At 43.4% G+C, this 72,089-nt stretch overlaps 2 protein-coding genes across 2 annotated transcripts; both read right to left on the reverse strand.

Moving 5' to 3' along the window:
* Positions 1-11,446: 11,446 nt before the first annotated feature.
* On the reverse strand, positions 11,447-13,862 carry LOC119942181 (olfactory receptor 4P4-like). The gene is made up of 3 exons (XM_038762825.1): positions 13,828-13,862; positions 13,093-13,169; positions 11,447-12,420 (listed from the first exon to the last, which is right to left on the reverse strand). The coding sequence occupies exons 1-3, from the start codon at positions 13,860-13,862 to the stop codon at positions 11,447-11,449; spliced, it is 1,086 nt and encodes a 361-aa protein (XP_038618753.1).
* Positions 13,863-18,163: 4,301 nt separating this feature from the next.
* On the reverse strand, positions 18,164-30,862 carry LOC119942182 (olfactory receptor 4P4-like). Its single transcript, XM_038762827.1, has 8 exons — positions 29,958-30,862; positions 29,649-29,670; positions 28,798-28,881; positions 27,541-27,683; positions 26,096-26,337; positions 25,438-25,577; positions 23,897-24,051; positions 18,164-18,227 (listed from the first exon to the last, which is right to left on the reverse strand). The coding sequence occupies exons 1-8, from the start codon at positions 30,860-30,862 to the stop codon at positions 18,164-18,166; spliced, it is 1,755 nt and encodes a 584-aa protein (XP_038618755.1).
* Positions 30,863-72,089: the final 41,227 nt, after the last annotated feature.

Raw genomic sequence — 72,089 nt, forward strand, 5'->3', positions numbered from 1 at the left:
ACTTGAAATCTAGGCCAAATTCCAACCAGAACCCTGGTCTGAGTCATAGTTCTAACTCTTGTGGCCTGGCCTAGAGGATATAACAGGGGCCTGGGAATCAGAAGGGACTGATTTCCTATCCTGGGTAGGGACCGTCTCTATCTTTTGACAAATTGTATGTTCCAAATGCTTGGTACAGTGCTCTATACACAGTAAGTGCTCAACAAATACCATTGAATGAATGAATGTGTTTGACCTTGAGCAAGTCACTCAACTTCTCTATGACAGTTATATTACCTGTAAAATGGGACACGGACTCTGTCCAACTTGATTAGCTTGTATCTACTGCAGTGCTTAAGTACAGTGCCTGACAGACAGTAAGCACTTAACAAACATCATTCGAAAAAAGAAAAAAAGAAGAAAAATTCTGACCCTACTACCATGGATCTTGCTTGCAAAAATCATTTTTTTAGACAGTACACTACTGATTGTCTACCTTCCAAGTGAGGGTCAAACATCATAACATAAAGCTGCAACAAAGTTATCTGAACATTCTCATGGGGATAGCTCCTTATTGCTCCTCTTACTTCTACATCATGTTTTTTAAACTCCATGGATACGCACATTATTGTTTCAATCATTCTGAAAGCTACTTCTCCCAGTATTTATCGTCCATTCTAGTAGGTTTTTCATTTTATTTTATTTAACGACTGCCACCTCCCTATTCTGAGTTTCTTTTTATTTCGAGTCCTAAATCCTCCCATCACAGTTTCAACTGTAGAAGAACGTACCACAAAGAACACTAACCCCTTTCCTTCAAAGAAAAATATGATTTCAAATAAATCCCTTCCATTGAGCAATTCCAGGACTACACAGCTTGTTTAAAAGACCTCAGCCTAATGAATTAGTTCCTTAACAAAGCTATGGACTAATAACATGCATTAAGTGACATAAAGATGATTTTTAATGACTTTTTAAAGTGCTTACTGTGTGCCAGACACTGAACTAAGCGCTAGGATAAAAGTAAGATAATCATTTTGGACACAGTCTAGATTCCACATAGGGCTCAGAGTCTCAATTCCATTTTACAGAGGATGCAACTGAGGCACAGAAAAAAACGTTAATTAACTGGTGCAAGGTCACACAGGACACAAGTGGAAGAAATGGGATTAGAACCCAAATCCTCTGACTACTGGACTTGTGTTCCTACCACTAAGCGCACTACTTCCCACTAAAAATAATAAGTGCTGCCCCCCCTGGCTCCGCACGTCTGGAAAGAATTTTCAACCCCTGTTCTGTGCCTCATCTACTAGCAAGGAGGGACTGAGGCAACTGTATGAGTAAAACCCACTGTGAAACTTGCTTTACACAGAAACATTTACTAGAAACTATATCTACTAAAACCTACATCTGCCATTGCTGCACAGCACACATCAAAGATGTAACTCCCTCTCCCTAGATGCTTACAATTTCAACATCAACTGAAGACAGTAATAAACTCTCCATTCCATTAAGCAAGGAGATATTCCTTTTCTTGAAAATATTTTATTTGAAATGCAAAGGATAATGGATGGCTGTATTAAATATAGGCATTGAGGTGGAGGAAGGGATGTTTACAGTTTGATAAGCAGTAAGAATTTTCCTTTCTCCTGAGCCTAGGAGAAAACCTGGGTTGATTGTACAGAGAAGGGTTAGTTGGATAAAATAAACAAAATGCATGAGGGGAAGACAGGCGATGTGGACATCTATTTCACCTGCCTGATTTTCCCTTCAACGTGGCTTCCAACACCACACCTTTCTCATGGCCATTTTCATCTCTGTTCCTCAGAGTGTAGATGAGGTGGTTGAAAATGGGGGCGATGATGGTGTAAAACAGAGCAAACACCTTATCCTAGGGGAAGGTCTGGGCTGGGAGGAGGTAAATGAAGGTGGAGGACAGGAAAAACAATGCCACCACCGTGATGTGGAAAGCAGAGATGGAGAGGGCTTTGCGACATCCTTCTGAAGAGCAGGTCCTCATAATGGTTCAAATGGTGATGTAAGAGAAGACCAAGACTGCAAAAGTAACCAACGCAATTGTTCTTGAACTGGCGAGGACTAAAAATCCAGTCACATAAGTGTCTGAGCAAGCCAGTTCCCAGAGAGGGTGAACATCGCAGAAATAGTGATCATTCATTCATTCATTCAGCTGTATTTATTGAGCACTTACTGTGTGCAGAACACTGTACTAAGCGCTTGGGAAGTACAAGTCAGCAACAGGAGACACTGGGCCCTACCCAACAACGGGCTCACAGTCTAGAAGAGGGAGACAGACAACAAAACAAAATATGTGGAGAGGTTTCAAGTCATCAGAATAAATAGAAAAAAAGCTAGATGCACATCATTAACAAAGCAAATAGAATATTAAATATATACAAGTAAAATAAATAGAGTAATAAATCTGTACAAACATGTATACAGGTGCTGTGAGGAGGGGAAGGAGGTAGGGCGGGGGGATGGGGAGGAGGAGAGGAAAAAGGGGGCTCGGTCTGGGAAGACCTCCTGGAGGAGGTGAGCTCTCAGTAGGGCATTGAAGGGAGGAAGAGAGCTAGCTTGGCAGATGTGGGGGGGGCAGGGGGAGGATGTGAGCTGGGGGTCGACAGTGGGACAGGTGAGAACGAGGTACAGTGAGGAGGTTAACGGCAGAGGAGTATAGGGTGTCAGCTGGGCTGTAGAATGAGAGAAGGGATGTGAGGTAGGAGGGGGCGAAGTGATGGAGTGCCTTGAAGCAGAGAGTGAGGAGTTTTTGCTTGATGCATAGGTTGACTGGCAGCCATTGGAGATTTTTGAGGATGGGAGTAACATGCCCAGAGCGTTCCTGCACAAAGATGATCCGGGCAGCAGAGTGGGGAGAGACAGGAGGATGGGAGATCAGAGAGGAGGCTGATGCAGTAACCCAGTCGGGATAGGATGAGAGATTGAACCAGCAAGGTAGAAGTTTGGATGGAGAGGAAAAGGCGGAACTTCATGATATTGTGGAGGTGAGACCGGCAGGTTTTGGTGAGGGATTGGATGTGAGGGGTGAACGAGAGAGAGGAGTCGAGGATGACATCAAGATTCCGGGCTTGTGAGACGGGAAGGATGGTAATGCCATCTACAGTGACGAGAGAGTCAGGGAGATGGCAGGGTTTGGGAGGGAAGATAAGGGGTTCAGTCCTGGATATGTTGATCAATCTTGTTAGGGTCACAGAAGGGCAAAAAAGCGACAAGGAGCCACTGGAAAATGGAATGGAGAAATGCTCCTCCCCAGCACACTGCAACCACTGTGGCGCCCCGCTGCTTTTTCATGATGACCATATAGTGTAAAGGTTTGCAGATGGCAACATAGTGATCATAGCCATCCTCACAATAATGAAGATCTCAACTTCTCCAAATAAGTGCATGGTGAAGAGTTTCATCATGCAGTAGTCGACAGAGATGGTTTTCTTCTTAGACAGCATATCTCTGACCAGTTGGGGAGTTACCGTGGAAGTACAGCAGACGTCCATAAGGGACAAGTGGAAGAGGAAGAAGTACATGGGTTGCTTGAAGTGGGGGCTCCATTTGATGGTGATAAGGATGAGGAAATTTCCTAAGAGAATGGCAGTGTAAAAAGAGAGGAAAAGGGCAGAATATCTGCAAATTTATATCACTGGACAGACCTAAGAGAACACATTCTGTGACATTGTTCCTGTTATTTTCCATTTGTGATAGTTTTTATTAAACGTGATTTATCACCTAAACCTTATAACCAAACTGCAAAAGGTGACATATTGGCGAAACTGGGAGCTTTCAAATCCAAATTTTCATATTCTCTTTATTGAACACATCTGTCCTTTGAGTGATAACATTCTGCAAATTGAGCCCCATTCAAATCCTGTCCACAGGAAAAAAAATACCAAGGAAATTAATGACCAATGCCTTTCAAATGAATTTTAAAGTCTCGGTTGCCATACCTCATTCTATTAGAAATAACCAGCAGAAATAAAACGTTTTTGGCTCATTTGAAGCTAATTCACATTTGAATTGGGAAAAAAATTACATATTGATATACAAATAATCATGTTCTGTCACTCAGACTTCAGAGGAGTTGATGTGTTTGGGATTCCTTAAAAACCTGCCTAATGGAACCAAAATGTCTTCAGAGAATGATCTGAGGGGAGAAACTAAGCAATTCTAGAAGCATCATTTTTCATTTTACATTTCTCTCTTCGTATGTCACTGACTGACTTTGGATATGAGAAAAAAAAGAAGTGATTGATATTTTGTCAAATATTTAGGATTTTTTCTGACAAAGTCTCAGGATGGTGAACACAAGACACCATACTAACATAGAAAGGGGGTAATTCAAATCCCAAATTGTGAATTTTGTCTAGATGAGTTCCTCCAGAAAAAGATACAGTTTACAAAGCTTCATCTAATGTGCTAAAATCAGAACATGCATGTGAGTTTCAAGGACCTTCTGACAATTTCCCAGAAGATAAATGCTAGAATGAACAGAATTTTATCCCAATAATTATTGTTATATTTGTTAAGTACTTACTTTATGCCGGTTATTTTTGTCAATCTAGAAACTTTTTCTCATGCACTTAATTTGCATTTTAGTTAACTGTTTGACCTTTGCCACCATTCTTTCTCAGTCTTCTGGCCTTTGAGTGAGGCCAACATATTATAAGGAGGGATTTTCTCCCTTACCCATCGGTCTTACTGGAAACAGTCACTGGGGGCCACACAGCTGAAATCAGGCAAGTTCTGGGTAGGAGGCATTTATGGAGTTGAGGAGGTAATTTCTTCAAAGGTATCAAAGATAATCTTGGATTCTTTTCTCTCCCAGTTTCTTGAATTACTATATTTTCTTTTGATAAACCCATCTAGAAGAAGCAGAGTACGAAGGGCAATATATATCTTCATCCTTCCCAAAACTTCTCCTCCACCTAACTTACCATCACAACTGATGGCACAGATACTCTTCCCGTTTCTAACGCCCACAATTGTGGGTTTATCCTTGATTCTTCTCTCATTCCCCATAGTCAATGTATAGCCAAATCCTCAAGATAAGCCTTCCCCCCATATGCCCAGGTTCCTGGAGGAAGGCAGGAGGAAAGTAGTGAGTAATGGAGTGAATGCAGGAGAGGTGAGAGAAAGGCACAGTGAGAATCAAACAATCATATTTATTGGGTGCTTATCTTGTGAAGAGCACTTCACTAAGCAAAGAGTAAAATATAAGAGAGTTGGTGGTTACATTCCCTGCCCACAAGGAGCTTACAGTCTAGGGGGAAAGACAGGCATTAGTATATATAAAAAATATGGATATGTACACAAGTGGTGGAAGGCTGAGGGTGGGGTAAGTAAAGGTTCTGAATCCAAGTGCAAGGGCGATGCAGAAAATGAGAGGGAGTCAGGAAAATGAGGGTTTTGTCAAGGAAGTCCTCTTGCAAGAGATGTGAGTTTAAGAAGACTTGATAAGAGTTGACAAGAGTTTAAGAAGAAGTTTAAGAGTGACAGAACATGATTATTTGTATATCAATATGTGGTGGGAAAAGTGGTGGTCTGTAATGTATAAAGGAGGAGGAAGTTCCAGGCCAGAGGCAGGATGTGGGCGAGGGGTCAGTGGTGAGATGGATGAGATCTAAGTACAGTAAATAGGTTAGTGTGAGAGGATTGAAGTGTGTGTGCTGGGCTCGAGTAGGAAATCAGGGAGGTAAGATAGGAGGGGACAAGGTGGCTAAGTGTTCAAAATCCATTGGTAAGGAAGTTCTGTTTGATGCAGAGGTTAATGGGCAACCACTAGAGGTTCTTGAGGCGTGGTGAAAGATGGATAGAATGGTTTTGTAGAAAGAATGATCCTCTCTAGAGTGGAGAGAAGCTGGAGGAAGGGAGGTCAGCATGGAGGCTGATTCAGTAATCAAGGAGAGACAAGATAAGAGCTAGGATCAAGATTTTAGCAGTTTGGATGGAGAGGAAAGGGCCGAATTTAACGATTTGAGAAGGTAGAACCTACAGGATTTGGTGACAGATTTAATATGTGGGTTGAATAAGAGAAATGAGTTGAGGAGAAGGCCAAAGTTACGTCCCTGTGAGACAGAGAAGCAACATGGCCTAGTGAATAAAGCACAGGCCTGGGAATCAGAAAGATCTGGGTTCCATTTCTGGATCTGCCACCTGGCTGCTGTTTGACCTTAGGCAAGTCTCTTAACTTCTCTGGGCCTCAGCCTCTTCAACTGTCAAATGGGGATGAAATGCCTGTTTCCCCTCCTATCGAGACTGTATGTATGTGTCAGGGAATGTGTCTACCAACTCTGCTACACTGTACTCTCCCCAGTCCTTAGAATAGTGCTTGACTCATAGTAAGCCCTTAACAAACACCCCCCAAAAATAAAATGGAGGTTTGGCTTATAGCACCTAACACCTGAGCATCATATGAAGATGGCCAACTAGAAAATTCACGGTGCCATGTACCATAGGGGTTTGCAGATCTCAATGTAATGCTCATAAGCCATTCCAACTAGAATGAAGATCTCAACCCCGCCAAAGAAATGTACAACAAAGAGTTGAGCCATAGAGTTGGAAAAAGAGATTGTTTTGCTCCCAACAAGCAGGTTTCAGATCATCAGGGGAACAATGGTGGAGATATAGTAGAGATCCATGGCAGAGAAACGACTGAGAAAGAAATACATAGGCTGCTCGGTCAGGTGGCTACGTCTGATGGTGTGAAAATGAGAAGATTTCCCAAGAAGACTATAAACTAACATGTTAAGAACAGGACAGAGCAGTGTTTGCACCTCCAGGTTTGGGGAAATTCCCATGAGAACAAATTTAGTTACTTTGCTGTCCTTGTGTTCAGTGAAATCAGTGAGGGGGCAGGAAAGGTTTACATAATCTGAAATAATACCAAATATACAAAATTAATCAATTATTTTCAATGTCTGGTTCATGTAAGTGATTCTTTACCTTAGAGGACTGTTGTTCTAATCCCAGCTCCATCATGTACTTGCTGTGTGACCTTGGGCAAGTCACCTCACTGCTCTGGGCCTTAGGTTCCTCATATAAAAAACGGGGATTCAATACCTGTTCTCCCTTGTACTTGGTCTATGAAGCCTATGTTGGATCTGATTACCTAGCACTTAACACAGTGCTTAGCAAATAGAGGAGCAATTATCATCATCAATTATTATTAATAGACTATGTTAGAATATTTTCATTCCAATTTAGAACTTCAATGCAACCTGACTGCTGCACCACTAAGCAAATTATAATTATATCTACAAATAGTAAAATCTAGAATGAAACAAAAATATTCCAATTGCTAAATGCTGCAGGAGGAATCCCTCCAGAAACAGAAGAGGATCATCGTACCGATCCCTTTCAGAAATGTTCACTTGATGAGTGGGCCTGCAGAGTGAGGGAGTAAGATGACCCACAAGATCTGCAATCCACAGAAGGTTTGCTAGTTCATCTGTAGAACTCAAGGTGGGAGGACCTGACTTCCTGCCGACTGCCATCTTGGCTGCCTCCTCCCAGTCTTCTCCCCAACACGTTCAACCCCTGGCAGCTGAGCTCCTCATCTTCACTTTGGTCTCTGCCCAGTGATGCTGTAACATAGATAGTTGATTCCAAGTAACGTATCTCACCCAATGGCCTAGGTCAGGCGCTGTGGCCAGGAGTATCCCAGTGGAATCTGCAGCCTTGAGTGGTTTTCCACTGGCCAAGGACTTTGGCAACGAGAATCAGTGTGGCCTAGTGGATCGAGCACGGGCCTGGGAGTCAGAAGAACCTGGGTAATAAACCCGGTTCTGACACTTGTCTGTTGTGTTACCTCGGGCAAGTCATGTCACTTCTCTGTACCTCGGTGGTGTCATCTGTAAAATGGGAATTGAGACGTGTGAGCCCCATGTGGAATGGGGACTATGTTCACCCTGATTGCCTCGTATCTACCCCGGTGTTTAGCACAGTGACTGGCACATTGTAAACGCTTAAAAATACCAAAGAAAAAAAGAATGAAGCAGAGAAAAGATTTGGAAGAGGAGGAAGAGGAAGAGGAATAGGTCTCCATAAGTATTTCCAAGGCTAGAAAAGACAGTAAACTGAAAATTCCTTTTGAACTAAACAAGAATGACATCGAAAAAGAGAGAGATAAGCATATTTCCAAAATTCACTTTACTTTTAGATGAAAAGATTCCAGTGATGTAGAGTACACATACGTTTTTTATTTTTCTCCTAGGGAAAAAATTCTCTAGAAAGTTTGATTTCCATGACCCAGGCAGGGCAGTAAGGCTGGTGTGGGAAAGAGGATAAGATTCTCCTACAGTGAGGTTTCTAAACACTGCACCTGTCAACTCTGAACAGGTACTTAGGGATGGCTGTGATAGGGCAATTCTTTAAGTATCCTCTTCCTCCTTCGTTGTCATCAACCACATAAACACCAATACCTGAACATTGGGTCTGAGCAGCTGTGCTGGAAAGTTCTCCCCAGGACCCTGTCAGCTGCTCATAAATAGTCCATGCAGAACATAAAAATATTGCAACATCTGAACACACCCTGGTGTGTTTGGGGGGTGAATGAATATAATAAATTTGTCCCATGGGCCAAAGTCTTGAAAGTCCTGTTCTGTGCATGTGCTGCACACAGTAGACAAGTGGAGGAGTCAGGATAAGAACTCAGGCCTGTGCTCTTTCGACTAGGCAACACTGCTTCTCTTCTTTCTTCTCCCTTCTAGCTCCCTTCAATTTTACACAACCTATATAGTTGCTGCTTTCTACTAATCAATTCTTTCCTTCTTGCCTCATTTCAGCCTCCCCTCAAGTCCTCTTGATCTAGTGCTCCCCTAAACACTTTGTAGAGGTGTGGGTTTGTCCTGAGAGAGCCAAACATCACATTCACTGAACTAAAATCAGGTGCTCGGTGGCCAGGTTAACTTGAGAGATCCGATGCATTTGGATTATGAAACCCCTGAAGGACCGGGTCAGGGTCCAATTCCTATCTGTGGATTTTCCCCCAGACCTTAATACAGTGGACCACACAGTGAGTGCTTAACAAATACTGTTACTGCCACTGTAAACCACTCCTTTGATTTCAAATGTTAGGGAAAGTCAGTATCTTCTTGCAAATGTACCTGTTCAGGGTCTTAGTTCCTTGATAATGTTGTGTTGTTGATGACCTTGGCATGATTCCATCATAGAACACCCCATAAAGGCAGAAAATGTGCTTTCTCATTGATTAATCTCTATATACAAGTCCCCATTATTGCATAATACCGTACACATGTGGCTGGTTAATTAGTGATGCTTAAATCTTTTCTGGCTGTTTGTGGACTGCCATGGGCTGAGATTATAATGGCTTTGGAATATAAAGCTAAAAAGAACAATCATTTTGGCCTTAACCTAAACATTAGTTACAATCTAAACCTGGGACTAGTCACACAATGTATAGAGATAGAGAGAAAGAAAGAGGGAGTAAAAGGGGAAGGGAGAGAGAGAGAGAGAGAGAGAGAGAGAGAGAGAGAGAGAGAGAGAGAGAGAGAGAGAGAGAGAGAGAGAGAGAGAGAGAGAGAGAGAGAGAGAGAGAGAGAGAAAGAAAGACAGAGAGAGAGAGAGAAGAAGGGAGAGAGGGAGAAAGAGAGAATGTATTGGTTCAAAGGCAGCACTCTCACCTATTATATTGCTATACTGTACTTTTCCAAGCTCGTAGAACAGTGCTCTGCACATAATAAAGGGATTAATAAGTAAAATTAAATTGATTTCTGGGGTCAGAAAATATATAAATACATATATTTATGGTAGGGAAATAGTAAAGAATAAATTATCTGCTTCCAGTTCTGTTATACCAGCCTGAGAGATTCATACAGTCCCCTTTTCTTAGTAATGAGAAATTGGATAATAACAAAAATATTAATGATAATAATATTCATTCAGTGCTTAGTCGGTGTCCAATACTTTGCTAATTGTTGGGGTAAAGACAAAATAATCAGATGGACATAGTCCCTGTTCTAGGCAGGGATCACAATCTAAAGGATTGGGAAATAGGTTACTGATTCAGTTTTTCAGATGAGGAAACTGAGTCAAAGAACAGTTAAGCAACTTGTGGACAGTCACACTTGGGCCTCCTCACTTTGAATCCTGTGCTTCTTTCATTTGGCTACAAATTAGATTAACGGGTTCCAGTTATGATACCTTCAATGTAATGCCTACTTCCTTTTATCCAGTGAGGGGGAAAAAATCATCCAGTCTTATGAATATTAAAGGCAAAACGGTCACAGAAAGCAAGCAATGGTCCTCTAACAATTTCCTTCAAGATTAGTTTTCATATGAATTCATGCTGGGATTTGCATGCTTTAGCATATTAACAATAATAATTAATTATAGTATTTGTTAAGCACTTACTCTGTGCAAGGTACTGTACTAAGCTCTGGATACTAGTTTCTTAACTTTATGGATACAGTTTCAGAGGTGTGAGGGTGGAATTATGGTAAAAGCAGGCAGAGCTGATGCAACATATGCACAGCAAATGAATTTTTCAGGTCTGAATATTTTTGAAAGTTATTTGTAGAGGTAATTTACTGTCTCACCGAGAGTAACAATTGTGCCAGAAGCATGTTGAAATGAATCACACAAAACACCTGGTTTTATATTTTAATTACTAAATGATGACTATTCTAGGAGCCATTACACATGCAAATGACTATCATGGAAAATTGTTCTCAAGAAAGACATGAAGAATTCCATGACCTTGAAGATTTTGGAAGAGGGGAAGCCTTGGCAGAAGCCCACTATAGAATGGTTGATAGCCGTTTGATGTTAACCCTGCCACAAAGAGAGCAGACATGCTGATGATCATTTGATCTACACAATATCAAGGATCATGTCTACCAACCCTGTGATTTTTTACTATCCCAGGCACTTAGTACAGTGCTCTGCACACTAAAGGCACTAAATAAATACCACTGATTGATTGGTACAAGAAGAGGGCCTGGAAATACAACCTGTGGGTATGCTAATGTGGAATAGTGTGTGCAGAAAACACATGCTGATGCTAATTCATTCATTCAACCGTATTTATTGAGCACTTACTGTATGCAGATCACTGTACTAAGTGCTTGGGAAGTACAAATGGCAACATATAAAGATGGCCCCTACCCAACAGTGGGCTCACAATCTAGAAGGGGGAGACAGACAACGAAACAAAACAAGTAGATAGGTGTCAATACCATCAGAATAAATGGAATCATAGCTATATACACATCATTAATAAAATAAATATGGTTAATATGTACAAATGAAAGAAACAGAATAATAAATGTGTACAAATATACCCAAGTGCTGTGGGGAGAGGAAGGGAGTAGGGCAAAGGGGGATGGCGACAGGGAGGGGAGGAGGAGGAGAGGAGAGCTAATGCACAATGCTATTCTGCAGTGTACAGAAAACATAAGAAATAGAAGTAAATTTTATGCATTTATTTTCTTTCTGATAACATTTTTCTACACCATACCTTTCTCATGGCATTTTTCATGGCAGTGTATCTCATCGTGTAAATGAAGGGGTTGAACATGGGGGCGATGATAGTGTAAAAGAGGGCAAACACTTTATCCTCGCTGACGGAATCGGCCACGGGAATATAAGTCAAGATGAGGGGCAAGAAAAACATGAGTACCACGGTGATGTGCGAACCACAGGTAGAGGAAGCTTTGTGCCGACCCCCTGTGGAGTGTTTTCTCAGGACGGATAAAATGATGAGATAGGAAACGATCAATGCAAAAAAAGTTAGTAAGGACAGAACACCACTGCTGGCAATGATGGAGACATTGACAAAATAGGTCTCGGTACAGACAAGCTTCAGCAGAGGAAGCACGTCACAGAAATAGTGGTCAATCTGATTGGGGCCACAGAAAGGTAGCTGTACCATGATGAAAATCTGCACGATTGAATGCAAAAAAGCCCCTACAAAAGAGGCCAAAACCAACGTGTGGCAAGCCTGCCGGCTCATAATCATCAGGTAGTGGAGAGGCTTGCAGATGGCTATGTAGCGATCGTAAGCCATGGCCACTAGAATGAATATCTTGGCATCGCTGAAGAAGTGAGCGCCAAAGAGTTGGACCATGCAGGAGTTGTAGGAGATGGTTGTTCTTTCCACTAATAGACCCGTGATCATCTTAGGAGCAACTATGGAGGTTAGGCAGAGGTCCATGGTGGACAAGGAACTGAGGAAAATGTACATAGGCTGCTGACTAAGATGGCTGTTTCTGATGGTGATGAGGATAATAAGGTTGCCCAACAGGATGGCTAAATAACAGAGTAAGAACAACACGAAACAAGTTACCTTCCCCTCTTGGTTTGGGAGCAGACCCCGGAAGACAAACTCTGTGATGTTGTTTGAATTCTCCATCAGGTCGGCCAACGTGATGAGTGTACTAGCAGATGGATATTTACCTGAATCAGCCAAATTGAGAAATATCAAGCTTAACTAATTTTGAAGCACTAGCTCAGAACACAGGCCCTCATTCTAAATAGAAATGGAGGGACTGCTGTACTATTAAGAATGCATTAAAATATAATAATAATGATGATTATCATGATGATTATGAAAGGAGTGAGAAAGGCACTAGAAAGTTTCCAGTGCTATACTAAGCATTAGGTAGACACAAAGTAATCAAATCAGACACAGCCTAGATTTGGGCAAGTCCCTTAGCTTCTCGGTGCCTCAATTTCTTCATCTGCACAATGGGGATAAAATACCTGTACCCCTTCCTCTTGGACTGAAAGCCTCCAGGGAATATTTTATCCCCATTCTGCAGATGAAGGAATTGAGACACTGAGACGTTAAGGAACTTGCCCAAGGTCCCATAGCAGGCAAATAACACAACTAGGACTGAAAGCCAGAGTCCTGGGCTCTAACTAATACGTCATCCCTTAATATTTGCTGAGATCATTTGTCTAAGTGAAAACATACTGGAAAAGTCATTTGATTCCCGATTTGATTCATTGTTTAGAAATTTACTGTAAGCAGTTCAAGATATAAATGGAGTCTATAACGTTTCTCAACCCCACTATCAGTAAGAATTTTCAGGATGCAATTTTTTCACCAGCTTTTACAAGTTCAACACGACTGGTAGTTATACAGAGTTTCTCCTAGTACTTTCACATATGCGGAGATCTGAGGTACAGGTTGGATGCCAGGGCTGAAAAGAAAGAAAGGTAAAGAGAGATGCATAAGCAGTCATAAAGATAAAAAAAATAGAGACAGAGATAAAAGTGGCAGGGCAGAAGAGAGCTGTCTGATAAACTTCGGTTCATCTTCAGAAAAATCCTATTAGCAAGACTCTTAAGGTAGATACATATATATATATAATTGTTTATATATATATACAATTATATATATAAATTATATATATATAAACAATTATATATATATATATATATATATATATATATACATATATATATATAAACAATTTCTTTGACAAGTGAAGAACTGTGGGTAGAAATTCCAGAGAAGTGATCCGGGAAACAGAGTGAAGTATGAACCGGAGGAAAGAGAGAAAAGAGACTGGGAGATCAGTGAGGAGGGCTGGTAGAGTAGTTATGTCAGGATAAGACAAGTGCCTAGACCAGTGTGGTGGCCACTGGGGTGAAGAGGAAGAGGCCGGTTATGGGCATGTTGTAATAGTAAAACCAAAAGCATTTGACGACAGCCTGAATATTGGGGTTGAAGGAGAGGGAGGAGTTGAAGATATTGCTTATATGGCATTATTCTCACATAGAGAACCCATCCAAAAACATGATTTCAGCTACTCCCTGATAGCCCCAAACTATCGCTGCAGCCCTGACCTCCCACACCTTAGCCAATTCCCCATCTCCTCCTGCCTCCACATCATGTCCATTTGTCCAAGTCTAAAATTGAATTTCTCAGCTTCCCTTCTAATCTTCTTCTATTCCATTCTGTCCATCTACAATCAATCAATCAATCAGAGGTATTTACTGAACACTTACTATGGGTGAAAAAACTGTACTAAACGTTTAGGAGAATACAATAAATTTGGTGAACAGGGAAACAGTTAGGGAAACACATTAAAATAAAGTACAGATAGGGGATGCAATGGTATATGTGTCAGCGCATCACACCCCACCCCGGCTCCTTATCCTCTCTACCCAATCTTGATGACCAGATTACTGCTCTCAACTCCACCCTCTCCACTCAACTCAACTCGCTCACTCTCCTTTTCCTTTGCCACTCTCGTACCACTAACCCACAACCTTGGATCACTCCCACTGTCTGCCTTCTTTGCTCTTATGCTTGAGCTGCTGAACGCTGCTGGGGAAAATCTAAATACTAAGCCAACCTCGTTCACTTCAGATTTATCCTTTCCTGCCTTAACTCTGCCCTCTCCTCTGCCAGGCAAAACTATTTCTCCTCCCTTATTGACACCCAGGCCCATCACCCCTTTCAGCTCTTCCGTACATTTAACTTCCTTCTCAGGCCCTCTGTTCCTCACCCTCCTCCATCGCTCACCCCCAACGATCTGGCCTCCTACTTCATTAGCAAAATTAACTCCATCAGGTCTGAGCTCCCCAAAGTCACCCCTCCCCCTCTCCATCGCCCCAGCTCTCAACCCTCTCTGCTACTCTCTCATCCTTCCCAGCAGTATCTTCAGATGAGATCTCCTCCCTCCTCTGAAGTGCTACTCCATCCACCTGTGCTTCAGAACCCATTCCCTCTCATCTAATGAAATCTTTCACCCCTTCCTACCACCCCTCCTTAACTTCCATCTTCAAACTGCACACTCTCCACTGGTCTGTCCCCTCTGCCTTCAAACATGCCCACGTCTCCCCCATCCTAAAAAACCCTCTCTTGACCCCACCTCCCTTCTAGTTAATGCCGTATCTCCCTCCTACACTTCCTTTCAAAAATCCTGGAACGAGTCATCTACACATGCTGCCTTGAATTCCTCAATGCCAACTCTCTTCTTGACCCCCTCCAATCTGGCCTCCGTCCCCTACACTCCACCGAAACTGCACTCAAAGGTCACTGATGACCTCCTTCTTGCCAAATCCAACGTGAGAATCCTCCTCGACCTCTCAGCTGCCTTCGACACTGTGGATCACCCCCTTCTCCTCAACATGCTATCCAACCTTGTCTTCACACACTCCGTCTCCTCCTGGTTCACCTCTTATCCCTTTGGCCGTTCATTCTCAGTCTCCTTTGCGGGCTCCTCCTCCCCCTCCCATCCCCTTTCTGTAGGGATTCCTCAAAGGTCAGTTCTTGGTCCCCTTCTCTTCTCTATCTACACTCACTCCTTTGGTGAACTCATTTGCTCCCATGGCTTCAACTATCATCTACGCTGATGACACCCAAATCTACATCTCTGCCCCTGCTCTCTCTCCCTCCCTCCAGGCTCCTATCTCCTCCTATCTTCAGGACATCTCCATCTGGATGTCTGCCCACCACCTAAAGCTGAATATGTCTAAGACTGAACTCCTTATCTTCCCTCCCAAACCCTGCCCTCTCCCTAATTTTCCCGTCACTGTAGAAGGCACTACCATCCTTCCCGTCTCACAAGCCTGCAACCTTGGTGTCATCCTCGACTCCGCGCTCTCGTCCACCCCACACATCCAATCTGCCACCAATACCTGCCGGTCTCACCTCCACAACATTTCCAAGATCCACCTTTTCCTCTCCATCCAAGCCGCTACCTTGCTGGTTCAATCTCTCATCCTATCCCGACTGGATTACTGCATCAGCCTCCTCTCTGATCTCCCATCCTCCTGTCTCTCCCCACTTCAGTCTATACTTCACGCTACTGCCCAGATCATCTCTGTGCAGAAACGCTCTGGGCATGCTCCTCCCCTCCTCAAAAATCTCCAGTGGCTACCAGTCAACCTACGCATCAAGCAAAAACTCCTCACTCTTGGCTTCAAGGTTCTCCATCACCTCGCCCCTTCCCTCCTCACCTCCCTTCTCTCCTTCTACAGCCCAGCCCACACCCTCCGCTCCTCTGCCACTAACCTCCTCACTGTACCTCGTTCTCGCCTGTCTCACCGTCAAACCCCGGCCCACGTCCTCCCCCTGGCCTGAAGTGCCCTCCCTCCGCACATCCGCCAAAGCTAGCTCTCTTCCTCCCTTCAAAGCTCTACTGAGAGCTCACCTCCTCCAGGAGGCCTTCCCAGACTGAGCCCCCTTTTTCCTCTCCTCCTCCCCATCCCCTCCACCCTACCTCCTTCCCCTCACGACAGCACCTGTATATATATTTGTACAGATTTATCACTCTATTTATTTTACTTGTACATATTTAGTATTCTATTTATTTTGTTAATGATATGCATATAACTTTAATTCTATTTGATCTGACTGTTTTGACATCTGTCTAAGTGTTTGGTTTTGTTGTCTGTCTCCCCCTTCTAGACTGTGAGCCCGTTGTGGGGTAGGGACCGTCTCTATATGTTGACGACTTGTACTTCCCAAGCGCTTAGTACAGTGCTCTACACATAGTAAGCGCTCAATAAGTACGACTAAATCAATGAATGAATATGAGGATATGTGCGATAAGTGTGGGGGTGAGGGTTGGATGAGGATCAAAGTGCTTAAATCTCCATTGACAATGTTACCCTCCTCCCAGTATCTGAAAGTAACATCCTTGGTGCCTTCTTTAGTTTCAGCCCATATGCTATGTTGTTTCCTAGATTGTCTTCCTGTTTACTGTAAGCTCAATGAGGACAGGGAACATGTCTACGAACTCTCTTACATTGAGTACTCCCAAACACCTAATACAGTGCTCTGCACACAATAAGTGCTCAATAAATACCATGGATTGAGTGATTGATCTTCGTGAAGCCACGTACTTTTCCCCTCTCCTCAAAACCCTCCAATGTTTCCCCACTTCTCCCTGCATCAGACAATACACTCCTACCTTTGGTGTTCCCCATTTTACATATTAGCCCTTCTAACTTGCTACACTCCAGGTTTTTTTATTCGACTAGTTTTTTATGGTATTTGTTAAGTACTTATTATATGCCATGCACTGTACTAAGCATGGGGGAGATACAAGCTAATCGAGTTGGACACAATCCATGTCCCACATGGGGCTCACAGTCTTAATCCCCATTTTACAGAAGAGGTTACTGAAATACAGGGAAGTGAAATGACTTGCCCAAAGTCACAAAGCAGGCAGGTGGTGGAGCTACGATTTGAAGCCAGGTTCTATCACTCCCAGTTCCACAGTCTATCCACACAGCTATGTTGCTTATCAATTCAAACTCTTCCTCATCTAGAATCCTCGCCCTTTTCCAGTCTATCAATCAATCACCGTTATTGAAAACACCTATATCTCGCTTTCCCTGTCCCCACAACTTGAAACTTCTTTCCTCCACAAATCCTTCAGAACTCAACAATCTGCATGTTAATAGCCTGCCTAAAATCCTGCCTTCTCCAAAAAGCCTTTCCCCAATTTTTTTTACCAACACCCCGAGTGGCATAAACCTCACAGCCAACTCTAACACTAGTGTATTAATTTCTAAACCAACCTCAGCATGATATAAATCTTCTAACCCATCTTTAGCATTTCAATGCGATATTCAAATATTTTGTTTTGATTCCCCACTTTGTAAGTATTATTATACCTGCTTCCCTTATAGAAGTGGCAGTTCCTGTAGACAAGGGATGTGTCTTCCGCTCCTGTCATACTAAAGTGCTGTACATTGTACAGCAATGAACACTGTACATTGTTCTCAGCAGGATCTCAATAAAAAGCATTACTACTACGAGTACTACTGCTTTTACTGTCTCTAGACAGGAGAGCAGGTGACCTAAGAGGCCCATTGTTTATTTGAGTGACTACAAGCTGAAACACAGATATTTCAGAAAACTTACAGTTTTTGAATCTGCCAACTCCAAGACGTTTAATTGGCTTCTCCAATTCTTTCCTGAAAGCAGGTTAAATCTTCTATTTCAGCATGAAAAACAACATCAGAAAAAACGTCTGGACTTGACAGCCATATTCACCACAGATAAACATTTATGTCATTTGATCTCAACAACTGTCCTTATAATTCAGTCAGTCAATCAATAAGTATTTATTGGGCACTTACTGTGTGCAGAGGACTGTACTAATCTCTTCGTATAGTACAACAGTTGGCTCTCAGATTTGACTTCCAGAAATTCCTGGTTGAGAGGCAGATTTTAGAGGGGAGCAAAGGTTTGAACCTTCTGAGCTGATGTTTGTCGTTCACTTATCTCTTCACTCCTGAAACAGCAATGGCTGTTCGTAACAGCAGTCAGTACACCTCAGAACCCACAGTCTTTGGAGTTTCTGTGAAAGCCTGTGCCAAATGGACAGAGAGGGATATTTAGAGAGAAATATTTCAATTCCCTTAAGGGATCTTGAGAGTTATGCCTGAGGGTATTTCACACCTGTTTCTTCAGAAAAGTTGGATAAAGCATTGTACCATGAATCCCCCCACTCACCAAGTGCCCTACCTCCTTTCCTTCCCCACAGCACTTGTTTATATTTGTACAGATTTATTACTCTATTTATTTTACTTGTACATATTTATTACTCTATTTAATTCTGTTAATGATGGACATATAGCTATAATTCTATTTCTTCTGGCGGTTTTGAAACCTGTCTGTATGTTTTGTTTTGTTGTCTGTCTCCCCCTTCTAGACTGTCAGCCCATTGTTGCGTAGGGACCATCTCTGTACGTTGCCCCCTTGTACTTCCCAAGCGCTTAGTACAGTGCTGTGCATGCAGAAAGTGCTCAATAAATATGATTGAATGAATGAATGAATCATTTAGATGCTGTATAGAACTAATGTTTGATTCTCTGGGGATATTAACACAGCTCCTTACTTAACACAGTAAGGAGTCAGACTTCCTTTTGCTTACAGTCCACTTCCACATGCACAGTAGTGGTAATAGTATTGAAGTTCTTACCATGTACTCTACTACTGTACAGTACTGCACTAGGCCCTGGGAGAGGTAGGAATTAGACAAGGGTTCTGTCACTTTCGGGGCTCATAAAGCACCAATTGTATACATCATGCTGTTTCATTAAACTTTCAAAGACATTCCTTGATTAAAATGATTATATAACAATAATAATAATAACTGTGAGATTTGTTTAAACACTTATTATGTGCCAAACACTGTGGTAAGCACTTGGGTAGATTCAAGGTAATTATTCTCCTGAGGTGTTTTCAACTTTAATACTAATCTCGGTAAGGATAGTTTGGAATGCAATGAGTTATATTGGTGATTATTAATTTTAAAATTACAAGTAATTTTTTAAGGGAAAACTCTCTTAGAAACAGTATTTCTAGGCAATAATCCCTTTTCAAGGATGGGAAAATGGAATTACAGAAAAGTTGAATGTTCAACTCAAGGTGAAACAACAGATGTCTGTTCAATTTGGAATTAGTATGCAGGTTTATGGCCCCAAAGACCTTGTCACTCTGCTCAGTACCTATTCTATAAAAAGATGGCTTGTTGATCTTGAACCTCACTTCAGTGGGTGCCCCCTCGTTCTAGTATTTAATCACTGGTTTTTTGTGAGTGCCCCCTCTGTGAAGAATACTGTCCTAAATGTTTGGAAGAATACAATAAGGAAGCAGTGTGTCTTAGTGGAAAGAGCACAGGCTTGGGAGTCAGAGGTCGTCGGTTCTAATAATGCCTCCCCCAGTTGTCAGCTATGTGACTCTGGGAAAGTCACTTGACTTCTTTGTGCCTCAGTTATCTCATTTGTAAAATAGGGTTTAAGATTGTGAGCCCCACGTGGGACAACCTGATTGCCTTATATCTACTCTAGTGCTTAGAACAGAGCTTGGCACATAGTAAGGGCTTAACAAATGCCATCATTATCATCATCATCATTATTATTACTGCTCGTTCAACTCTCATCCTACCCCGTCTGGACTACTGTATCAGCCTTCTCTCTGATCTCCCATCCTCATGTCTCTCCCCACTTCAATCCATACTTCATGCTGCTGCCCGGATTGTCTTTGTCCAGAAATGCTCTGAGCATGTTACTCCCCTCCTCAAAAATCTCCAGTGGCTACCAATCAATCCGCGCATCAGGCAGAAACTCCTCACCCTCGGCTTCAAGGCTGTCCATCACCTCGCCCCCTGCTACCTCACCTTCCTTCTCTCCTTCTACAGCCCACCCTGCACCCTCTGCTCTTCTGCCACTAATCTTCACAACGTGCCTCGTTCTCGCCTGTCCCGCCATCGACCCTCGGCCCACGTCATCCCCCAGGCCTGGAATGCCCTCCCTCTGCCCATCCGCCAAGCTAGCTCTCTTCCTCCCTTCAAGGCCCTACTGAGAGCTCACCTCCTCCAGGAGGCCTTCCCAGACTGAGCCCCTTCCTTCCTCTCCCCATCCCCCTCTCCATCCCCCCATCTTACCTCCTTCCCTTCCCCACACCACCTGTATATATGTATATATGTCTGTACATATTTATTACTCTATTTATTTATTTATTTATTTTACTTGTACATATCTATTCTATTTATTTTATTTTGTTAGTATGTTTGGTTTTGTTCTCTGTCTCCCCCTTTTAGACTGTGAGTCCACTGTTGGGTAGGGACTGTCTTTATATGTTGCCAACTTGTAGTTCCCAAGCGCTTAGTACAGTGTTCTGCACACAGTAAGTGCTCAATAAATATGATTGATTTATTGATTATTATTATCACTGGGCATGATCCCTGCCCTTACGTTGATGACAATTTAGTGGAAGAGACTAAAATAAATCATGGTAGGGGGGAGCAACGTAATGTGTTGGTATTTTTTACTGTTCTAACTTGTCATGATTTGGGTGGATCACAGAGTGAGTTTTAATAACCTGCTGAGTGCCCCACACAGGGAATTAAATGCAATAGGAAAGGTACCATGTCAATTCAATTCAACCTCTCCTTCCATTGGAAGTCAGACTTCTCTGACTTTCCAGCTCAGATAAGAAGGAGTCAGGGTTTGAGTGGTAGCAGCAGCTGCACTCTCACCTACCTTGCATCATCATCGATATACATAGATAAATAATGTCATATTTATTGAGCATTTACTGGGTGCAGGACATGGTACTAAGCGCCAGGGAAGAGAAAATATAACAGAGTTGTAAACATGTTCCCAGCCCACAGTGAGGTTACAATCTAGAGGGTACAATCTCGGTCAGCAATGAATCCTTCTTCCTTCCTCCACCCTCTGCCATGCTACAGCCCTCAGCTCTATGCTCAAAGTACCAGCCTGACCCCTCTCATCACCATTATCATCATGATTACCACTGAGCCTCTTCTGTACCAGTTGTTTTATAGCATACGATAAAAGTAAGAGGCAAGGCCCCTGCCCTCAAGAAAATTGCACGCTATAGAGGTAGAGGAGAAAACACAAAATAATCAGTTAATCAGTCAACCAATAAGCAGAACAATGCAGAGCACTACTTTAGGGACCTGGGAGAGTACAGTGAAGTTTTTGTTTTGTTTTATTTAGTTTTAATAATATTTGTTATGCACTTGCTATGTGTCATGCACCATTCTAAGCTCTGGGGTTGATACAAGTGAATCAAGTGAGGTACAGTCCCTTCTAGACCATAAGCCCAATGTTGGGTAGGAACCATCTATATGTTGCCAACTTGTACTTCCCAAGCGCTTAGTGCAGTGCTCTTCACACAGTAAGTGCTCAATAAATACGATTGATTGATTGATTGATTGACCACATGAGATTCACAGTCTAGTAAGGGTGAGAACAGGTACTGAATCCCTATTTTGTAGTTGATGATACTGAGGCACAGAGAAGTTAAGTAACAAAGCCAAGGACACACAGCAAGCAAGCAGTGGAGCCAGGATTAGAATTTGGTCCCTCTGGCTCCCAGACCTGTGACGTTGCCATGCTGTGTCCTACCATGAGAGGCAGGATCCCTGTTCTCAGTGATCTTTCAAACTAAAAGGGAAGAATGATATGAAGTCATTTACAGATAGGAGGAATACAAAAATGGATAGACGGATATGAAGATGAGTAACTGCTTCAAAGGTAAAGGACGTAATTCAGTATTTATAGAGGCAGTTACTGCTTGTTCATGCAAGTATGCGGATGCAAATGTTGGAAGTATATGACTTAAGGAGAGGAAAATTAACTGGGGAAATTGCCCAGCATAATAAAGCTAGAAGAGAGCATAACTTCAGAAGGACATAAATATCTTACTTTGTTTAAGGGTCAAACTCTGGCCTGGAGAAGAAGACCATATATCTGAGGAGGAAGAACATGGAAGGGAAGTATAGAGCAATGAACTGCAGAGCTAAGCCTATGCTCTGCCTTTATTAGGCCGCTCCAGTGACGATTCAATGACTACATTTCATGCTAACATTCACTGCGTTGGGCATGATTTAAAAACAACAATCTAAAACATCAGCCCTTGACTGTTGTTGCTGCTTGCTTTGTCTATAATTACTTTAAATTGATCCGGACCTCTCTGACTGCTATATATCAAAATAATTGACTGATAGTTTCTCAGCTATGCCCCACTGTACCACACTGATCAATCAATAAAATGTACAGAGCACCTGTATGCAGAGCACTGCACCAAGTGCCTGGGAGAATACAACAGAACTAGAATACATGCTGCATTATGGGTAGGACAAATTTCCTACATTCCTACCACAGGAATGCTGTCAGAAGCCTGGGAACCCAGGAATTTTCGAAACCTGCTCAGGGACAAAGTTTCTCTGCTCCACTTTGCTTCAAAAATAGACACACGAAGTCTGGACATTTTTTAATTCGTATTCTGAGACAGTAAGGAATAATATCAAATATTGTCAGCAGTGAGAATCAGAAGGAGCAAGTGAGAAGAAGGGTATGCAAACAAATGAAGGCTGCTGGTGAGGGAGAGGAAAAATAAGGTGACCTGTGCTTCCTGCTTCTTCTTTCTCTCAACCTTCCATTCTAATGAACTGGAAACCTTAGAAAGTTTATAGGACTAAGCTAGCCACCAGAGAGTCCACCGGACCACTGGGCCAACTGAGGACAAGTTCTCTTGGCATGACCCTGGGTTACCGTTCTGGCAACTCCAAAAATGATTCAGTCTCTAGACGGGAGAGCAGGTGCCTCAGTGGCCCATTGCTTATTTTAGTGGCTACAAACTGCGATGGGAAGATCTCCTTTTGGTACGGTGCCATATCAGCTTGGGAACCCAGCAATAGCCCTCGTCAGGACAATAGAGCAATTAAAATAGAGCAATAGAGCATTAAAATTCCTTCGGAAACATAAAACATGTGACCTGCAGATTGTAGGGCATGGACAGGATTTTTTTATTAGTGCTTACTCTGTGTCAGGGACTGTATAAAGTGCTGAGGTAGATACAAGCTAATCTGGTTGGATACAGTCCATGTCCTTCATGGGGCTCACAATCTTAATCCCCATTTTACAGAAGAGGTAACTGAGGCTCAGAGAATAATAATAATAATGATAATAATAATAAAGGCATTTGTTCAGCATTTACTATGTTTGAAGCACTGTTTTAAGTGTTGGGGGGAATACAAAGTGATCAGGTTGCCCCCTGTGGGGTCACAGTCTTAATCCCCATTTTACAGATGAGGTAATTGAGGGCGCAGAGAAGTTAAGTAACTTGTCCAAAGTCACACAGCTGACAAGTGGCAGAGCCGAAATTAGAACTCATGACCTCTGACTCCCAAACCTGGGCTCTTTCCACTGAGCCATTCTGCTTCTCCAGGAAGCGAAGAAGTTATGTGATTTGCCCAAGGTCCCACAGCAGACAAGTGGTGGATTCAGAATTGGATCCCAGGTCCTCTTAATTTACGGCCTGGTGCTCTAGCCATTAGACCATCCGGGGACACGGGGACAAGGAGAAGTGAAGTTACTAGGCCAAGCAGCAGGGGCGGGATTAGAACCCTGGTCCCCTGACCGTTACCAGGCCCAAGCTCTCTTCACGAGTCTCCTCTTCTTCACCTCGATGTTCTGGACGCCCCTGATTCCGGTTTTTGTCATGCCGGGCCGAGCAGCCCACTCCACGTGAACGCAGCAGATTGGGTGCCTACCCAGTAGCCTTTCCTCCTCCTGCCCTCCCTGGCACGATGGTCGGCCCCGACGGCAGCCCCAGGGTCTCGGTCCGTTGGATGGGAAGCTCGTACTTAGTACAGTGCTCTGCACACAGTAGGCGCTTAATAAATACAATTGAATGAATGAATGAATGGATGCTCGAGAGGCCTAGAGGGAAAAAAACCCGGGCCTGGGAATCAGAGGGTCCGGGTTCTAATCCCGGTTCCACCCCCTGCCCGCCGAATGACCTTGGACCAGTCACTTTTTCCATCTGAAAAACGAGGAATAAATAAATACCCGTTCTCCCAAACCTTTAAACTGGGAACTCATGTGGGACAAGTGGCTGCCTTTAGACTGTAAACTCACAGTGGGCAGGGAACTTGTCTACCAACTCTGTTGGGTTTTACTCTTCCGAGAGCTTAGTACAGTGCACATAGTAAGCGCTCAGTATATACCGTTGATGAGAAGCAGCGTGGCTCAGTGGAAAGAGCCCAGGCTTTGGAGTCAGAGGTCATGGGTTCAAATCCCGGCTCTTCCACTTGTCAGCTGTGTGACTTTGGGCAATTCACTTCACTTCTCTGGGCCTCAGTGACCTCAGCTGTAAAATGGGGATGAAGACCGTGAGCCCCACGTGGGACAACCTGATCACCTTGTAACGTCCCCAGAGCTCAGAACAGTGTTTTGCACATAGTAAACACTTAATAAATGCCGTTATTATTATTATTATTATTTGGTGTGACCAAAGAGATTAGGGGATGCTGAAGGACATTCTTGACTGTGAGCCCGTTGTGGGCAGAGATTGTCTTTCTTTGATGCCAAATTGTATTCATTCATTCATTCATTCATTCAATCGTATTTATTGAGCGCTTACTGTGTGCAGAGCACTGTACTAAGCGCTTGGGAAGTACAGGTTGGTAACATATAGAGACGTATAGGTCCCTACCCAACAGCGGGCTCACTGTCTAGAAAGGTAGACAAACAACAAAACGTATCAACAAAATAAAATAAATAGAATAAATATGTACAAGTAAAATAAATAAATAAATAGAGTAATAAATATGTACAAACATATATACAAATATACAGGTGTTGTGGGGAGGAGAAGGAGGTAAGGCAAGGGGATGGGGAGGAGAAGGAGGGGAGAGTTTCTTGGCCGTGCTCCCGGCTCCACCCCTCCCCGCGTGCGTGGCTCACTTCCCAGTGCTCTGCACACAGTAAGTGCTCAGTAAATATGATTAAATGAATTAATGGGAACGAGCGATGGGAGTCACAAGCAAGAAAACCTTTATTTTTCCCAAGAATACACCCTCTTGCACCACATCTTTCGATGGCATTTTTCATCTCTGTATTTCTCAGCATATAAATGAGAAGGTTGAACATGGGAACAATTATAGTGTAAAACACAGCTAGTACTTTGTCCGCCACGAAAGTGGTGGCTGGACATACATAGATGAAGATGCAGGGCCCAAGAAATAAGACCACCACAGTGATATATGAACCGCTGGTGGACAGGGCTTTGAGCTGACTGTGAGGGGAGCATGTTCTTAGGGAAACTAATATGAATTTGTAAGAAATAGGCAGCACCACAAAGATGAATATGGTGATCATTCCTGTGTTCATCATCATCATCATCATCAATCGTATTTATTGAGTGCTTACTGTGTGCAGAGCACTGTACTAAGCGCTTGGGAAGTACAGGTTGGTAACATATAGAGACGTATAGGTCCCTACCCAACAGCAGGCTCACTGTCTAGAAAGGTAGACAAACAACAAAACGTATCAACAAAATAAAATAAATAGAATAAATATGTACAAGTAAAATAAATAAATAAATAGAGTAATAAATATGTACAAACATATATACAAATATACAGGTGTTGTGGGGAGGAGAAGGAGGTAAGGCGGGGGGATGGGGAGGGGAAGGAGGGGAGAGTTTCTTGGCCGTGCTCCCGGCTCCACCCCTCCCCGCGTGCGTGGCTCACTTCCCAGTGCTCTGCACACAGTAAGTGCTCAGTAAATATGATTAAATGAATTAATGGGAACGAGCGATGGGAGTCACAAGCAAGAAAACCTTTATTTTTCCCCAGAATACACCCTCTTGCACCACATCTTTCGATGGCACTTTTCATCTCTGTATTTCTCAGCATATAAATGAGAAGGTTGAACATGGGAACAATTATAGTGTAAAACACAGCTAGTACTTTGTCCGCCACGAAAGTGGTGGCTGGACGTACATAGATGAAGATGCAGGGCCCAAGAAATAAGACCACCACAGTGATATATGAACTGCTGGTGGACAGGGCTTTGAGCTGACTGTGAGGGGAGCATGTTCTTAGGGAAACTAATATGAATTTGTAAGAAATAGGCAGCACCACAAAGATGAATATGGTGATCATTCCTGTGTTCATCATCATCATCATCATCAATCGTATTTATTGAGTGCTTACTATGTGCAGAGCACTGTACTAAGCGCTTGGGAAGTAAAAATTGGCAACATATAGAGACAGTCCCTACCCAACAGTGGGCTCACAGTCTAAAAGGGGGAGACAGAGAACAAAACCAAACATACTAACAAAATAAAATAAATAGAATAGATATGTACAAATAAAATAAATAAATAAATAGAGTAAAAAATATGTACAAACATATATACATATATACAGGTGCTGTGGGGAAGGGAAGGAGGTAAGATGGGGGGGATGGAGAGGGGGACGAGGGGGAGAGGAAGGAAGGGGCTCAGTCTGGGAAGGCCTCCTGGAGGAGGTGAGCTCTCAGCAGGGCCTTGAAAGGAGGAAGAGAGCAAGCTTGGCGGATGGGCAGAGGGAGGGCATTCCAGGCCCGGGGGATGATGTGGGCCGGGGGTCGATGGCGGGACAGGCGAGAGCGAGGTACGGTGAGGAGATCAGCGGTGGAGGAGTGGAGGGTGCGGACTGGGCTGTAGAAGGAGAGAAGGGAGGTGAGGTAGGAGGGGGCGAGGTGATGAACAGCCTTGAAGCCAAGCGTGAGGCGTTTCTGCCTGATGCGCAGATTGATTGGTAGCCACTGGAGATTTTTGAGGAGGGGAGTGATATGCCCAGAGCGTTTCTGGACAAAGATAATCCGGGCAGCAGCATGATGTATGGATTGAAGTGGAGAGAGACACGAGGATGGGAGATCAGAGAGAAGGCTGATGCAGTAGTCCAGACGGGATAGGATGAGAGCTTGAATGAGCAGGGTAGCGGTTGGGATGGAGAGGAAAGGGCGGATCTTGGCAATGATGTGGAGCTGAGACCGGCAGGTTTTGGTGACGGCTTGGATGTGAGGGGTGAATGAGAGAGCGGAGTCGAGGATGACACCAAGGTTGCGGGCTAGTGAGACGGGAAGGATGGTAGTGCCATCAACAGAGACTGTGTTGGCCAACACCAACAGGCCTACAACAGAAGTGTCGGCGCAGGCGAGTTTCAGCAGGGGATTCACATAAAAATGTGATTGATCTGATTAGGCCCACAGAAGGACAACTGGAGGGTGAGGATTTACTGAGCCATCGAATGCACAAATGTCACGACAAAGGCGAGAAGGAGAATGCCGTTACACGCCCTCTGGTTCATGATGACCATACATTGCAGTGGCTTGCAGATGGCCATGAAACGATCATAAGCCATCCACACCAGGATGAAGATCTCAGCACCGCCAAAGAAGTGAGAAGCAAAATAGCTGGGTCATACAGCAGGGGAAGGAAATGGTCCTCCTCTCCACCACCAAGTCAGCGATGAGTTTAGGGGAGATGGTGGAGGTGTAGCAGAGATGTGTAGCAGGAAAAGTAGCAGTTGTAGCAGGACAAGTAACTGAGGAAGAAATACATCAGCTGATTGATTAGGTGGCTGAACCGGCTGGTGAGGAGAATGAGCAGATTTCCCATCACAGTGCGAATGAAAAGGAACAGAAACAGCCCAAAACAGATAACCGGCACTATAGGATTGAGGGAAAGTCCCAAGAGAATAAATTCTGAACTGTTGTTCTAGTTTACCACCAAAGTCAGCAAAGGCTCCTCCTGGAAGTTGTGACTTTGTCTGAAATGATAAATTATTGAAACACAGTCAATAAGACAAAACATCCATATCTTCACTATAGCTCTCAAGGGTTCTCTCACATGAACCAAGCCTGGTCATACATCTTTACTCTTGAAGTCTTCCCTTTTATTTGTGATTTTTATTCATATCAAAGACATTGATAGGCATTGTTTTCTTCAGTCAGGTAAGCATCTGATGGAAGGAGTTCGATGTAGAAATAAAGGAGAGAATTTTCAAGTTAAGCAGGATTGCTTCAACTGTTCACTGAAGACACTTATAAGAAGAAAGAACTGATGTCTCTAGGCTCAGAAAGGAACAGGATTCTTATCCTGGCTCTTCCACTGGATCTGCGGTGACCTTGAGCAAGTCACTTAACTTCTCTGTGCCTCAGTTACATCACCGGTGAAATGGGGATTAAGTTTGTTAGTCCCATGTGGGACACAGACTCTGTTCAACTCGATTAGCTTGTATCTACCCCAATGTCCAAATTCAGTGACTGAAACATAGTAAGCGCTTAACAAATACCATTAGAAAAAAGAAAAAAAGGAGATAAACTCTGACCCCACTACCAGGCATCAAACTTGCAAAAATCATCTTGAAGATAGTATACTACTGATTGTCTACCAGCCAAGTGAGGGGCAAATTACCTTCACATTATAACATAAAACGACAAGGGAGATAACTGAACATTCTCATGGGGATAGCTCCTTACTGCTCCTCTTACATCTACATCATAGTTTTCAAACTCCATGATTATGCAGACTATTGGCTCCATCATTCTGAAAGCTACTTTCCCAGTTTTTGTCTCCTGTTATAGTGTGTTTTCCATTTTATCTTAATGGCAGCCATCTCCCTCATCTGAGTTTCTTTTTCTTCTGAGTCTTAAATCCTCACATCATGATTTCAATTGCAGAACAAGGTACCACTGAGAACATTGCCCCCTTTCCTTCCGTGAAAAATATGATCTCAAATAATCCCCTGCCATTGAGCAATTCCAGGACCCCCCAATTTGTTTCAAAGACCTCAGCCTGATGAGGTAGTACGTTAGAAGTATTTTGCACCAGTATTAATGCACAAAGCAATGTAAAGATGACTTTCTAGTCATCTTTTTTAAGTGCTTACTGTGAGCCAAGCACTGTACCAAGTGCTAGTGTAGATATAAAATAATCATTTTAGACATAGTCTATATTCCACATGTGGCTCAGAGTCTCAATTTCCATTTTACAGATTATGTAACTGAGGCACAAAGAAAAAAGTTAACTGACTAGCCCAGGGTCACACAGTGGGAAGGTGGCAGAAACAGGATTAGAATCCAAATCCTCTAACTACTAGTCTTGTGGTCTTTCCACTTCCTCCCATTTGAAATTATTTATGCTGCCCTCCTATGTCTGAAAATAGTTTTCAAATCCCCTTCTGTGCCTCATCTACCAGCAAGGAGAGACTGAAGCAATTGTATGAGTAGAACCCCTGCTTTGCACAGAAGCATTCAGTAGAAAGTATTTCTGCTAAAACCCACATCTGCCATCGCTGCACAGCATACGTCAAGGATGTAAACCCCTCTCCCTAGAAGCTTACAATTAATTTTAACATCAACTGAAGGCCATAATTAGCTTTCCATCCCGTTCTTCCATTTCTTGAAAATATTTTATTTGAAATGGCATAGGATAGTGGATGGATGTATTAAATAAAGGTTTTGAGGTGGAGAAAAGGATGTTTACTATCTGATAAACAGTAAGAATTCTCCTTTCCCCTGAGCCTAGGAGAAATCCTGGGTTGATTGTACAGAGAAGAGTTGGTGGATAGAATAAGCGAAATGCAGAAGGGGAAGACAGGACATGTGGACATCCATTTCACCTGCCTGATTTTCCCTCCAAATGTGGCTTCCAACACCACACCTTTTTCATGGCCGTTTTCATGTCTCTGTTCCTCAACGTGTAGATGAGGGGGTTGAACATGGGGGCGATGATGGTGTAAAACAGAGTAAACACCTTATCTTCTGGGAAGGTCTGGGATGGCCGAAGGTAAATGAAGATGCAGGGCAAGAAAAACAATGTCACCACGGTGATGTGGGAAGCGCAGGTGGAGAGGGCTTTGCGACGTCCTTCCAAAGAGTGGTTCCTCAGATGGGCTAAAATGGTGATGTAAGAGATGACCAAGACAGCAAAAGTAACTAACACAATAGTTCCTGAACTGGTGAGTACTAAAAATCCAGTCATGTAAGTGTCTGAGCAAGCCAGTTTCAGGAGAGGGTAAATATCGCACAAGTAGTGATCAATCTTATTAGGGCCACAGAAGGGCAAAAAAATGACAAGGAGCCACTCGTTCATGGCATGGAGAAATGCTACTCCCCAGCACACTGCAACCACTGTGACACATCGCTGCTTGTTCATGACGACCATATAGTGTAAGGGTTTGCAGATGGCAACATAGCGATCATAGGCCATCCCCACGAGAATGGAGATCTCAACCACACCAAATAAGTGCACTGCGAAGAGCTGTATCATGCAGTGGCTGAAAGAGATGGTTTTCTTCTCTGACAGCAAATCTCTGACCAGTTTGGGAGTCACTGTAGAAGTGAAGCAGACATCCATGAGGGACAAGTGGCAGAGGAAGAAATACATGGGCTGATTGATGAGGGAACTGCCTCTGACAGTGATGAGGATGATGAGATTCCCTACGAGGATTGCAATGTAACAAGAGAGGAACAGCCCAACGAAGAATATCTGCAAATTTCTATCACTGGATAGACCTAAAAGAACAAATTCTGTGACGTTGTTCCTATTTTCCATCCTGGGAATGACGAATATTTACCTGAAATGATTACAAAATGAAACATCCATAAATAACATTTAGAAAATTTCAGTGACCAGATCATTGGACTTATAATTGAATATCACTTACAATACTTTGTCAATGTACATGAAAACACTGTAAGAGAAACTTGATATCTTTTCTGGATATACATCCCTTTGATTTCTAGTGAGATGATAAAAATATATTTTTATTCATTAAAAGCTCACCAGGAGCCAGGCATTGCGTTAAGTACCAGAATGTAGGCTAATTGGATGGGAAACAGTCCTTCTTCCATGTAGGGCTCACCATCTAAGAAGAAGGGAGAGGGAAAATGTTATCCCCATTTGGCAATGGAGAAAACAGGTGCAAGAGAAGCAGCCTGGCCTAATGGAAATAACACAGGCCTGGGAGTCACAAGATTTGGGTTCTAATTCCAGCTCTCCCACCTGCCTGCTGTGTGACTTTGACCAACTCACTTAATGACTCTGTGCTGCAGTTTCCACATCTGTATAATAGGGATTAAATTCTTCCTCCCTCCTACTTAGATTCAGTGCCCCCATTCTATTATGTTATTTACTAAGTGCTTACTATGTGCCAGGCACTGGTCAAAGTACTGGGAACAGTGCTAATCATGTTGGACAGTATCTGTGTCCCATATGTTGACCTGTTGAAGCAGCCTGGCTTTGTGGAGAAAGGCTGGGGTTAGAAGTCAGAGGTAGTGGGTTCTCATCCCAGCTCTGCCACTTGTCAGGTTCGCGACTTTGGACAAGTCACTTAAATTCTCTGTGCCTCAGTTACCTCATCTGTAAAATGGGGCTTAGGACTGTGAGCCACACTGTCCTAAGTCCTAAGATGTGTGGTACAACTTGATTAGTTTGTATCTACTCCAGGGTTAAGAAGACCAGTGCTTGGCACATAATAAGCACTTAAAAAGCCATTGTTATTATTATTATGTTAAGTGATTTGCCCAAGGTCAAGCAGCAGACAAGGGGTGGAGCCAGGATTAGAACCCTGATCTTTCTGACTCTCAGGCCCATGCTTTATCCACTAGGTCATACTGCTTGTCTGTACTGATTACCTTTTATCTATCCTAATACTTTGTAGAGTGCTTAACACATGTGACTTAACAAATAGAATAATAAAAATAATAACAAGAATAATTATCCTGAATTTATTCCTGTGTATGACACAGAGCAAATGCTTAACAAATACCATAACTATTATAAAACAAGCAATCAATACTATTTATTGCACACACTGTGTGCAGAGCTTTGGAGAGTACAATATAACAGAGGTGACAGACACATTCATTCATTCATTCAGTCATACTTATTGAATGCTTACTGTGTGCAGAGCACTCAATTAAGCACTTGGGAAGTACATGAAGGCAACCTATAGAGATGGTCCCTACCCAGCAACGGGCTCACAGTCTAGAAGGGGGAGACAAACAACAAAACAAAACATGTAGACAGGTGTCAAAACCACCAGAATAAATAGAATTGTAGCCCTATGTACATCATTAGTATGATACATAGTGTAGTAAATATGTACAAGGAAAATAATGGAGTAATAAATATGTACAAATATATACAAGTGCTATAGGGCAGAGTGGAGGGTGAAGGAAAGGGGAAGAGGAGAGGAAAAAGGGGGCTTAGTCTGGGAAGGCCTTCTGGAGGAGGTGAGTTCTCAGTAGGGCTTTGAAGGGAGGAACAGAGCTAGTTTGGTGGATGTGTAGAGGATGGGCATTCCACGCCAGGGGAAGGACGAGGGCCAGGGGTATAAGACGGGACGGGCAAGTACGAGGCACAGTGAGGAGGTTAGCAGCAGAGGAGAACAGGAGAACCTGTGAAGCCAAGGTTGGATAGCATGTTGAGAAGAAGGGGGTGGTCCATTGTGTCAAACACAGCTGTGAAGTCGAGGAGGATTAGGATAGAGTTGGAGCCATTGGATCTGGCAAGAAGGAGGTCTTTGGTGACCCTTGAGAGGACAGTTTCAATGGATTGTAGGGGACAGAAGCCAGATTGGAGGGGGACCAGGAAAGAGTTGGAATTGAGGAATTCGAGGCAGTGACTGTAGACGATTCATTCTAGGAGTTTGGAAAAGAAGGGTAGGAGGGAAATAGGGCGATCACTAGAAGGGGCAATAGGGTCAAGAAAGGGTTTTTTTTAGAATGGGGGTGGCTTGGGCATGTTTGAAGGAAGAGGAGAAGGAACCAGTGGAAAGTGAGAAGCTGAAGATGGAAGTTAAGGAGTGGAGGAGGGAAGGGGCGAGACCTTTCATAGGATGAGAGGGAATGGTGTCTTAAGCACAGGTGGATGGAGTGGCACCTGAGAGGAGGGTGGAGATTATTACTAAAATCACAATTAAGAGATCGAGTGGCTTGTCCAAGATCACCCAGCAGTCCAGGAGCAGAAACTAATAATAATAATAATAATAATAATTATGGTACTTGTTAGGCACTTACTATGTGCCAGGCACTGTCGTAAGCTCTGGGGCAAATACAATTTAATGAAGTTGGACATAGTTACTGTCCCACATGAGGTTCTCACTCTTAATTCCAATTTTATAGATGAGGTATCTGAGGTACAGAGAAGTGAAGTGACTTGTCAAAGGTCACACAGCAGCTATGTGGTAGAGCTGCTCCCAGGCTTATGCTCAGTCCACTAGTCCATGCTGATTCCCACATGCAGGTCTGTCACTCCCAGTCCTATCATCTTTCCACTGGGCTATAGTGCCCAGCAATAGATTTATTCCTCTAGAGATCATATCTGTTGCATAAGGATGTTTCAGAATTCAAACAATCTAATTTCCTTTTCTGATAAAACCCACTCTCCTTTGAATGCACACCATATCGTGGTAGTAGGGTTTGTGTAAAATGATGAAGCTTAGAGTAAGAGAGCTATTATCTCGTTGGGCATACCCATAATGGAAAGGTCTAAGCCAAAGCATCAGACAAAGTTGTTTCACCTGCGCTGGGCAGCAGCAGCACGGGAAAGAAGGCAATAAAAAGGAGGTCTATATTTTTGACCAAGAAAAAGCTGTGGACTACAAACCAGAACAAGTACAGATGAAAATGCGATGTTCTGGGGAAGGAGTGTCTAAGGAGTCACCATGGGTCAGAAATAACTGAAAGGCATTAGACAACAACAATTCACGGGATTCCTTTAAGGACCACCTGATTAGAACCAAGAAATCACATAAGGGTATCTAGTCAGATTTTTTTTAAAACAGTCCTGGAGATTTGCCAAAAGGGAAATGGTGGGCTAAAAAAATGAATTTTATGTCTCACAATATTTCAGAATTAAGACTGTGACTTTGGTGAAAACCAAAATTCACAATCCATGCTCAATTTTCCAAGGAGAGTCAGCCAATTCGAATAGGGCCTTGCAATCTGGCTTCCTTTTTATATTAAAACGACAAGGGATCTGCATAGGAAAAGTCCATGAATCAAAGAATGAGAACTGAGAAATTAAGAGAAAACTCTGTTGTTATAAAAAAAAAAACCCTTACCCCTTTGTTAGTCTTCCCACAGTGATGCATTTGTGTATGCTTGGATCTTTATGTCCAGTCACGGGAAACAAAAGTCTTTTCAGAGCTGCATCCGGGCAGACCTCAAGTCTCAGTGGAAATCCAACCTTCACATTGGATGGAGGCAGTTTCCAAAACAGTGGAGTTTCTGAATCTCGAGTTATCTCTGGTTTCCCAAGAGTCAAATTTATATCCTTGGGGCTCTTTGAGATGTGCAACCTCACCCACCTATATTTGAGTTCAGAGGGGAAAAAAAAAGAATGACAACTACAATATTTTCCCCCTGGACCCAGAAAATGCTTGGTGGAGAACTAACTGAGGAAAACATCTTTGCTTAGAAAACCCAGCTGTTAAAGCCAAACATTTTAAAGGTCCAGGGACTCTGCCAGCTCCAAGAGTCCCTGAAGATCTTCCTTATCAGAGGTGGGGTGGAAGAAACCCAGGAACTATTCTTCATAATGTTGAAAACAAGTATGAGTTCAGCTTTCTAGGCACTGCTATTAATTCTGTAACTTTGCCCATATTTTCGATTTAACCATTTGTCAATTATTTTCTTTTCTTCAGATTATTACCTCTCAACTACACAGTCATTTCATTTGCACTCACAGCTAGCCATAAACCTTAGAATCTATTAAATAACTTAAAGACTCATTTAACCATTTTTCTATTTTCTTTTTCATCCAATTGAAAAATATTCTGTACCTTTCACTGGCAATAGATTGTACGTTCCTTGATCCCAGGGATCATGTCTTTTATCTTTATTATACTCCTTTACTCCTTCAAGGCCTTAGATTTGTGCTCTACATGCAGGCAATACTCAGGAAATACTATAGATTGATTGTTTACAGAAATCATACAATAACCCTAATGGTCAACAGAAAGGATAAAAGTTCATTCACCTTTAAATCTCAAACTATTTAATTCTACTAGTCTACAGAATTATACAGTTCTGAAAACATTGAAGAAACTCACAAATTATATAGCTAAGTTGTCTTGTTTAAAGAGAAGCTGGTAAAAATGCCCTTTGGAAATAATGAATTATACATCATTCACATGTATTGAAACTCAGGTTTACCTAGTTCTAAATCATGGAATAAGTCTTTGCAGGTGGTCTTTAATTTTTTTCAGAATCAAAGAATCAACTGGAAATTTACTCATGGAGTTCGTGTCTCCCACCTTAGCACAGCCCACCTCAGCTTGTGGAGTGAAGAGCAGGTCATAAACATACAGACCAGCCATGGGTGGAGAAGGTCTCCTCCAAGAGGCCCTCCCCTGAATAAGCTCTCTCTTCATTTACTTTCCCCACCCTTCGCTCTGCAATGACTCTGCAGTTGGCTGTGTACCTCTTAAAAACTTTGGTTTTCACCCCAGCCCCCATCATTTAAAGTACACCTCCTTATGCTCTAATGTTTCCCCAGCTGTAATTGATTTTAATGTCTATCTTGCCCTTTAAATTGTCAGCTCACTGAGGGTAGGGGTAATGTCTACTAATTCTGTTGTATTGCACTTTCCCAAGCACTTTGTAAACTACTCCAATCGCTTAGTGCAGTGGTTTGCACACAGTAAATGTTCAATAAATGCTATTCAATGAAGCCCCCTGTGGGCAGAGATTGACTCTATTGCTGTAGTGTACTTTCCAAGTGCTTAGTACAGTGCTCTGTAGACAGTAAGCTTTCAATAAATACAGTTGAATGAAGTGAATTTATGCTCTACACATGGTAATTGCTCAATAAACACAATTGAGAGACTGATTGATTGATTAAAATCCTCCCTTCCCGAGCTCAAGTATTGTGGTACTATCACCTACCACTGTTTTTCCAAGGTAATAATGATAATCATTATGGTACTTGTTAAACGCTATGTGCCGAACCCTGTTCTAAGAGCTGGGATAGATACAATTTAATCTGTTTGGACACAGTCCCTGTCCAGCATAGGACTCACGCTCACACTCACCATTTGACACAGGTCACAGAGGCACAGAGATGTTAAGTGACTTGCCAAGGGTCACACTGCAGATAGGTACGGTGCTGGGACTAGAACCCGATCCTTCTGTCTCCCAGGCCCATGTTCTAACCACTAAGCCACGCTCCAGTACTCCGGATCTCAGAGGGAAACAAAGACTTCTCTCATACCCTCCTATATTCCTGTCCCTTTTGTGAAGGTTCTCTACAGTTAATGGAGGTCTGGGAGAAGTAATAGTTGGAAATGTGACATTTGTTAAGTGCTCACTATAGGCCAAACATTGTATTGAACACCGGGGTAGACAGAGAATAATCAGCTCAGACACAGTCCCTGTCCCTTATAGGACTCACATTCAAATTAGGAAGGAGAACAGGTATTGAATTCCCATTTTACAGATGAGGAAATAGAAGCACAGAGATGTGCCAAAGGTCACATGGCAAGCAAGTAATCTTTCTTTTTATTATTATTATCTTAGGGGTTATTCATTCATTCATTCATTCAATTATATTTATTGAGGGCTTACTGTGTGCAGAGCACTGTACTAAGCGCTTGGGAAGTACAAGTTGGCAACATATAGAAACGGTCCCTACCCAACAGTGGGCTCACAGTCTGGAAGGGGGAGAAGGGGTTATGTGTTTACTCTATGGATACAAGCTAATGCGTGCTATTTAAGGAAAGCTTGGGTTAATATTCTATTCCAAGTCTCTCTTAGGATCTAAATCCAACTTGAAATCTAGGCCAAATTCAAACCTGAGTCCTAGTTTGAGTCATAGTCCTAACTCTTGTGGCCTGGCCTAGAAGATATAACAAGGGCCTGGGAATCAGAAGGATTATCCTAGGTAGGGACCATCTATATCTTTTGCCAAATTGTACCTTCTAAATGCTTAGTCCAGTGCTCTGCACACAGTGAGTGCTCAATAAATGCGTCTGAATGAATGAATGTGTTTGACCTTGAGCAAGTGACTCAACTTCTCTGTGCCTCAGTTACATCACCTGTAAAATGGGACATGGACTCTGTCCAGCTTGATTAGCTTGTATCTACCCCAGTCCTTAAGTATAGTGCCTGACAGATAGTAAGCACTTAACAAATACCTTTAGAAAAAAGACAAAAAGAAGAAAAACTCTGATCGATCAGCTTGCAAAAATCATCTTTTAGACAGTACACTACTGATTGTCTACATGCCAAATGAGGGGCAAATTGTCTTCCACATTATAACATAAAGCTGCAACAAAGATATCTGAATATTCTCATGGGAATAGCTCCTTACTGCTCCTCTTACTTCTACATCATATTTTTCAAACTCCATAGATACACACATTATTGTCTCCATCATTCTGAAAGCTACTTTTCCCAGTATTTATCTTCTATTCTAGTAGGTTTTCTATTTTATCTTAATTAACGGCAGCCATCTCCCTATTCTGAGTTTCTTTTTCTTTTGAGTCCTAAATGTTCACATCATAGTTTCAAATGCAGAAGAACATACCACAAAGGAAACTAACCTCTTTCCTTAAATGAAAAATATTATCTCAAATAAATCCCTTCTATTGAGCAATTCCAGGACTACCCAATTTGTTTTAAAGAGCTCAGCCTAATGAATCCCTTAACAATATTATGGACCAATACCATGCATTAAGCAACGTAAAGATAATTTTTTAATAATCTTTTTTAAATGCTTACTGTGTGCCAGATACTGAACTAAGCACTGGGGTAGAAATAAGATAAGCATTTTGGACACAGTCTAGATTGCACATGGGGCTCAGAGTCTCCATTTCCATTTTACAGAGGAGGTGACTGAGGCACACAGAAAGAACTTAAGTGACTGGTGCAAGGTCACAGGACGCAAGTGGCAGAAATGGGATTGGAACCCAAATCCTCTGACTACTAGCCTTGTGCTCCTTCCCCTAAACACACTACTTCTCATTGAAAATCATAAATGCTGCCCCCTCCATGTCTGAAAATAGTTTTCGAACCCTGTTCTGTGCCTCATCTACCAGCAAGGAGGGACTGAGGCAACTGTATGTGTAGAACCCACTGAAAACCCTGCTTTGCACAGAAGCATTTAATAGAAACTATATGACTAAAACCCACATCTGCCATTGCTGGATGGCACACATCAAAGATGAAACTGTCGCTCCGAAGATGCTTACAATTAATTTCAACATCAACTGAAGAAATTAATAAGCTTTCCATTCCATTAAGCAGGGAGATATTCTTTTTCTTGAAAATATTTTATTTGAAATGACAAAGGATAATGGATGGCTGTATTAAATATAGGCATTGAGGAAAGGATGTCTACAGTCCGATAAACAGTAAGCGTTCTTGTTTCCCCTGAGCCTGGAAGAAAACCTGGGTTATTTGTACAGAGAAGAGTTAGGTGGATAAAATAAGCTAAATGCAGGAGGGGAAGGCAGGAGATGTGGACATCTATTTCACCTGCCTGATTTTCCCTTCAAACACGGCTTCCAACACCACACATTTCTTATGGCTGTTTCCTTCTCTCTGTTCCTCAGTGTGTAGATGAAGGGGTTGAACATGGGGGCGATGATGGTGTAAAACAGAGCAAACACATTATCCTCAGGGAAGGTCTAGGCTGGGCAGAGGTAAATGAAGATGGAGGGCAAGAAAAGCAATGCCACCACGGTGATGTGGGAAGCGCAGGTGGAGAGAGCTTTCGGATGTCCTTCCATAGAGCAGATCCTCAGACTGGCTAAAAGTGTGATGTAAGAGAAGACCAAGACTGCAAAAGTAGTCAATGCAATCGTTCCTGAACCGGCGAGGACAACAAATCCAGTCACACACGTATGTGAGCAAGCCAGTTCCAGGAGAAGGTAAACATTGCAGAAATAGTGAACAATCCTATTAGGGCCACAGAAGGGCAAAAAAATGACAAGGAGCCGCTGGAAGATGGAATGGAGAAATGCACCTCCCCAGCTCACTGCAACTATTGTGGCACATCGCTTCTTCTTCATGATTCAATCGTATTTATTGAGTGCTTACTGTGTACAGAGCACTGTACTAAGCGCTTGGGAAGTACAAGTTGGCAACATATAGAGACGGTCCCTAACCAACAGGGGGCTTACAGACTAGAAGGGGAAGACACAACAAAACAAAACATAGTAACAAAATAAAATAAATAGAATAAATATGTACAAGTAAAATGAATAATTAGAGTAATACGTATGTACAAGGGGGAGGGGGAGAGGAAGGAGGGGGCTCAGTCTGGGAAGGCCTCCTGGAGGAGATGAGCTCTCAGTAGAGCTTTGAAGGGAGGAAGAGAACTAGCTTGGCGGTTGTGGAGAGGGAGTGCATTCCAGGCCAGGGGGAGAACGTGGGCCGGGGGTTGACGGTGGGACAGGCGAGAACGAGGCACAGTGAGGAGGTTAGCAGCAGAGGAGCGGAGGGTACGGGGTGGGTTGTAGAAGGAAAGAAGGGAGGTGGGGTAGAAGGGAGCGAGGTGATGGAGAGACTTGAAGCCGAGAGTGAGGAGGCGTAGGTTGATTGGTAGTCACTGGAGATTTTTAAGGAGGGGAGTAACATTCCCAGAGCGTTTCTGCACAAAGATGATCCGGGCAGCAGCATGAAGTATAGATTGAAGTGGGGAAATACAGGAGAATTGGAGATCAGAGAGGAGGCTGATGCAGTAATACAGTCGGGATAGTATGAGAGATTGAACCAGCAGGGTAGTGGTTTGGATGGAGAGGAAAGGACAAATCTTGCCGATGTTGCGGAGGTGAAACCAGCAGGTTTTGGTTACGGATTGGATGTGAGGGGTGAACGAGAGTGCGGATTCGAGGATGACACCAAGATTGCGGGCTTGTGAAACGGGAAGGATGGTAGTGCCGTCAACAGTGATGGGAAAGTCAGGGAGAGGGCAGGGTTTGGGAGGGAAGATAAGGAGTTCAGTCTTGGACATATGGAGTTTAAGATGGCGGGCACACATCCAGATGGAGATATCTTGAAGGCAGGAGGCAACACGAGCCTCAAGGGAGGGAGAGAGAGCAGGGGAAGAGATGTAGATTAGGGTGTCATCATCGTAGAGATAGTTGATAGTTGATAGTTGAAGCCGTGGGACCGAATGAGTTCACCAAGGGAGTGAATGTAGACAGAGAACAGAAGGGGACCAAGAACTGATCCTTGAGGAACCCCTACAGTAAGGGGATGGGAGGCGGAGGAGGAGCTCTCTAAAGAGACTGAGAATGAACGGCCGGAGAGATAAGAGGAGAACCAGGAGAGGACAGAGTCTGTGAAGCCAAGGTTGGATAGTGTGTTGAGGAGAAAGGGGTAGTCTACAGCGTCGAAGACAGCTGAGAGGTCGAGGAGGATTAGGATAGAGTAGGAACCGTTGGATTTGGCCATCAGGAGGTCATTGGTGACGTTTGAGAGGGCAGTTTCCCTGAATGTAGGGGATGGAAGCCAGATTGGAGGGGGTCGAGGAGAGAGTTGGTGTTACAAAATTCGAGGCAGCGTGTGTAGACGACCCATTCAAGGAGTTTGGAAAGGAATGGTAGGAGGGAGATGAGCGATAACTAGAAGGGGAGGTGGAGTCAAGAGAGGGTTTTTTTAGGATGGGGAGATGTGGGTATGTTTGGAGGCAGAGGGGAAGAAACCAGTGGAAAGTGAGCGGTTGAAGATGGAAGTTAAGGAGGGGAGGAGGGAAGGGGCGAGAGATTTCATAAGATGAGAGGGAATGGGGTCAGAAGCACGGTTGGCTGCATTACCACTTGAGTGGAGGGAGGAGATCTCATCTGAGGATACTGCTGGGAGAGTAGCAGAGAGGGTTGAGAGCCAGGGGGTTGGAGAAGGGGGAGGAGTGTCTTTGGGGAGCTCAGACCTGATGGAGTTAATTTTACTAATGAAGTAGGAGGCCAGATCGTTGGGGGTGAAGGAAGGAGGAGGGGGAGGAACAGGGGGCCTGAGAAGGGAGTTCAGCAGCTCGAGCATAAGAGCAAAGGAGGCAGACAGTGGCAGTGATCCAGGGCTGTGGGTTAGTGGTAGGAGAGCGGTGAAGGGAAAGGGGAGCGAGGGAGTCGAGCTGAGTAGAGAGGGTAGAGTTGAGAGCAGTAATCTGATAATCAAGTTTCGGTAGAGAGGATAGGGAGGCGAGGTGGGGTGTGAGGCGCTCAAAAAGATGGATGGGTAGAGAGAGCGGAGGTCTCTGTGACCTAGTAATATAGATTTACAGGGGAGAGGAGTGTGAGTAAGGAGGCAGGTGAGAAGGTTATGATAAGAGAGAGATTTCAGAGTTTGTGAGGGTGGAGATAGTGCAGTGGTAGGAAATGATAAGGTCGAGGGTGTGACCGGTGGTGGGCCGGCCTTTCGGGAACGGAGTCCCAGGCACCTATGGTGGCTCTCTGCGAAGAGGATCCTTCCGGGAGCAGAGCCGCGCGGTGTGATGACCATATAGTGTAAGGGTTTGCAGATGGCTACATAGTAATCGTAGGCCATCCCCACAAGAATGAAGATCTCAACCCCTCCAAATAAGTGCATGGTGAAGAGCTACATCATGCAGTGGACAAAAGAGATAGTTTTCTTCTCAGACAGCATATCTTTGACCAGTTTGGGAGGCAGCGGGGAAGTATAGCAGACGTCCACGAGGGACAAGTGGAAGAGGAAGAAGTACATGGGTTGCTTGAAGAGGGGGCTGCATTTGATGGTGATGAGAATGAGGACATTTCCTGGGAGGATTGAACTGTAACAAGAAAGGAACAGTCCACAGCAGAATATCTGCAAATTTCTATCACTGGACAGACATAGGAGAACAAATTCTGTGACACTGTTCCTGTTATTCTCCATCCTGTGAATGAGAAACATTTATCTGTAATGATTGTAAAAGGAAATGTCATAGTACGTACAAAGTTGCAATATTTTTTATTATATGTGATTTCTCACGTAAGCCTTGTAAAAAAACTGCAACTGGTGACATATTGGCAAAATTGGGACCTTTCAAATCCAAATTTCATATCCTCTTTATGGAACAAATCTGTCCTTTGAGTGGTAACATTCTGCAAATTGGGCCCCATTCAAATCCTGTCCATAGGAAAACAATACCAAGGAAATTAATGACCAATGCCTTCCAAATGAATTTTAAAGTCTCGGTTGCCATACCTCATTCTATTAGAAATAGCCATCTCAAATAAAACGTTCTTGGCTCATTTGAAGATATTTCACATTTCAATTGGGGAAAAATTAAATATTGATATATAAATTCATTCATTCATTCATTCAATCAATCGTATTTATTGAGTGCTTACTGTGTGCAGAGCACTGTACTAAGCACTTGGGAAGTACAATTCGGCAACATATAGAGACGGTCCCTACCCAACAGTGGGCTCACAGTCTAGAAGGGGGAGACAGAGAACAAAGCAAAGCATAACAGAATCAAATAGATAGAATAAATATGTACAAGTAAAATAAATAAATAAATAAATGAGTAATAAAGGTGTACAAACATATATACATACATACAGGTGCTGTGAGGAAGAGAAGGAGGTAAAGCGGGGGGCATGGAGAGGGGGAGGAGTGGGAGAGGAAGGAGGGCGCTCAGTCTGGGAAGGCCTCCTGGAGGTGGTGAGCTCTCAGTAGGGCCTTGAAGTTAGGAAGAGAGCTAGCTTGGGGGATGTGGGGAGGGAGGGCATTCCAGGCCAGGCAGATGACGTGGGCCGGGGGTCGACGGTGGGTCAGGTGAGAACGAGGCATGGTGAGGAGATTAGCGGCAGAGGAGTGGAGGGTGTGGGGTGGGCTGTAGAAGGAGAGAAGGGAGGTGAGGTAGGAGGGGGTGAGGTGATGGACAGCCTTGAAGCCCAGGGTGAGGAGTTTCTGCCTGATGCGTAGGTTGATTGGTAGCCACTGGAGATTTTTGAGGAGGGGAGTAACATGTCCACAGTGTTTCTGGACAAAGACAATCTGGGCAGCAGCGTGAATTATGGATTGAAGTGGGGAGAGACAGGAGGATGGGAGATCAGAGAGGGGGCTGATATAGTAATCCAGACAGGATAGGATGAGAGCTTGAACGAGCAGGGTAGCGGTTTGGATGCAGAGAGGGAAGGGCGGATCTTGGCAATCATGTTCTGTCACTTTTAGACTTCAGTGGACTTGATGTGTTTGGGATTCCTTAAAAACCTGCCTGATGGAACCAGAATGTCTTCAGAGAATGATCTGAGGGGAGAAGGTAAGCAATTCTAGAAGCATCATTTTTATTTTTACAATTCTCTCTTCATATGTTGCTGACTGACTTTGGACATGACAAAAAAAGAAGTGATTGATATTGTGTCTCCACCCCCCCATCTTACCTCCTTCCCGTCCCCACAGCACCTGTATATATGTATATATGTTTGTACATATTTGTTACTCTATTTATTTTACTTGTACATATCTATTCTTTTTATTTTGTTAGTATGTTTGGTTTTGTTCTCTGTCTCCCCCTTTTAGACTGTGAGCCCACTGTTGGGTAGGTACTGTCTCTATATGTTGCCAACTTGTACTTCCCAAGCGCTTAGTACAGTGCTCTGCACACAGTAAGTGCTCAATAAATACGATTGATGATGATGATGATTTAGGATTTTTTCCGACAAAGTCTGACGATGGTGGACACAAAACACCATACTAATATAGAAAGGAAGTGATTCAAATCCCAAAATGTGAATTTTGTCCAGATGACTTCTTCCAGCAAAATATACAGTTTACAGAGCTTCATCTAATGTGCTAAAATCAGAACATCTATGTGAGTTTCAAGGACCTTATGACAATTTCCCAGCAGATAAATGCTAGAATGAACAGAATTCTATCCCAAGAGAACATATCTCTTATCCAGGAAAATGCACCAGTTCTTTGCAAGGAAATACTTTCTTGCACTCAAACGCAAACCTCGTTTTAGGCAGGGAATTCATTCATTGAATCATATTTATTTAGCACTTACTGTGTGCTGAACACTGTACTAAGTTCTTGGGAAGTACAAATCGGCAACATATAGAGATGGTGCCTATCCAACAACGGGCTCACAGGAATGTCACTGTTTATTGTTGCATTGTACCTTCCCAAGAGCTCAGTACAGTGCTGTGCACCCAGTAAGAGTTTAATAAATAAGATTGAATGAATGAACAGAACGCTTTTTTATAGATAGACAATACCTAGAACTAGAAGACAAAAATGATAAGTATGTCAAACATACACCCCTATCGTCTCAGTGAAGGATTTCTCAGTGGATCTCTGGTCAGTTTACCAGTTCCTTTTTTGGGAACCAGTAAAGGTTTTCAGGTCTACATAGAAAGCAGTGCTGGATCTTTTGCCTGCTTAAAAAAAAGGTAGTACTTACACAGGAACAACTTAGAAACCGAAGATCCCAAATATCAAGTAGCTTCTGGTTTTCTTGAGCGAGATCAGGGAAAAGTCTCTCTGACCTTTTTCTTCATCCAGTTGGGTGTGAGCACAGAAAACACTCAATGAGGCTGAGCAAATAGCTCCCATACTTGATTCCACTAATGCCCAGAGCAGGAACTGTCTTGGGACAACCTTGGCTGGACAGACTTTGTATATTTAAATGCAATTTAAGGGGCAAGGAATGACTTCTTGGGAAAACTCCATGGAGGAAATCTGGAAACTTGCCCCATCTCTATTGATATTTGTTAAGCACTTACTATATGACAAGCACTGTACTAAGCATTGGGAAGATGGGAGCTAATCAGGTTGGACACATTTTGCGTGCCACATGAAGCTCAAAGCATTAATTCCCATTTTACAAATGAGGTGACCGAGGCACAGAAAAGTTAAGTGATTTGTCCAAGGTCACATAGCTGAGAAGTGTTGGAGATGGTATTAGAACCTACTACCAGGCCCGTTCTCTATCCAGTACTATCAGAAGTAGCAAAACCAAACAAAATCACAATAATAATAATAATTGTTGTATTTGTATGTGTACTATCAGAACCAAAAAACCCAACAATAATAATGATTAGTGTTGTATTTGTTAAGTACTTCCTATATGCCAGTGCCTTTTGGGGGTTGGAGCTAACATTTTTTTTCAATCCAGAAACTTTCTCTCATGCACTTAATTTGCATTTTAGTTAACCGTTTGACCTCTGCCACCATTCCGTCTCAGTCTTCTGTTTCTGAGCTCTGAGTGAGACCAAAATATTATAAGAAGAGATTTTCTCCCTTGCCCATCGGTCTTAATGGAAACAGTCATTGGGTGCCACACAGCTGAAATCAGGCAAGTTCTGGGTAGGAGGCATTTATGGAGTTGATAAATTAATTTCTTCAAATATATCAAAGATAATCTTGGATTATTTTCTCTCCTAGTTTATTGAATTACTGTATTTTCTTTTGGTGAACCCATCTAGAAGATGCAGAGTACCAAGGGCAATATATATCCAGCCTTTATCCTTCGCAAATCTTCTCCTCCACCTAACTTCCCATCACAACTGACAGCACAGATACCCTCCCCGTTTCTAACGCCCACAATTGTGGGTTTATCCTTTATTCCTTTCTCATTCCCCATAGTCAATGTATAGCCAAATCCTCCTTAAGAGAACCCTTCTCCCATATGTCCATGTTTCTGAAGGAAGGCAGGAGGAAAGTGTGAGTTACGGTGTGAATGCAGGAGAAGTGAGATCAAGGCACAGTGAAAATCAGACAATCACATTAATTGGTGCTTATGTTGTGTAGAGCACTTTACTAAGCAAAGAGTATGATATAAGAGAGTCGGTGATCACATTCTCTGCCCACAGATAGCTTACAGTCTGGGGGGGAGGACAGACATTAGTATACATAAAAAATTATAGATATGTATACAAGTCATGAAAGGCTGAGGGTGGAGTAAGTAAACGTTGTGAATCCAAGTGCAAGGGTGATGCAGAAAATGAGAGGGAGTCGGGAAAATGAGGGTTTAGTCAAGGAAGGCCTCTTGCACGAGACGTGAGTTTAATAAGTCTTGAAGGTGGGGAAAGTGGTAGTCTGTAGTATATAAAGGAGGAGGAAGTTCCAGGCCAGATGCAGGATGTGGGCGAGTTGTCAGTGGTGAGATAGACGAGATCAAAGCACAGTAAATAGGTTGGTGTGAGAGGATCAAAGTGTGCATGCTGGGCTCTAGTAGGAAATCAGGGAAGTACGATAGGAGGGGACAAGGTGGTTAAATGCTCAAAATCCAGTGGTAAGGAGGTTATGAGAAGGTAGAGAAGCCGCATGGCACAGTGGAAAGAGCACGGGCTTTGGAGTCAGAGGTCATGGGTTCAAATCCCAGCTCTGCCAATTGTCAGCTGTGTGACTTTGGGCAAGTCACTTAAATTCTCTGTGCCTCAGTTCCCTCACCTGTAAAATATGGATTAAGAATGGGAGCCCCACGTGGGACTACCTGATCACCTTGTATCCCCCCAGCGCTTAGAACAGTGCTTTGCACATAGTAAGCACTTAACAAATACTATTATGATGATGATGATGATGATGATGATGATGATGATGATGATGATGATGTTTGAAGCAAAGGTTAATGGGCAACCACTAGAGGTTCTTGCGCTGTGGTGAATCATGGTGGTTTTGTAGAAAAAAATGATTCAAGCAACAGAGTGAAGCATGGACTAGAGTGGAGAGACACAGGAGGAAGGGAGGTCAGCATGGAGGCTGATGCAGTAATCAAGGAGAGATAAGATAAGAGCTTGGATCAAGATATTAGCAGTTTGGATGGAGAGGAAAGGGCAGAATTTAATGATTTGAGAAGGTAGAACCTACAGGATTTGGTGACAGATTTAATGTGTGGGTTGAATAAGAGAAATGAGTTGAGGAGAAGGCCAAAGTTACATCCCTGTGAGACAGAGAAGCAACACGGCCTAATGAATAAAGCACAGGCCTGGGAATCAGAAGGATCTGGGTTCTATTTCTGGATCTGCCACCTGGCTGCTGTTTGACCTTGGGCAGGTCTCTTAACTTCTCTGGGCCTCAGTCTCCTCAACAGTCAAATGGCGATGAAATGCCTGTTGCCCCTCCTATTTAGACTGTATGTGTCAGGCAATGTGACTACCAACTCTGCTACACTGTACTCTCCCCAGTCCTTAGAATAGTGCTTGACACATAGTAAGCACTTAGCAAACACCCCCCAAAAAGGAGATTTGGCTTATGGTGCCTAATGCCTGGGCATCATATAAAGATGACCAACTAGAAACTTCACCCTGCCATGTAGCGTAGGGGTTTGTAGATCACAATGTAACGGTCATAGGCCATTCCTACTAGAATGAAGATCTCAACCCCGCCAAAGAAATGCACAGCAAAGAGTTGAGCCATATAGTTGTAAAACGAAATTGTTTTGCTCCCAACAAGTAGGTTTCAGATCATCTGGGGAACAATGGTGGAGGTATAGTAGAGATTCATAGCATACAACAGACTGAGAAAGAAATACACAGGCTGCTCGATCAGATGGCTATGTCTGATGGTGTGAAAATGAGAAGATTTCCCAAGAAGACTATAAGCTAACATGTTAGGAACAGGACAGAGCACAGTGTTTGCACCTCCAGATTTGGGGAAATTCCCATGAGAACAAATTTAGTGACGTTGTTGTCTTTGTGTTAAGCGAAATCCTTGAAGGGGCAGGAAAGCTTTAAACGATCTGAAATAATACCAAATATACAAAATTAATCAATTGTTTTCAATGTCTGGTTCATGTAAGTGATTCATTACCTTAGAGAACTGTAGTTCAAATCCCAGCTCCGTCATGTACCTGCTGTGTGACCTTGGGCAAGTCACTTCACTTGTCTGGGCCTTAGTTTCCTCATCTAAAAATCGGGGATTCAATACCTGTTCTCCCTTCTACTTAGACTATGAAGCCTATGTGGGATCTGATTACTTTGCACTTACCATGGTGCTTAGCACAGTGCTTAGCAAATAGAGGCACAATTATCATCATCAATTATTATTAATAGATTGTTATGTTAGAATATTTTCATACTAATTTAGAACTTCAATACAACCTGACTGCTGCACCACTAAGCAAATCATTTCTGGAAATAGCAAAATCTAATGAAACAAAAACATTCCAATTGCAAAATGTTGCAGGAGGAATCCCTCCAGATACAAGAAGAGGTTGGTCATACTGATCCCTTTCAGAAATGTTCACTTGATGGATGGGCCTGCAGAGTGAGGGAGTCAGATGACCCACAAGATCTGCAATCCACGAAAGGTTTACTGGGGCACCTGTAGAAGTCCAGGGGAAAGACCTGACATCCTACCAACTGCCATCTTGGCTGCCTCCTCCCAGTCTTCTCCCCAACACGTTCAACCCCTGACAGCTGAGCTCCTCATCTTCACTTTGGTCAGGGCCCAGTGATTCTGTAACAGGGATGGTTGGTTCCAAGCAGCTCATTTTACCCAATGGCCTAGGTCAGCATCTGTGGCCGGGAGAATCCTAATGAAATCTGAAGCCTTGAGTGTCTTTCCGCTGGTCAAGGAACTTGGCAACGAGAATCAGTGTTGCCTAGTGGATCGAGCACGGTCCTGGGAGTCAGAAAACCTGAGTAATAAATCCGGTTCTGCCACTTGTCTGTTGTTTAACCTTGGGAGAGTCACGTCACTTTCCTGTACCTTCGTGACTTCATCTGTAAAATAGGAATTAATACTTATGAGCCCCATGTGGAACGGGGACTATGTTCAACTTGATTACCTAGTATCTACCCCGGTGCTTAGCACAGTGACTGGCACATGGTAAGGGCTTAACAAATACCATAAAAAAGAAGAATGAAGCAGAGAAAATATTTGGAAGAGGAAGAGGAAGAGGAAGAAGAAGAGGTCTCCTATAAGAATTTCCAAGGGTAAAAAAGCCTGTAAATTGAAACTTCCTTCTGGACTAAACAGGAATGACATAGAAAAACAGAGAGATAGCATATTTCCAAAATTCACTTTACCTTTATATGAAAAATTGCAGTGATATAAAATTGACAGACTTTAATTTTTTTCCTAGGGAAAAAATGTTCTAGAATCGTTGATTCCCACGCCCCAGACTGGGTAGTAAGGCTGATGTTGGAAAGGGGATAGGATTCTCCTACAGTGAGGTTGCTAAACACGCACCTGTCAGCTCTGTACAGGTATTTAGCGACGGCCATCGTAGGGCGATTCTTTAAGCATCCACTTCCTCCTTCCTTGTTATCATCCACATGAACAGCGATACCTGAACATTGGGTCTGAGCAGCTGTGTCAGAAAGTTCCACCCAGGACCCTGTCAGTCGTGGCTACTCATAAAGAGAGTCCACGTGGCACACAAAAATATTGCCACATCTGAACACACCCTGGTGTGTTTGAATATGAATGAACATAATACCTTTGTCCCATGGGCCAAGGTCTTGAAAGTCCTGTCCTGTCCATGTAAAATTCCTTTACTGAGTTGCCCCCACTAGTGGAACAATAATATTATTTTCCTTGAAATGCAGTCACTGAGGGCAAGAAAGGTGTCTGTTCATTGTTGTATTGAACTCTCCCAAGCGCTTGGTACAATGCTCTGGACACAGTAAGCACTCAATAAATACAATAGACAGACTGACGGACAGATCCATCTTACTCTAGAGCCAGCCAATGTGCCTGTCGCTCCTAAAGAACAGCAATAAACGTTTAGAAGCCAAAATGGCCTGAGCCTGCTGAGTCAATCTTTGACATCCTCCTGAGCTCAGGAAGAACAGAAAAGGTGTTAGGTGGCAACAATATCTCCGCTGAACCAGTCCAAAAAATCCTCCGGAAAATACTGAAAGGCATCTGAAGACTCAAGGGAACCAGTCTCTAAGGGACCTCCTAACTGTCCAGCTATGAACTCTAACGAATGAGTCTAATGAACTTGGTATCCATTACATTATCTGATGAAGAAAGCTTGCTTATTTTTCCTTTCAGTTGCTTCTTTCCTAATTCAGGTAACCAAATCTCAGTTACTTTACATACTAAGTAATGCAGATAAGCCAAGGAAAATGATAATAGTATTATTATTATGTGCAAAGCACTGTTCTAAATTCTGGGGGGATACAAGGTGATCAAGTTGTCCCACGTGGGGCTCACACTCTTAATCCCCATTTTATAGATGAGGGAACTGAGGCACAGAAAAGTTAAGTGACGTGCCCAAAGTCACACTGCTGACAAGTGGCAGAGACAAGATTAGAACTCATATAATCTTAGTTCCTTGATTATGTTGTGGTGTTGATGACCGTGGCAAGATTCCATCATGGAACACCCCATAAAGGCAGACTTTCTCATTGATTAATCTTTATATACAAGTCTCCATTATTGCCTAATACCATACGCATGTGGCTGGTTAATTAGTGATGCCTGAATCTTTTCTGGCCATTTGTGGACTGCCTTGCGTATAGATTGTAATGGGTTTGGAGTTTAAAGCTAAAAAGAACCATCATTCTAGCCTTAACCTAAACATTAGTTACAATCTCCACCTGGGACTAGTCACGCAGTGTATAGAGATAGAGAGAAAGAGAGAGGGAGGAAAAGGGGAAGGGAGAGAGAGAGAAAGAGAGAGATAAAAAGGGAGAGAGGGAGAAAGAGAAAATGTATTGGTTCAAAGGCGGCACTCTCACCTATTATATTGCTATACTGTACTTTCCCAAGCTCTTTGTACAGTGCTGTGCACATAATAAAGGGCTCAATAAGTGCAATTAATTGATTGCAGGGGTCAGAAAATATATAAATACATATATTTATGGTAGGGAAATAGTAAAGAATAAATTATCTGCTTCCAATTCTGCTCTCTTAGCCCGAGAGTTTAATACATTCCCCTTTTCTTAGTAATGGGAAATTGGATAATAACAATAGTATTAAAGATAATAATATTCATTCAGTGCTTAGTAGGTGTCCAATACTTTTCTAAGTGTGGGGGTAAAGACAAAATAATCAGATGGTCATAGGCCCTGTTCTAGGAAGGGATCACAGTCTAAAGGGTTGGGAAATAGGTTTCTGATTCAGCCTTTCAGATGAGGAAACTGTGGCAAAGATCAGTTAAGCAACATGTGGACAGTCATACCTGGGCATCCTAACTCTGAATCCTGTGTTTCTTTCCATTTGGCTACTCAATTAGATTAACGGGTTCCAGTCATGATACCTTCCAGGTAATGCCGACTTCCTTTCATCCAGTGTGGGGGACAAAACCATCCAGTATTCTGAATATTAAAGGCAAAAAAAAGAAACAGGAAGCAAGCAATGGTCCTCTAAAAATTTCCTTCAAGATTAGTTTTCATACAAAATCACGCTGGGATTTGCAAACTTTAACATATTAACAATAATAATTAATTACAGTATTTGTTAAGCACTTACACTATACAAGGCACTGTACTAAGCTCTGCATACTAGTCTCTTAACTTTATGGAACCAGTGTCAGAAGTGTGAGGGTGGAATTATGCTAAATGCAGGCAGAGCAAATGCAACATATGCAGAGCAAATGAATTTTTCCGGTCTGAATATTTTTGAATGTTATTTGCAGAGGTAACTTACTGTCTCACCGAGAGTAACAATTGTGCCAGAATCACGTTGAAATGAATCACACAAAACACCTGGTTTTATATTTTAATTACTAAATGATGACTGTTCTAGGAGCCATTACACATGCAAATGACTATCATGGAAAATTGCTTTGAAGAAAGACATGAAAAATTCCATGACCTTGAAGATTTTGGAAGAGGGGAAGCCTTGACAGGAGCATACCATAGAATGTTTGATAGCCGTCTGATGTTAACCTTACCACAAAGAGAGCAGACATGCTGATGATCATTTGATCTACATAATATCAAGGATCATATCTGCTAACTCTGTGGTATTTTACTATCCCAGGCATTTAGTACTGAGCTCTGCATACTGAAGGAGCTCAATAAATACCACTGAGTGATTGGTACAAGAAGGGGGCCTGGAAAGACAACCTGTGGGTATGCTAATGTGGAATAAGTTGTGAAGAAAACACATGCTAATGCTAATTCAATCATTCAATCGTATTTATTTTACTGTATGCAGAGCACTGTTCTAAGTGCTTGGGAAGTACAAATGGTCAAGATACAGAGATGGTCCCTACCCAACAACGGGCTCACAATGTAGAAGGGGGAGACAGACAACAAAACAAGTAATGTAGATAGGTGTCAATACCAACAGAATAAATGGAATTATAGCTATATACACATCATTAATAAAATGAATATGGTTAATATGTGCAAATGAAATAAACAGAGTAATAAATGTGTACAAATATATACAAGTGCTGTGGGGAGGAGAAGGGAGTAAGGGAAAGGGGACGGCGATGATGGGAGAGGAGGAGGAGGAGAGGAGCTAAAGTGTACAGAAAACATAAGACATGGAAGGTAATTTTATGCATTTATTTTCTTTCTGGTAACACTTTCCTACACCATTCCTTTCTCATGGCACTTTTCATGTCAGTGTAGCTCACCGTGTAGATGAAGGGGTTGAACATGGGGGCGATGGTGGTGTAAAATAGGGCATACACTTTATCCTCGCTGACAGAATCGGCCACGGGAATATAAGTCAAGATGAGGGGCAAGAAAAACATGAGTACCATGGTGATGTGCGAACCACAGGTAGAGAGAGCTTTGTGCCAACCCGCTGTGGAGTGTTTCCTCAGGACGGATAAAATGATGAGATAGGAAACGATCAAGGTAAAAAAAGTTAGTAGGGAAAGAACACCACTGCTGGCAATGATTGAGACGTTGACAAAATAGGTCTTGGTACAGACGAGCTTCAGCAGAGGAAGAACGTCACAAAAATAGTGGTCAATCTGATGGGGGCCACAGAAAGGTTGTTATACCATGATGAAAATCTGCATGATCGAATGCAAAAAAAGCCCCTACAAAAGAGGCCAAGAACAACGTGTGGCAAGCCTGCCGGCTCATAACCATCAGGTAGTGGAGAGGCTTGCAGATGGCAACATAGCGATCCTAAGCCATGGCCACTAGGATGAATGTCTTGGCACCGCTGAAGAAGTGAGCGCCAATGAGTTGGACCATGCAGAAAATTGTAGGAGATGGTTTTTCTTTCCACCAATAGGTCCGCGATTATCGTAGGAGCAACTGTGGAGTTGAGGCAGAGGTCCATGGTGGACAAGGAACTATGTAAAACGTACATTAGGCTGCTAACTAAGATGGCTGTTTCTGATGGTGATGAGGATAAGAAGGTTGCCCAACAATATGGCTAAATAACAGAGTAAGAACAACACGAAACATGTTACCTTCCCCTGTTGGTTTGGGAACATACCCCCCAGGACAAACTCTGCACTGTTGTTTGAATTCTCCATCAGGTCGGCCAACGTGATGAGTGTACTAGCAGATGGATATTTACCTGAATCAGCCAAATTGAGAAATATCAAGCATTACTAATTTTGAAGCACTAGCTCAGAACACAGGTTCTCATTCTGAATAGAGATGGAGGGATTGCTATACTATTAAGAATACATTAAAATATAATGATAATGATGATCACGATGATTATGAAGGGAGTGAGAAAGGCACTAGGAAGTTTTCAGTGCTATAATAAATATTAGTTAGACACAAGGTAATCAAATCAGACACAGCCCAGATTTGGGGAAGTCCCGTAGCTTTCTCGGTGCCTCAATTTCTTCATCTGCACAATGGGGATAAAATACCTGTACCCCCTTCCTCTTAGACTGTAGGATACCAGGGGATATTTTATCCCCATTGTACAGATGAATAAACTGAGGCCTTGAGAAGTGCAGGAACTCACCCAAGATCCCACAGCAGGCAAATAGCATGACTAGGACTAAAACCCAGAGTCCTGGGCTCTAACTAATTAATACCTCATCCCTTAATATTTGCTGAGATCATTTCTCTAAGTGACAACATACTGGAAAGGTCATTGGATCCCCCATAGTTCATTGTTTAGAAATGTACTTTAAATAGTTCAAGATATAAATGGAGTCTATAACGTTTCTCAACCCCACTATCATTAAGTATTTTCAGGATGAATTTTTTCCACCAGTTCTTACAACTTCAACATAACTTGGTAGTTATACAGTTTCTCCTAGTATTTTCACATATTAGGAAATCCGACGTGCAGGTTGGATGCCAGAGACAAAAAGAAAGAGAGTTAAAGAGAGATGCATAAACAGTCATAAAGACAGAAAAATAAAGAGACAGAGATAAAGGAGGCAGAACAGGAGAGAGCTGTTTGATAAACATAGATTCATCCTCAGAAGAGTCCTATTAGCAAAACTCTTCAGGTAAAGCCTTACGTTAATATTTAAAAAAACAACATCTTTGACAAGAGAAGAGCTGTGGGTAGAACATTCCAGAGAAGTGACCTGAGAAATAGAGTGAAGTATGGACCGGAGGAAAGAGAGAATGGAGGCTGGGAGATCAGTGAGGAGGCTGGTAGAGTAGTTATGTCAGGGTAAGACAAGTGCCTAGACCAGTGTGGTGGCCATTTGGGTGAAGAGGAAGAGGCTGGTTCCGGGAATGTTGGAAAAGTAAAACCAAAAGCATTTGGCAACGGCTTCAATATTGGGGTTGAATGAGATGGAGGAATTGAAGATATTGCTTATGTGAAATTATTATCACATACATAATTCATCCAAAAACATGATTTAAGCTACTCCCTGATAGCCCCAAACTATCTCTGTAGCTCTGACCTCCCACACCCTAGCCAATCCCCCATCTCCTCCTGCCTCCACATCATGTCCATTTGTCCAAGTCTAAAATTGATTTTCTCAGCTTCCCTTCTAATCCTCTTCTCTTCCAAATTTCCCATCTACAATCAATCATTCAAATATAGATATTTACTGAACACGTACTGAGGGTGAAAAAACTGTACTAAACATATAGGAGAATAAAATACATTTGTTGAACAGGATTTTTGTCACCATCAATCATCATCAATCATATTTCTTGAGTGCTTACTATGTGCAGAGCACTGTACTAAGCGCTTGGGAAGTACAAATTGGCAACATATAGAGACAGTCCCTACCCAACAGTGGGCTCACAGTCTAAAAGGGGGAGACAGAGAAAACCAAACATACTAACAAAATAAAATAAATAGAATAGATATGTACAAGTAAAATAAATAAATAAATAAATAGAGTAATAAATATGTACAAACATATATACAGGTGCTGTGGGGAAGGGAAGGAGGTAAGATGGGGGGATGGATAGGGGGTTGGGGGAGAGGAAGACCTCCTGGAGGAGGTGAGCTCTCAGTAGGGCCTTGAAGGGAGGAAGAGAGCTAGCTTGGCGGATGGGCAGAGGGAGGGCATTCCAGGCCCGGGAGATGACGTGGGCCGGGGGTCGATGGCGGGACAGGCGAGAACGAGGTACGGTGAGGAGATTAGCGGCGGAGGAGCGGAGGGTGCGGGCTGGGCTGTAGAAGGAGAGAAGGGAGGTGAGGTAGGTGGGGGAGAGGTGATGGAGAGCCTTGAAGCCCAGGGTGAGGAGTTTCTGCCTGATGCGCAGATTGATTGGTAGCCACTGGAGATTTTTGAGGAGGGGAGTAATATACCCAGAGCGTTTCTGGATAAAGATAATCCGGGCAGCAGCATGAAGTGTGGATTGAAGTGGAGAGAGACACGAGGATGGGAGATCAGAGAGAAGGCTGATGCAGTAGTCCAGACGGGATAGGATGAGAGCTTGAACGAGTAGGGTAGCGGTTTGGATAGAGAGGAAAGGGCGGATCTTGGCAATGTTGTGGAGCTGAGACCGGCAGGATTTGGGTGACGGCGTGGATGTGAGGGGTGAATGAGAGAGCAGAGTCGAGGATGACACCAAGGTTGCGGGCTAGTGAGACGGGAAGGATGGTAGTGCCGTCAACAGAGATGGGAAAGTCAGGGAGAGGGCAAGGTTTGGGAGGGAAGACGAGGAGTTCAGTCTTCGACATGTTGAGCTTTAGGTGGCGGGCAGACATCCAGATGGAGATGTCCTGAAGGCAGGAGGAGATGCGAGCCTGGAGAGAGGGGGAGAGAGCAGGGGCAGAGATGTAGATCTGGGTGTCATCAGCATAGAGATGATAGTTGAAGCCGTGGGAGCGAATGAGGTCACCATAGGAGTGGGCGTAGATTGAGAACAGAAGGGGACCAAGCACTGAACCTTGGGGAACCCCCACAGTAAGAGGATGGGAGGGGGAGGAGGAGCCTGCAAAAGAGACTGAGAATGAAAGGAATTAACAGTACAGTCAGGGAAACAGACATTAAAATACAATACAGGCAGGGAATGCAATGGCATATGAGGACATGTGCAGTCAGTGTGGCGGTGAAGGTTGGATGAGGATCAAAGTGCATAAAGCTTCATTGACAACATCACCCTCCTCCCAGTATCTGAAAGTAACATCCTTGGTGACTTCTTCAGTTTCTGCCCATATGCCACGTTGTTTCCTCGATCGTCTTCTTCTTTACTGTAAGGTCATTGTGGACAGGGAACATGTCTACCAACTCTCTTACATTGTATACTCCTAAAAATCTAGTACAGTGCTCTGCACAAAATAAGTGCTCAATAAATACCATTGATGATTGATTGATCTTCTTGAAACTACGTACTTTTCCCCTCTTCTTAAAACCCTCCATTGTTTGCTCACTTCTCCCTTCATCAAACAATAAACTCCTACCATTAGTTTTCTGCATTTTACATATTGGCCCTTCTAACTTGCTTCACTCCAGGTTTTTTTATTTCATCTTGTTTTTTATGTTATTTTTAAGTACTTACTGTATGCCATGCAGTGTACTAAGCATGGGCAAGATACCAGCTAATCGGGTTGGACACAGTCCATGTTCCACATGGGATTCACAGTCTTAATCCCCATTTTGCAGAAGAGGTAACTGAGACACCGGGAAGTGAAGTGACTAGCCCAAAGTCACAAAGCATGCAAGTGGTGGAGCTAAGATTAGAAGCCAGTTTCATTAATAGCCTGATTAAAATCCCACCTTCTCCAAAAAGTCTTCCCCAAATTTTTTACCAACACACTGAGTGACATTAACCTCACAGCCAACTCTAAAACTAGTGTATTAATTTCTAATGGAACCTCAGCATGATATAAATCTTCTAACTCATCTTCAGCATTTTAATGCGATGTTTAAACATTTTGTTTTGATTCTGCACTTTGTAAATATTATTATGCCTATCTCCCTTATAGAGGTGGCAGTTCCTGTAGACAAGATGTGTGTCTTCTGCTTCTGTCATATTTCAAGTGCTTAGCACTGTACATTGTTCTCAGAAGGATCTCAATAAAAAGCATTACTAATACAACTACTACTGCTACTACTACTACTCCTAAATGAGACACAGATATTTAAAAAAACTTACAGTTTTTGAATCTGCAAAAACTCTGTCCTGAAGGCAGGTTAAATCTTCTATTTCAGCATGAAAAACAGCACCAGAAAAATATCTGGACATGACAGTCATATTCACCGCAGACAAACGTTTACATCGTTTGATCTCAACAACTGTCCCTTTAATTGTCAGTCAATCAATAAGTATTTATTGTTCACTTACTGTGTGCAGAGCACTGTACTAATATCTTGATATAGTACAATAATTGGCTGTTGGATTTGATTTCCAGGCATTCCTCGTTGAGAGGAAGATTTTAGAGGGGAGCAAAGGTTTGAGTCATTTGAGCTAATGTCTGTCATGCACTTACCTCTTCACTCTCAAAGCAGCAGTGGCTGTTCTTAACAGCTGAGGGAATGCCTCAGAACCCACAGACTTTGAGTTTCTGAGAAAGCGTGTGCTGAATGCATAGAGAGGAATATTTAAATTCCCATAAGGGATCCCTTAAGACAGGCCCGAGGTTATTTCACACCTGTTTCTTCAAAAAAGTTGGATAAAGCATTGTACCATGTCTCATTTAGCTACAGTCTCGAGTTAATCTTTGATTCACTGGGGATCTTAAATCAGCTTTTCAGCCTTTCTTACTCATGCTTCCAGTCTACTCCCTTGCACGTTAGTGGTATTAGCATTCATGTTCTCACCATGTACTGTACTATGGTACCATGTTACAGTACCACGTTCAGTACTGTACTAAGCACTGGGAGAGGTGAAAAGTAGGCAAAGTTCCTGTCCCTTTGTGGGATCATAAAGCACCAATTATGTACATCATGCTGTTTCATTAAACTTTCATAGGCATTCCTTGATAAAAACATTGATATAACAATAATAATAATAACTGCGAGATTTGTTTAAACACTTTCTATGTGCCAAACGCTGTGGTAAGCACTTGGATAGATTCAAGGTAGTCATTCTCCTGAGTTGTTTTCAACTTTAATACTAATCTCTGTAAGGTTAGTTTGGAATGCTATGAGATATATTGATGATTATTAATTTTAAAATTACAAGTAATGTTTTAAGGGAGAAGTCTCTTAGAAAGAGTCTTTCTAGGCAATATTCCCATTTCAAAGATTAGAAAATGGAATTACAGAGAAGTTGAATGCCTTACTCATGGTGAAACAATGGAGGTCTGTTCAATGTGGAATTAGAATGCAGGTTTCTGCCCCCAAATTCTTTGTTGTCACTATGCTCAGTACCTGTTCTATAAAAAAAGTGGCTTGTTCATTCATTCATTCAATCAATCATATTTATTGAGCGCTTGCCGTGTGCTAAAGCACTGTACTAAGCGCTTGGGAAGTACAAGTCAGCAACATATAGAGATGGTCCCTACCCAACAACGGGCTCACAGTCTAGACGGGGGAGACAGACAACAAATCAAAACATGTAGACAGGTGTCAAAATGGTCAGAACAAATAGAATTATAGCTACATGCACATCATTAACAAAATAAATAGAAGAGTAAATATGTACAAGTAAAATAAATAGGGTAGTAAATCTGTACAAATGCAAATGCTGTGGGGAGGGGACGGAGGTAGGGCAGAGGTGGGGATGGGGAGGAAAGGAAAAAGGGGACTCAGTCTGGAAAGGCCTCCTGGAAGTGGTGAGCTCTCAGTAGGACTTTGAAGGGAAGAAGAGAACTAGCCTGGTGGATGTGTGGAGGGAGGGCATTCCAGGCCAGGGGATGGACGTGGGCCGAGGGTTAATGGCGGGACAGACGAGAACGAGGCACAGTGAGGAAGTTGGCAGCAGAGGAGCATAGGGTGTGGGCTCGGCTGTAAAAGGGGAGAAGGGAGGTGAGGTAGGAAGGAGGTGTTAATCTTGAACCACTCTTCAGTAGGTGCCCTCTCATGCTAGTATTCAATCACTGTTACTTTGTGAGTGCTCTGTCTGTGGAGAATACTGTCATAAACGCTTGGAAGAATGGAATAGAGAAGTAGCGTGGCTTACTGGAAAGAGCATGGGCTTGGGAGTCAAAAGTCTTGGGTTCTAATCCCGCATCCACCATTTGTCAGCTGTGTGACTTTGGACAAGTCACTTAACTTCTCTGTCCCACGTCACCTCATCAGTAAAATGGAGGTCAAGTTTGTGAGCCCGACGCAGGACAACCTGATTACCTTGTATCTACCCTAGCACTTTGAACAGTGCTTGGCATGTAGTAAGCTCTTAATTAATGCCATAATTATTATTTATTATTATTATTAGTGGGCATGATCCCTGCCCTTAAATTGCTGGTAATCTAGTGGAGGAGACTCAAATAAATCGCGGTAGGGGGAAGTAACGTAGTGTGTTGGGACTTTTTACTGTTTAAACTTATCATGATTTGGGTGGAGCACCGAGTGAGGTTTAATAACTGGTTGAGTGTCCCACACAGGGAATTAAATGCAATAGGAAAGTGCCGTGTCAATTCAATTCAACTTCTCCTTCCACTGGAGGTCAAAGTTCTCTGACGTTCTATCTCAGATATGAAGGGGTCGAGGTTTGAGTGGTAGTAGCAGCTGCTGAGCATTTACTGGGTGTAGGGCACTGTACTAAGCACTGGGGAAGAGAAAATATAACAGAGTTGTAAACACTTTCCCAGCCCACAGTGAGGTTACAATCTAGAAGGTACGAACTCGGGCAGCAATGAATCCTTCTTCCCTCCTCCACCCTCTCCCATGCTACAGCCCTCAGCTCTATGCTCAAAAAAGTGCCAGCCTGACCCCTTTCTTCACCACCATCTTCACGATCACCTCTGAGCCTCTTCTGTACCAATTGCTCTGGAGCATTCGATAAAAGTAAGACGCAAGGCCCCTGCCCTCAAGGAACTTACCTGCTACAGTGGTAGTGCAGAAAACACAAAGTAATCAATTAATCAGTCAACTAATAAGCAGAGCAATGCTCTAAGGACCTGGGAGAGTATGATGAAGTTTTTGCTTTGTTTTATTTAGTTTTAATAGTATTTGTTATGCTCTTGCTATGTGCCACGCACATTCTAAGCACTGGGGTTGATACCAGTGAAACAGTTGAGGTACAGCCCCGTTCCACATAAGACTCACGGTCTAGTAGGAGGGAGAACAGGTATTGAATCCCCATTTTTCAGTTTATGATACTGAGGCACAGAGAAGTTAAGTGACTAAGCCAAGGACACACAGAAGGCAAGTGGTGGAGCCAGGATTAGAATTTGGGCCCTCTGGCTCCCAGACCCGTGACAATGCAATGCTGAGTCCTACCAAGACAGGCAGGATCCCTGTTCTCGGTGATCTTTCAAACTAAAAGGGAAGACTGTTATTAAGTCATTTACAGATAAGAGGAATACAAAAACGGAAAGATGGATGAGTAACTGCTTCAAAGGTAAATGACGTAATTCAGTATTTACCCGTTGTTGGGTAGGGACCCTCTCTATATGTTGCCGACTTGTACTTCCGAAGCGCTTAGTACAGTGCTTAATAAATTCCACTGAATGAATGAATATTTATAGAGGCGGTAACTGCTTGTGCATGCAAGTATGCGGATGCAAATGTTGGAAGTGTATGACTTAACGAGAGGAAAATTAATTGGGGAAATTGTCCCGCATAAAATAGCTAAAAGAGAGCATAACGTCAGATGGACATAAATATCTTACTCTGTTTAAGGGTCAAACTCTGGCCTGGAGGAGAAGCCCATATATTTGATGCGGGAGAACATGTAAGGGAAGAAAAGAGCAGTGAACTGCAGAGCTAGGCCTGTGTTCTGCCCTTTATTAGGACTCTCCAGTGATAATTCAATGACAACAATTCATGCCAACTTTCAGTGGGTTGGGCATGATTTTTTTTAAAAATCTAAAACATCATCCCCTGACGATGTTGCTGCTTGCTTTGTCTATAATTATTTTAAACTGAGCCAGACATCCCTGACTGCTACATATAAAAACAATTAACTGATAGTTTTTCAGCTATGACCCACTGCACCACACTGGTCAATCAATAGCATATACTGAGCACTTGTGTACAGAGCACTGAACCAAGTGCCTGGGAGAATATAACAGAACTAGAGTACATTATGCATTTTGGGTAGGACAAATTTCCTACAGTCCTACCACAAAAATGCTGTCAGAAGCCTGGGAACCCAGGAATTTCCTGAACCTGCTCGGGGACAGTTTTTCTGCTCTACTTTGCTTTAGAAATAGGCACATGAAGTTAGGACACTTTTTTAAAATTCACATTCTGAGACCGTAGGGAATAGTATCAAACATTGTCAGCAGTGAGAATCAGAAGGAGCAAGTGAGAAGATGGATAGGCAAAAAAATTAGAAAGCTGCTGATGAGGGAGAGGAAAAATGAGGTGACCTTTTCTTCCTGTTGCTTCTTCTTTCTCCCAACCTTCCAGTCTAATGAACTGGGAACCTTAGAAAGATTGCAGGACTAAGCCAGCCCCCAGAGAGTTCTTCGGACCACTGGGGCGAACTGAGGATTGGTTCTCTTGGCATGACCCGGTGTTACCATTCTGGCAACTCCAGAAATGATTAAATCTCTAGACAAGAGAGCAGGTGCCCTAAGAGACCCATTGTTTATCTGAGGCTACAAGCTGCGATGGGAAGATGTTCTTTTGGTACAGTGCCATACCATCTTAGGGAACCCTGCAATGACCCTTGCCGGTAAAATAGAACAATGGTTAAAACCATTAAAATTCCTTGGGAAACATAAAACATGTGACTTGCAGATTGTAGGGTATGAACAGGATTTTTTTTTAGTGCTTATCTGTGTCAGGGGCTGTATTAAGCGCTGGGGTAGATTCAAGCTAATTTGGTTTGACACCGTCCATGTCCCTCATGGAGCTCACAATATTAATTCCCATTTTAAACAAGAGGTAACTGAGGTCTAGACAAGTTACATGACTTGCCCAAGGTCCCACAGCAGACAGTTGGTGGATTCAGAATTAGAACCCAGGTTCTCCTAATTTACAGGCTGATGCTCTAGCCATTAGACCCTGCTGCTTTGGTGTAGCTGAAGAGATTAGGGAATGCTGAAGGACATTCTTGACTGTGAGCCGTTGTGGGCAGGGATTGTCTCTGTTGCTGAATTGTACTTCCCAAACGCTTCGTATAGTGCTCTGCACACACAGTAAGTTCTCAATTAATAGAGCAGCGTGGCTCAGTGGAAAGAGCATCCTTCCTATCTCACAAGCCCGCAAACTTGGTGTCATCATCGACTCCGCTCTCTCGTTCACCCCTCACATCCAATCCGTCACCAAAACCTGCCGGTCTCACCTCCCCAACATCGCCAAGATCCGCCCTTTCCTCTCCATCCAAACCCGCTACCCTGCTCTTTCAAATTCTCATCCTATCCCTACTGGACTACTGCATCAGCCTCCTCTCTGATCTCCCATCCTCCTGTCTCTCCCCACTAAAATCTATACTTCACGCTGCTGCCCGGATTGCCATTGTGCAGAAACGCTCTGGGCATGTTACTCCCCTCCTTAAAAATTTCCAGTGGCTACCAATCAACTTACGCATCAGGCAAAAACTCCTCACCCTCGGCTTCAAGGCTCTCCATCATCTCGCCCCCTCCTACTTCACCTCCCTCCTTTCCTTCTACAGCCCAGCCTACACCTTCCGCTCCTCTGCCACTAACCTCCTCACTGTGCCTCGTTCTTGTCTGTCCCACCGTCGACCCCCGGCCCACGTCCTCCCCCTGGCCTGGAAGGTCTTCCATCCGCACATCCGCCAAGCTAGCTCTCTTCCTCCCTTTAAAGCCCTACTGAAAGCTCACCTCCTCTAGGAGGCCTTCCCAGACTGAGCCCCCTCCTTCCTCGCCCCCTCCTCCCCCTCCCCATCCCCCCTCCTTACCTCCTTCCCCTACCCACAGCACCTGTATATGTGTATATATATTTGTACATATTTATTACTCTATTTTACTTGTACCTATTTGCTATTCTATTTATTTTCTTTTGTTAATATGTTTTGTTTTGTTGTCTGTCTCCCCCTTCTAGACTGTGAGCCCCCTGTTGGGTAGGGACCGTCTATATATGTTGCCAACTTGTACTTCCCAAGCGCTTAGTACAATGCTATGCATACAGTAAGCGCTCAATAAATATGATTGAATGAATGAGCACAGGCTTTGGAGTCAGAGGTCATGGGTTCCAATCCTTGCTCTGCCAACTGTCAGCTGTGTGACTTTGGGCACTTATCTCCTCTGTGCCTCAGTTACCTCATCTGTAAAATGGGGATTAAGACTGTAAGCCACCCGTGGGACAACCTGATCACCTTGTAACCTCCAAAGCGTTTAGAACAGGGCTTTACACATAGTAAGTACTTAACAAATACCATTATTACTATTATTATTATTAATGAATATGATTGAATGAATTAATGGTAACGTGTGATGGTAGTCGCAAGCAAGAAAACCTTTATTTCCCCCCAGAAAACACCCCCCTTTCTGATGGCACTTTTCATCTCTGTATTTCTCATGGTGTAAATGAGAGGGTTGAACATGGGAACAATTATGGTGTAAAACAAAGCAAGTACTTTGTCCGCCATTGAGATATTGGCTGGATGTATGTTGTTGAAGATGCAGACCACCACGGTGATATGGGAACTGCTGGTGGACAGGGCTTTGAGCTGACTATGAGGGGCGCATGTTCTTAGGGAAACTAATATGACTATGTAAGAAATAAGCAACACCACTAACGTGAACATGGCTATCATTCCTGTGTGGGCCAACACCAACAGGCCTAGAACAGAAGTGTTGGTGCAGGCGAGTTTCAGCAGGGGATTCACATCACAAAAATAGTGATAGATCTGATTGGGCCCACAGAAGGGCAGATGGAGGATTGATTGAGCCATCGAATGCACAAATGCCACGACAAAGGGGAGAAGCAGAATTCCGTTACACTCCCGCTGGTTCATGACAACCGTACACTGCGGTGGCTTCCAGATTGCCATGAAACAATCATAAGCCATCCATACCAAGATGAAGATCTCAACACCACCAAAGAAGTGAAGCAAAACATTGGGTCATACAGCTGGGGAAGGAAATGGTCCTCCTCTCCACCATCAAGTCAGAGATGAGTTTACAGGAGATGGTGGAGATGCAGCAGAGATACTCAAGGCATGGCTTAGTGGAAAGAGCCCGGCCTTTGGATTCAGAGGGTATGGGTTCAAATCTCGGCTCTGCCACTTGTCAGCTGTGTGATTTTGGACGTCACCTCACTTCCCTGGGCCTCAGTTCTCTCATCTGTAAAATGGAGATGAAGACTGTGAGCCCGCTGTGGGACAACCTGATCGCCTTGTAACTTCCCCAGCGCTTAGAACAGTGCTTGGTACATAGTAATTGCTTAATAAATGTCATTATTATTATTATTACTATTATTATTACATAAGTTAGGAAGATATACATCGGCTTATTGATTAGGTGGCTGAACTGGCTGGTGAGGACAATGAGCAGATTTCCCTTCACGATGCCAATGCAAAGGAGCAGGAACAGCCAAGAAACAGATTCATTCATTAATTCATTCATTCATGCAATCGTATTTATTGAGCGCTTACTGTGTACAGAGCAGTGTACTAAGCGATTGGGACGTACAAGTTGGCAACATATAGAGACGGTCCCTACCCAACAAAGGGCTCACAGACTCCTCTTATCTCTCCGGTCGTCTCCTCTTATCTCTCCGGTCGTTCATTCAGAGTCCATTTTGAAGGCTCCTCCTCCCCCTCCCATCCCCTTACTGTGGGGGTCCCCCAAGGTTCAGTGCTTGGTCCCCTCTGTTCTCGATCTACACTCTCCCTTGGTGAGCTCATTCGCTCCCACGGCTTCAACTATCAATTCTATGCTGATGACACCCAGATCTACATCTCTGCCTCTGCTCTCTCCCCCTCTCTCCAGGCTCACATCTCCTCCTGCCTTCAGGACATCTCCATCTGGATGTCTGCCCGCCACCTAAAACTCAACATATCCAAGACTGAACTCCTTGTCTTCCCTCCCAAACCCTCCCCTCTCCCTGACTTTCCCATCTCTGTTGACGGCAATACTATCCTTCCAGTCTCACAAGACCGCAACCTTGGTGTCATCCTCGACTCAGCTCTCTCATTGACCCATCACATCCAAGCCGTCACCAAAACCTGCCGGTCTCAGCTCCGCAACATTGCCAAGATCCGCCCTTTCCTCTATCCAAACTGCTCCCTGCTCGTTCAAGCTCTCATCCTATCCCATCTGGACTACTGTAACCGCCTTCTCTCTGATCTCTCATCCTCATGTCTCTCCCCACTTCAATCCATACTACATGCTGCTGCCCGGATTGTCTTTGTCCAGAAACGCTCTGGGCATGTTACTCCCCTCCTCAAAAATCTCCAGTGGCTACCAATCAATCTGCACATCAGGCAGAAACTCCTCATCCTGGGCTTCAAGGCTCTCCATCACCTTGCCCGCTCCTACCTCACCTCCCTTCTCTCCTTCTACAGCCCACCCAGCACCCTCCACTCCTCTGCCACTAATCTCCTCACCGTGCCTCGTTCATGCCTGTCCCGCCATCGACCCCTGGCCCACGTCGTCTCCCGGGACTGGAATGCCCTTCCTCTGCCCATCCGCCAAGCTAGCTCTCTTCCTCCCTTCAAGGCCCTACTGAGAGATAACCTCCTCCAGGAGGCCTTCCCAGACTGAGTCCCTTCCTTCCTTTCCCCCTCGTCCCCCTCTCCATTCCCCCGTCTTACCTCCTTCCCTTCCCCACAGCACCTGTATATATGTATATATGTTTGTACATATTTATTACTCTATTTATTTATTTATTTTACTAGTACATATCTATTCTATTTATTTTATTTTGTTAGTATGTTTGGTTTTGTTCTCTGTCTCCCCCTTTTAGACTGTGAGCCCACTGTTGGGTAAGGACTGTCTCTATATGTTGCCAACTTGTACTTCCCAAGCGCTTAGTTCAGTGCTCTGCACACAGTAAGCGCTCAATAAATACGATTGATTGATTGATTGGTAGAAGAAGGAGGCAGACAACAAAACAAAACATGTGGACAGTTCTCAAGTCATCTGAACAAATGGAGATAAAGCTAGATGCACATCATTAATAAAATAAATAGAATAGTAAATATGTACAAGTAAAATAGAGTAGTAAATCCGTACAAATATTTATACAGGTGCTGTGGGGAGGGGAAGGAGGTAGGGCGGGGGGGATGTGAGGAGGAGAGGAAAAAGGAGGCTCAGTCTGGGAAGGCTTCTTTTTAGGAGGTGGGCTCTCAGTAGGGCTTTGAAAGGAGGAAGAGAGCTAGCTTGGCAGATATATGGAGGGAGGGCATTCCAGGCCAGGGGGAGAACATGGGCCGGGGGTCGACGGCGGGACAGGTGATAACGAGGCACAGTGAGGAGGTTAGCAGCAGAGGAGTGGAGGGTGTGGGCTGGGCTGTAGAAGGAAAGGAGGGAGGTGAGGTAGGAGAGGGCGAGGTGATGGAGAGCCTTGAAGCCGAGAGTGAGGAGTTTTTGTTTGATGCGTAGGTTGACTGGCAGCCACTGGAGAGTTTTGAGGAGGGGAGTAACATGCCCAGAGCGTTTCTACACAAAGACGATCCGGGCAGCCGCGTGAAGTATAGACTGAAGTGGAGAGACGGGAGGATGGGAGATCAGAGAGGAGGCTGATACAGTAATCCAGTCGGGATAAGATTAGAGATTGAACCAGCAAGGTAATGGTTTGGATTGAGAGGAAAGGGAGGATCTTGGCGATGTTGCGGAGGTAAGACAGGCAGGTTTTGGTGACGGATTGGATATGAGGGGTGAACGAGAGAGCGGAGCCGAAGATAACACCAAGTTTGAGGGCTTGTGAGACAAGAAGGATGCTAGTGCCGTCTACAGTGACGGGAAAGTCAGGGAGGGGGCAGGGTTTGGGAGGGAAGATAGGGAGTTCCGTCTTGGACATAATGAGTTTCAGATGGCAGGCCGACATCCATATGGAGAAATCCTGAAGGCAAGAGGAGACACGAGCCTGAAGGGAGGAAAAGAGAGCAGGAGCAGAGACGTAAATTTCAGTGTCATCAGCGTAGAGATGATAGTTGAAGCCGTGGGAGCGAATGAGATCTCCAAGGGAGTGAGTGTGGATACAGACCAGAAGGGGACCAAGAACTTATCCTTGAGGAACTCCTACAGTAAGGGGATGGGAGGCAGAGGAGGAGCTCGCAAAGGAGACTGAGAATGAACGGACCAAGAAATAAGAGGTGAACCAGAAGAGGACAGAGTCTGTAAAGTCAAGGTTGGATAGCTTGTTGAGGAGAAAGGGGTGATCCACAGTGTCGAAGGCAGCTGAGAGGTCGAGAAGGATACGGATAGAGTAGGAGCCGTTGGATTTGGCAAGAAGGAGGTCATTTGTGACCTTTGAGAGGGCAGTTTCGTTGGAGTGTAGGGGAAGCCAGATTGGAGGGGGTCAAGAAGAGAGTTGGCATTGAGGAATTCGAGGCAGTGGGTGTAGACGACTCGTTCTAGAAGTTTGGAAGGGAATGGTAGGAGGGAGATAGGGCGATAACTAGAAGGGGAGGTGGTGTCAATTGAGGGCTTTTTTAGGATGGGGGAAACGTGCGCATGTTTGGAGGCAGAGGGGAAGGAACCAGTGGAAAGTGAGCAGTTGAAGATGGAAATTAAGGAGGGGAGGATGCAAGGAGCAAGAGATTTCATAAGATGAGAGGGAATTGGTTCAGAAGCACAGGTCATCATCATCATCATCATCATCAATCGCATTTATTGAGCGCTTACTATGTGCAGAACACTGTACTAAGTGCTTGGGAAGTACAAATTGGCAACATATAGAGACAGTCCCTACCCAACAGTGGGCTCACAGTCTAAAAGGGGGAGACAGAGAACAAAACCAAACATACTAACAAAATAAAATAAATAGAATAGATATGTACAAATAAAATAAATAAATAAATAAATAGAGTAAAAAAATATGTACATATATATATATATATATATATACAGGTGCTGTGGGGAAGGGAAGGAGGTAAGATGGGGGGATCACAGGTGGCTGGAGTAGCACTTGAGAGGAGGGAGGCGATCTTATCTGTTGATACTGCTGGGAAGGATCAGAAATTAGCGGAGAGGGTTGAGAGCAGGGGTGTTGGAGAAAGGGGAGGAGTGACTTTGGGGAGCTCAGACCTGATGGAGTTAATTTTACTAATGAAGTAGGTGGCCAGATCGTTGGGGGTGAGGGAAGGAGGAGGGGGAGCAACAGGGGGCCTGAGAAGAGAGTTAAATGTATGGAAGATCTGACGGGGATGATGGGCCTGGGTGTCAATAATGGAGGAGAAATAGTTTTATCTGGAAGAGGAAAGGGGTAAGTTAAGGCGGGAAAGGATAAACTTGAAGTCAACAAGGTTGGCTTGGTGTTTAGACTTTCACCAGCAGCGTTCAGCAGCTCGAACATAAGAGCCAAGGAGGCAAACAGCGACAGTGATCCAAGGCTGTGGGTTAGTTGTATGAGAGCGGCGAAGGGAAAGGGGAGCGAGCGAGTTGAGCACTTATAGCACTACTAGCACTTAATATAGTGCCTACCACTCCGTAAGTGCTCAATAAAAGCCATTGAATGAAACAGAAGACTCCAGACAGGTATTCAGCCACAGATGAGGAAATGGACTGCTCAAAAATTACATTTTGCCAGTCTACCTAGACTAAATGAAATAGTTTCCCTAAACTCTAAGCCAAATGCTCAGTTATTTCATCATAACCAGGACTCCACAAAATGAAAATCAAGGGGAACAGTTAAACATTCAGGCACTCCCTACCTTTTCTTACTGTGTGAACACTGGGCAGATAGAAAAACAATTATCCTTGGAAAACTATTTTGTATGCAGTTACCGAATGCATATTAGCCAAACTCAGGTTCCTTTGATATGGTACTAGTCTCTTTGCATAAGTAGCATTAGGTGGAGTTTCAGGAGTTTATTAGCCAGAGGCTGTAGAATCTAGACTGCAAGCCCTGTACGAAGAGCTTGGGAGAGTACAATGAAACAGAAAACAAAGAAGGCCTGTATTCTAATTTATTTTCATGGCTTCGGGGTGGAATTTTAAAGTGCCTCTATATAGATGTCAAAGGGAAAACATAACTTTATAATCAATGAAGAATATTTATTGACTGCCTACCTCATGCAGAACATTGTACTAAGCACTTGACAGAGTATGATAAAGTTCATTCATATGACCCTGCCTTCAAGGAGTTTATAATCTAATAAATAATTATGGTTTGTGTTAAGTACTTACAGTGTACCAAGCCTGTTCTAAGTGCCTCTGTACCAAGCCTGTTCTATGCGCTAGGGTAGATACAAGTTAATCAGGTTGGACACAGTCCCTGTCCCAGCATTGGGATTGTACTCTTAATCCTCATTGTTTACAGATGGGGTAAAGGAGGCACAGAGAAATTAAGTAACTTGTCCAAGATCACACAGCATATTTGTGGCAGAGCTGGGATTAGAACCCAGGTCCTTCTTACTCCCAGGCCCATGCTCTATCCACTAAGCCACATGACTTCTTAATCTAGAAGGGTTAGACAGACACTAAAATAATTTACAAATAAAGTATAGGCAGTAGGAAGAAGGAAAAGGAGATTTGTTCATGAGTTCATAATTAATTAAATGAGGTTTATAAACTATGAATATAAGTGGAGAAGCAGTGTGGCCTTGAAGAATGAGCACTGGCCTGGGAGTCAGAGGGCCTAGGTTCTAATCCCACATTGGCCACTTTTATGCTGTCTGGCCGTGGGCAAATCATTGTACTTCTCTGTGCCTCAGTTCCTTCATCTCAGTTCCTCCTCCTACTTTGATTGTGACCCCCATATTGGACCTGATGATCTTATATCTACCCCAGCATTTAGTCCACTGCTTGGCTCACAGTAAGTGCTTAACAAATACCACAATTATTATTTTATTATTATTATATGCTTCAGGCAGTTGTGAAAACAACACTGTTTAGGCAATGCAGAATTTTAAATTATTTATTCATATTAGTATCTGTCTTCCCCCCACCCCATACTGTAAGCTTGTTATGGACAGGGAATGTGTCTGTTAATTCTGTTGTATTGTTCTCTCCGAAGCACTTAGTACAGTGCTCTGCACATAGTTAGTGCTCATTAAATACCATTGATTGATTGATTGATAGTAGAATTTTTGAAGTGGCAGTAGAGGAGGCTATAATCTGGAGAGATTAGAAATGAATTGACAAAGTCTCTTGTAAGAGCTGTGACGTCGGGAGTGTTTTGGGTGTGGGGAGAGCTTCATTCTGTTGAATTTGAAGAAGGAGAGAGTTCCAGGCAAGGGGAAGAGCATGATCAAGAGGTCAGAGGTGGGATAATAATGAGACACAGTGAGTAATTTGAGAGGAATGAAGAGTGTGAGCTGGAGTGTAGAGGGAGAAGAGAGTGGATTAGTTGATAGGAACTGCTGACAGAATGCCTTAAAACCAGTGGTCAGTAGTTTCCCCTTGATGCAGGGAGTAATGGGCAACCATTGGACGTTTTTGAGGAGCGAGATGCGTGTAGTACAACATTTGAGAAAAATGATCCGAGCAGCAGAGTGAAAAGTGGACTGGAGAGGAGAGACATTGGAGGGTGATCAACAAGGAGGCTGAAGCAGTAATGCAGATTGATATGGCAAGTACCAATCAATCAATCAATCAATCAATCGTATTTATTGAGCGCTTACTATGTGCAGAGCACTGTACTAAGCGCTTGGGAAGTACAAATTGGCATCACATAGAGACAGTCCCTACCCAACAGTGGGCTCACAGTCTAAAAGGGGGAGACGGAGAACAGAACCAAACATACCAACAAAATAAAATAAGTAGGATAGAAATGTACAAGTAAAATAAATAAATAAATAAATAAATAGAGTAATAAATATGTACAACCATATATACATATATACAGGTGCTGTGGGGAAGGGAAGGAGGTAAGACGGGGGGATGGAGAGGGGGACGAGGGGGAGAGGAAAGAAGGGGCTCAGTCTGGGAAGGCCTCCTGGAGGAGGTGAGCTCTCAGCAGGGCCTTGAAGGGAGGAAGAGAGCTAGCTTGGCGGATGGGCAGAGGGAGGGCATTCCAGGCCCGGGGGATGACGTGGGCCGGGGGTCGATGGCGGGACAGGCGAGAGCGAGGTACAGTGAGGAGATTAGTGGTGGAGGAGCGGAGGGTGCGGGCTGGGCAGTAGAAGGAGAGAAGGGAGGTGAGGTAGGAGGGGGCGAGGTGATGGAGAGCCTTGAAGCCCAGGGTGAGGAGTTTCTGCCTGATGCGCAGATTGATCGGTAGCCATTGGAGTACCAGGACTAACAGGGTGATCATTTCGATGGAGAGAATGGACTGGATCTTGGAAATGTTGTAGAGGGAAAAATACAGTAGGATTTGATGACAGACGGAATATCCAGGATGAAAGGGAGGGAGGAGTCAAAGGTGGAATAAAATAACCTTTAGAAAATATTTAGTAGAGTGGTGAACTACTAGAATGGTAATAGAAACCACAATTTTA

This window comes from Tachyglossus aculeatus, chromosome 21 (assembly GCF_015852505.1).
Source record: "Tachyglossus aculeatus isolate mTacAcu1 chromosome 21, mTacAcu1.pri, whole genome shotgun sequence".
NCBI classification, from domain to species: domain Eukaryota; kingdom Metazoa; phylum Chordata; class Mammalia; order Monotremata; family Tachyglossidae; genus Tachyglossus; species Tachyglossus aculeatus.

Excerpts from the sequence above, each read along its gene's own strand:
- LOC119942182 (XM_038762827.1), bottom strand. The coding sequence starts at position 30,862 with ATGGAAAATAGGAACAACGTCACAGAATTTGTTCTTTTAGGTCTATCC. Across the intron at positions 28,882-29,648 it reads AGTTGATGTTAAAATTAATT|GAGACAAAAACTGGGAAAGT; the intron begins GTAAGCTTCTAG and ends ACACTATAACAG. Across the intron at positions 26,338-27,540 it reads TTTGTGCATTCGATGGCTCA|TCAGCTCAAAGCCCTGTCCA; the intron begins GTAAATCCTCAC and ends CTCCCCTCACAG.
- LOC119942181 (XM_038762825.1), bottom strand. The coding sequence starts at position 13,862 with ATGTGGAGGCAGGAGGAGATGGGGAATTGGCTAAG. Across the intron at positions 13,170-13,827 it reads GAGATGGGGAATTGGCTAAG|CCCTGGCATCCAACCTGTAC; the intron begins GTGTGGGAGGTC and ends CTTTCTTTTCAG. Across the intron at positions 12,421-13,092 it reads TCTGTATAACTACCAGTCGT|GTAAATATCCATCTGCTAGT; the intron begins GTTGAACTTGTA and ends TGGCTGATTCAG.